The sequence below is a fragment of the Megalopta genalis genome, unplaced genomic scaffold (assembly GCF_051020955.1).
Source record: "Megalopta genalis isolate 19385.01 unplaced genomic scaffold, iyMegGena1_principal scaffold0037, whole genome shotgun sequence".
Taxonomy (NCBI): domain Eukaryota; kingdom Metazoa; phylum Arthropoda; class Insecta; order Hymenoptera; family Halictidae; genus Megalopta; species Megalopta genalis.
In genome coordinates, this window is record NW_027476106.1 from 1,582,933 (window position 1) to 1,655,021 (window position 72,089).

Below are 72,089 nucleotides of genomic sequence, written 5' to 3' on the forward strand. Positions count from 1 at the left end.
CCTAAAAGTTCCTAAAAACCTGTCACATAACCTGGTTCAGCGCGCGGTCGATTCGCGATCAGCTGATCGCGAGCGAAAAGTTCGAGAAGCGAAGCGACCCAGCGTCGGACTCACCGTAATCCTGTTGCTGTTGCTGCGCGAACTGCGCGCTGTTCGCCGGCGTGACTCTGAACCGCTCCATGCTGCTCAGGCTTCGAACCACCACTGTGTCGTCCGCGGCCACCTTGGAACACCGCAGCACTGGCCACCGCGACAGAAACAACCGGTGCGCGCCTAGCCGACCGACTAGCTCGTGACGTGTGCGACCCGCGGTCCGTGTGCGGGTGGTTTTATAGAGGTGTCTTATACGCGGCGAGGCTCGCGAGGTAAACAAACGCGACGGGGTCCGGGGCAACGAGCAGCACACGCGTCTACGTCGATCGGCGAACGGCGTTCTCCATTCGCCGGCGCGACGTAGCCTGGCTCTGCCTTTCTGCCCGGTGGTTTTTGCTCCGCTGACAACAACCACTGGCGGAGGAAGAGGGGGGAGGGGCAAGGACTATGTAATGTGGAAGCGGGCGAAACAAAGAAGCACGTGGGACCCTGTCGGCGGTACGCTTTTCGCGCGCGTGTATGCGTGCGCGGGAACGGAGGGGGTGGGGGGAGGGAAAAGTTGACCGCGCGTCTCTCTTCCGAACGGTCTCTTCGCGCGATGCGGCGCGCCGCGCACAAAGGTGAGCCGTCCGTCGGCGCTGCCTCGGGACGTCGCGCGTCGCGGTCGTGACTCCGGGCGAAGCACCGGCGTCCTCGCCGACACGTGACTCCTCTGTGATCGCTGTGCGAACCGAGTCGTCGTCGCTCGTCACCTGGACCGAGTACTAGCGGCCAGCTAGGCCGGCGGCGCGATCGTCTACGAGAGAACAGGTCCGCGTGACACTCGAGACACGAGCGAGAACGAAACGAAAGCGCGACGCTCGCTGCTGCTCGCTACCGTGGCCGCTGCCTTTGGGAACTGCCGGCTGCGCTGTCACTAGCACTGCTCGTGGCTTCGGCCCGATCGGCCGTTTTATATGTATTTGAGCCGGCGCGTGCCTGTGTGCACGGCCGGGCCGCGCGTCTGTGTGCGCGCCCGTACGCCAGGGGGCCCCGCGATACGACGCTTCTGCCTCTGACTCTGCCTTCTGCCAGACGGCCATAGGCGCCGCGCCGATGTTCTCGACTCTCTGCTCGCCGCTTGCCGCGCACAAGGTGCTTCCTGCAACGGACGAAAGTCGAAAAATTGATGTACATAATTCGTGGATTGTAATAGCACGAGGTTATGTCAAGGTTAGGCTTTAATACCAGTCACAGTTTTTGCAGATTTTTAATCCGTTCCATCGTTCGATCGAAAAACGTTGCCGGAAATTTCTGGATATTTTTCGTAGTATTTTTTCACACGCGTGAAACATTCTCTGAATGTCCGATGGATTATTGTATATTGTATTTAGTATTGTAAGACCTCAGCGGAATATCTTTTTTTGCGATGTTAAGCATTTCTTCTGAAATTTTTGTGTTAAATGTTTATCGACTTCGACTCGTGTTTCGATGAAAAGTAAGTCCGTGATATTTTTACTACTTAACGGAACGTTAAACCTTGAATTAGTTTCGATTCTAGCTGCTCAAGTTTGCTCGATTCGGAGGATACAATCGAAATCGATAATTAGACGTCGGCTCTCCACGCTTTTAGCATGCAATGGTTGGCCGCGGCTGTGGCCGTAGCGAGCCTAAATATTCGTCTTTAATTTGTTTATAGAATGTACAGGCGTTCGTTCATTCTAGATGCTGTGTTTGGTAGGAAAAGATCAAAGTCGAATGCTACACTCGGTAAAAAGACCTTGAAATATACACAATATTATATATTTAATATAATAATATTTATTATAATATTATTATATATTATATTATCTTAAATACTGTTTAAGTAAAAATGAGTCTTCTATCAAATACATAGCGGTATGTATCGAAGGACTGTACTGCAAATGGATTTTTGAAGCAAAATACAATAAATAAAAATGAATATTCATGAATATATGTCGATATTTCGCTTTCGCCTAATTAAAAATATTAAGGAAAAGATGCAACTTCAAGTCACTATTTTTTATTACAGATGCGAACAATTTGCATTTTTCCTAAAGATCCACACTCTAGTAATAAATAAAGAAGAAAATCGCAAGAGCGAGAATTAGCAAAAGCATTTCTGTTCGATAAAAAAAATCCTTTTAACTTCTTTTCACGAAACTGTGTACGTAATCTCGTTTGCATCGATCGACGCGTTTGCGTATTCTCCTTAAGAAGGTGTCAAGAGCGTGAGCCCGAGAAGCGGATCACGTTCGGCAGTCACGATTTTCCTGCCGAATTTCCGCACACCGTGCGCCGCGCCGATGCGACGCACCCACGTGCGCCGCTGCCCGAGTATAAGTGAGCGCGCGAGCGCGTGCATGCGTCAGTGCGTGGACGAGCGCGTGCTGCGTGCTGCGACGCCGCGCCGGCTCTCCCCAGGAGCGTACCGATCGGCCGGCCGGCCCCCCTGATCGCGGACGCCATTGGCTGCCACCGGCGCTCGGCAGCGCGTAGCTGCCGCCATGAATCACCGTGGCGGGGATCGCGAAATTCGAACGACCGCCGACTCTTTCGGAAAGCACGAACGGCGGGCAGCGTGTCGTTGCGCTGTGTTTTTTCGGCGGCGCTCGCGGGAGGACGCCCCACTCGATGACCAACGCCGGTGGCGACGCCGATGCAGAGAGCATGCTCGTAACCAGGAAAGACGATTTTTGTTGCGGCAACGCGGCGGAGATTGAGCAGGTCAGAGACTTTTGACTGTAATTAGTTAACGACGTTCGCATTTCGCGATTTTTCTTGCTCCGAGCAATTTTTGTTGCTCGGAGAGAACTGTACATTTGTTACTTGATCCCAGTAATTTTGCAGTGTCGATTCACGTACATTTAGATTAGCTGCGGAAAAATAGATTTTTTAAATAGTGAATTGAGTGTAAACAGTTTTGTCTTCTCTTGTAGTTGAGAATTTGGCAAACAATTTCTTTTTAATAGTAGTTAGGTTATTACATTTACATTTAGGATATTACAGGATATATTGATATAATATATTAATATAATATATATATTATAATATAATATTATATATTAATATAATATATTATAATAATATTATATATTATATTAATATATTATTTTATTATTATATATATATATATATAATATAATATATAATATATTTGAAATGCTATTTGCATTATTTGCTATTATTTGCTATTACATTTGCTATTACTCAAAAAAAGTTTATTTACTAAATTCTGTATTACATGAGAAGACAAAGATAATTATAGTCTATTTACTATTTCAAAGATCTGTTTTTCTCCAGTTCCGGTCACGATATTGGTTATGTTCGAACATTTTATCCACGCTGCACGAACCGCGGCGCGTCGTATTGCGTGCGTTTCGCACGGAACCCGTCGAATCGGCAGATCTTTATTTCCCGTTAGAAAACGATTGCCTCGCTGGAAACAGCCTCTCCCGATTTTATCGCGCGCGCGCTATATCCTTAAGAACTCGAATCTCCGTAAATATCTGTCGCCCGTGCTAATCTGCATAGCGTGGATGTTGCGAGCAGGTTACCTCGCAGTGCAAACAGTTTGCCTTTACAATGTAGCGGCGCGTCTAACGTTGCGCCCGTGCGGCGGCTCGCGCGACGTAATTAACTGCCGAGCCGGAGGTCTAATTTCATTCGCGTAATCAGGTAGCAGCAAGGAGGAAACCATCCGACCAATTACGGAACAGTGAAAAGTTATCGATTGTCGCTTTACCCGGGGAACGCCGTTTGCCGAAGTCGTTTGTTTCGCTTCGACGGAACGTAAACATTGCGGATCGTTGCGTAGTCGTTGCAATACAATATACATGTATACACGGTGGCCCAGAAAAGTACACCTTTTAAAATAATAAGTGTTTTAAATATTGAATAACTGGAATTGATGTAGCAATAAATTAAATTTTAGCAATAATATAGCAATTAATTAAATATTGAAATATTATTAAATATTTAATTAATTATATATTAAATATTAATATTATATATTATATTATAGCAACTAATTAGTAATAATATAGCAATTAATTAAATTTTAAGACTAAGATAAATGAATTGAATTTTTTTTTAGGTGATAGAGGGACTAATCTACGAGACTGAAATGCTTTCTTTCTTTTAATTTTGCCGTTACTTGGAATAACAACAATATAAAAATCTCTCATTTTTTAACTTTCTTTTATCCGAACCTGCGACGAAAATTTAAAAAATGTCTTTTATAGATCTCGATAAATTTATACATTAAAAAATCTATCGTTACAGGCTCAGATAAAAAAGTTAAAAAATGAGAGTTTTTAATTTTTTAATGGCAAAATTAAAAAAAACAAGGCAGTAGACTAATTCCTCTGTCATCTAAAAAAACTTCGAGTCATTTAATTCAATCTTGAAAAAATTATCGCGTATTAAGAGCTGCACGAATACTTTTGCGGGCCACTGTATTTTATTTTCTGCCGCGCGAAATAACAGAGAACGAAACACGTTCGTTCACGGCAAGGCGTGTTTCGATGCCATGGCGAAACCGTGTTGACGTCGTTCGGTATGTTTGCACGAACGTGTCTCTTAATGTGGTTCGCCGAGGATTCGAGTTCCGCACAGATAAATACAGACTGCTGCCGAACGAGATACGCCGCGATGCGATAAGGGACTGTACACCGTAGTAGCACAGCCGGAACCGGCCGTGTGCGAGTTCAGTTCGCTGGTTTATGCCGGCACCCTTGGGCCGCCGCGCGCGACTTACGACCCTCCTGAAATGTACAGGGTGCTCCGTGATCGTACCGGTCTCCTTTTGTAGTGCGCTCGCTAACGTCGTTGCACGGCGCTCGTCCGTGCGAATGGGGAATCGAGGGAAAATCCTTCTCGCCGCTGCTGTGCGAACATTCTGGCGACTGAATCTCGCCGAAGCCTATTTCGCGCGGAATTCTATGCAGCTTGGAGACTCCGTTCGCGCCGAAGACTCCATCTACCGTGTTCAGCCTACCACGCCGAGCACGCTATTCGCCGAATTGCCTATATTCTGTTGAATTTTGGAGATCGGAACCCGCCGTGGTGCGAGGATAAATTCTGCAAAATTGATCCACGTGAGTGTTCGAAACGATGGAAAATCGACGGTTGAAATTATTATATATGTAATATAATATAATATTATATATTATTATATAATATATATATAATATTATATATTACATGTTACATCGTTACATGTTACATTGTTACATATTACATATTACATCGTTACATATTACATATTACATTGCTACATGTTACATTGTTACATTGTTACATATTACATTGTTACATGTTACATTATTATATATTACATATTGTATTATTACACATTACATTATTACATAATTACATATTACATGTTACATGTAACATATTACATATTATATATTATAATAATTACAATATATATATATATATATATATATATATATATATATATATATATATATAATTATTTTATGTATGTATATACAATTCGCTGAAATTATGGTCGACGCTGACGCGTATCGACTCTGCGCCGGCAAGGGCTTCCCATTAACCCCGTTCGCAGGCCGTCGTCAAGATCATTGCCAATGCTGGACGTATCAGTGTTTCCGGCCGTATCTCCGAGAGCGTAGTAGCGAAGCTGAATCGACTCGTTGTTTATCGCTCGAGATAAGCCGCTGCGCGCGTACTGCGGTAGTTCGCTACAACTTGGAACACCTTGTATATACGTTTCATAGAGCTGGGGTCTTAAACCGGTCTAGATGAGTCACTCCGCATCTTTTTGTCGCGCGCCGCTGCTCTCCGTTCAACCCCTGCCGCACGCACAAGTCGATTTCATTCAAAACGGAAACACGTAACTCTCGCCGCCTTTTCGCAAGCGTACGTTCGTCGAGCTGTTTTTTTAACACGTCGAGCGCCGCATGTAGCGACACTAATTTCTGATCAATTTTGAAAATATATTTTCGTTGCGATACATTCGAACGAACTGAATTTAATTAGGATTCATTGTGGTAAATTTTAACTTTCTAACTTCGGTTTAATTAATCGAATTGCTTTGACTTTGTGGAAATTTTAGTGCTCGATCGTCGGCGTTGAACGTGTTAACCAGCCAACTGTGACACCTTCTTTTCAGGGCGCGTAAAAATTTCGTAATGTTAATATTTTTTATAACTGAGGGGTTCCTCAGGTCATTTGAAGCAACTTTTTCCTTTACAAAAATCTTTTCCGATGCACCGTTGACGAGTTATTAACGAAAAACAGTGACCAATAAGCGGCGAGCTCGAATAGGCGCGAGGCGGCGCAGCCAACGAGCGCGCGAAGCCCCGTTCCACTGATTGGCTCGGCCGCCTCGCGCCAGCCGATCTCGGCGCCCATTGGTCAACGTTTTTCGTTAATATCTCGTCAACGACGCCTCGGAGAAAATTGTTGTAAAGGAAAAAGTTGCTTTAAATGACCTCAGGAACCGTTCAGTTGCAACAAATTTTATCATTACATCATTATATTTTAACGAAGCCGCGGATTGCATTTTTGCTAAGGAAAAAGTTATTTTAAGTGACCCGAGGAACCCTTCATTTCCCGTTCGTACAATAATTTTGGGTCACTCTGTATGTGCTAACCGGTTAAGTCAGCTGACGCGTTAAACGATTTAGGCACAGACACAGAGACGCGAAGCGTTTTGGGAGCGTCCCGGAGCCTCGAGAAAAGAAGGAACAAAAATCGGCTTCGAACGTCTGTGCTTCGCAGCGACGTCCGGTTATATTTTTAGCCTCGAAAATTCTAAGTGGAAATAGATTCTTATGAAGCTTTTATAGCTCGTTGTATATTTACGATTAGATTGTGCCGACTTGCTGTATCGATGACGCAAACTGTTTCTAAGAAGGCATGCAGAACAGGCTCGATGCGGCAAAATTAATTGAGAACGAGAGAAAGAAATTCCTGGGCACCCGTTTTTTCCTGCAGAGAGAAACGCGAAAGATTTTTATTTCGCGCAGTGATTTTCGCAGAGAGAGAGAGAGAGAGAGAGAGAGAGAGAGATCTATTTACGATACGCGAAGGCGTTGATATATTCCGAAGATTGAATGTTGCCAATTAAAACTTGAACCGTCGCCGCGTCGTCCGAGCGCGGATGACGGAATTATTCGCGAAGATTTGATTGAATTGATTTAATCTCCACGCTTCTCTATTCTGACTTTAATCGATGTAATAGAACCCGACTTTCCGGTTTTAATTTTCGTTGGATAACGTACTTGGATCGTATGAAATATTCGCGAAAAAAAAATATATATATATATTTATATATATTTTTTAATTTAACTGTACGTTGTTGTAACGTTGTACTATAGCTTCATTAAATCTGTAATAAATGATCGTAGCATAAGAAACACACAAACGAAAAATGAGAAAAGAAAAGATGAATTAGGAAGTAGAGAAAAATTATGTGGTTATGTCAAACCTCATTGTCCACCGAAGTACAGTGCCGTTCCACTACCGTGAAATTATCTTCGAATCCGTTTATAGTGTCCAGAATGATTTTATTAAGTTTAAATCTAGTTTAAATCTTACGAACATTTTTTGAGGTTATCGGGCGCTGTCGCGAAAGCGTTAAAACAGTTCCGACAGGTTAAAAATAACAGGCCTGTGATCCTTTTATTCTTCCGACATAGTCTTCCCATTTCCTATTTCCGTGTCAACATGCTTCACGATGTAAATCCATAAAATCCTCCGTCCGTTTTCCACAACGATTTCACGAAGCCGCGGCAGAAATATGTATATCGACGATCAATTTCGGCCGGACGATGTCCAAGGAAACACGGATGTGTTGTTCCGTTCCACTGTGCGGCGTTACCACGGCCGAGTATTGATTATCGCGGAATCTCTTTAAGTGCGGCCGCCTCGAAATGTGCTCAGTACACGTGTGCACATGTATAATTGTCAATTGGATCTCCGGCGATCAGCAACACGTTCGCAGATCGGTATCGCGGATGTTCGTGAATCTTCGCGGCCGATCGTAGCTTCGCCCTCTATTCGGGATCGCCGGAATTTCCCGTCGCATAATTTCAGGATATTATTTGAAACTATATATTATTAAATATATATATTAAATATATATTATTTGATATCGTATATATTATAACCCTAAGAGAGAGAGAGAGAGAGAGAGAGAGAGAGAGAGAGAGAGAGAGAGAGGAATTATGCGACTAATTAATATATAATTAGATCGATTAATATATATTTAATAATATATATATAATTACACACAAGTAATATATTTAATATATATTTAATAATATATATAATTTCAAATAACCCTGATTTCGGGGTTTCCGTTGATAAACGCGTGTCCGAGCGCGCGAACGCTAGCCGCGCCACGTTCGTTTCGCTGCGCGGCGCGGATCGCGAAACTTTCGGCTCGCGGTTGCCCGGATCCAGTTCCAGGTGGCAGCAGGAAGCGGAAGGCTCTCTCTGCTCGCGGGATCACGGGGGAAACTCGACAGTCGAGAAACGTTCGCTTTCCGTTCGCGTTCCGCGGTGTCTATAACGCGGTACGCGCCTTCTCTTTGTTCTCTTCTTCTCTCTTTATCTCTCTGATCTACCAAATTATCTACCGAATTATAAAACCGACTCTGTTTACCCCGCGCGATCCTTATCTGTCACGAGGCGTCCGCCGAGCCCGCGGCGTTGCGCGAATTAGCGAAAAACCGGACGAGTCGACGCGTTCGCTCGACGACTCTCGCATTATAGCCGCACGCACGTTTACTAGTGGAAAGTTTGTGGAGCTACGCGAGAATCTTGCACGGATCTTTCGCGCGAGAATTTTGGACTGGTCGATACCTGAGATTTCAATTTCGGATTACATGAATCCGCGAATGTTATCATGGACAATAATTCGCTAATTTCGTGCTCCATAGCTAATTCCGTCTAATCGAAGCTTTCGAAGCGGATAGGATTTTGTTAGGTCTAGTAATAATTATAACCTGTTTTTTTTTTATTTGACATAATCTTGACATAACCTGTTTTTAACCTAATTAAGCGTTGGGCACAAGTAGCTGGAAACAACGGCGACTATATCGTTGATTAAATTGTTTTGTTTCGTTTAAATGAGTTAGTTTTAAAAAATTATTACACTAGACCTGTATGATTCGATCGAGCGGAGTTCGTTTAGACGATCGTTTAGGGACGCGTGCAATTACGGCAGAAACGAACGGACGAAATTTCACAGAGTACAAGTAATTTCTTCGTAATTAGCGCTCAGATTGCGCGCAGAAAAATTGGACAATTTCGGGGAAGAGGATCATTTTTATAATCGCCGATTATTCGCGATTATGTAAAAAACGAGGCGCAAGCCTCTGATAATTGCGTCAGAGCCGGCGTCACCGTGGTGCGGCTGTTGCGATGGTACGGGTCAAAACAGACCCACGGAGATTTTATAAGAAGAGGCGACGTCGTAGGTCGCGTTTTTGAGACGCGGTCGCGATGCCACGGGCGTCGCAGCAATAAAAATTCATTCGGCTACCAACGGGAGGTAATAACCGTAGCGACGGCTCGTAAAAAGCTACTCTATCCAGCGGCCGATATCCGAGAAGCTCTTTTATCGGGCACACCGCCGCGCGATCTCTTGAACAGGCGATTACTTTTCGCCGAGGTGTCGTTAAAAGCGGTCCGCGCTGATATACATACATACATATATGTATGCATGTATATATGTGTATATGCATGCGTACCTTGATACATTTCCTTCGCATAAATCAATTTATAGGATACGGATCGGATAATGAAGCCTTCCGTTGCGCTTTGATAACATCGGCTATCTTCGCAACGGCAACGCCGGGGAGTCGTAATACTGGCGAATCATAACACAGATCCGCTAATGCCCGCGATATCGCCGCGGATCTTCCCGCGAACTCGAACGGGACGCGGCCAATGCGAATAGGCACGCAGTAAATTCTCCCCAATTTTTCTTTCAGCTTGTGAACAAAAATGGACGGTTTGAGAATTTTTGTTTATGTTATTGTTTGCTTATGTTATGTGTATGTGTTAATTTTTGTCCATTTTTGTTTACAAGCTGACAGAAAATTGGGATTTAAATTTTACTGCACATCGCGGAATTAATTTTGACGGAAGGAAAATTTGAAATTTTTGTTTATCAATTTTGAGAAGGGGAGATGCGATTATTCGAGCCTTGCACTTCATTTTTATAATTGTTGATGATCGGCAACTATAAAAATATATATATATATATTTATATATATAACAATTATTGTATATATTATATTATATTATATACTATATTATACTATATTATATATATATTATATTATATTATACTATATTATATATATAAATTGTTTAAGTTTATATGTATATCTATATAAACTTAATATATTATTAATATTATATATATTATATTATATTATATTATATTATATATATATCATTAATATTATATAAACTGAAACAATCAGACTTAAATTATATATATAATTATGCCGCGTTCAATTTCGCCCACTACTTTCCATGGAAACTCGTAGCCGACGAACCCGACGAACCCGTCGATCCCGGATCACCTCGACAAAAGCAACAAGACTACCTGCGCCGACGGGCAATTTAATGCACAAAGGGTCAAAGGCAACGAGCCGCCGCACAGGTAGCGGATCTCCGTCCGTGAGAGAAGTTCGCTGGAAGATTGCGACGTGTATCGTTCGAATCCCGGTCCTTGCAGTCGAGAGCATTGTCGCGCGGCGTCCCTTTTGTTCGGTCGAACAATGCGCGGCCGTGTTCACGTCATTAACATATCTGTCGGGCGTTCAGTGGCCGAGTACGCGACAGGTTCGAGTGTACCTCGGCTCGGCGTTTCGCAGCTGGTAACACGTAACGACCGTTGTTCTCGTCGCTCCGGGACTGGAGCGTGGTCGGCCGCCGTCGCGGCGGCCCGAGGGAGCCCGGAGCGACAGCGGGAAACCCGGTGGCGAAAATGGTGGACGCTTGCTACGTGACGCGGTTCCTTGGCCGTCGGCCGTCGGCAGAAAAGGAATCCTTGGGTCCACGGTTTCCCGTGGCGGCCGCGTCGGCGTCGCCGAGCGGGCAGGTAGGAAGACACGGTTGTCGGCGGGCCTCGTGCGGAGGCAGGGCCGTTTCGAGTTTAAAGGGACGACCGAGAGCGCGAGGCAGTAGAGGAGAGACCAGGACAGTAGGACTAGCAACAGTGCCGGGCTCTCGGGGCTTCGCGACGGCCGGCAAAGATCAGACCAGACGCCTCTCGCGCCCGTGGCTCGCGTCCCGTTTCCGCGCGACGCGCTCGCTTTCCTCGGAGAGCCGCGGAGCCATCGTCGGTCTCTCGAGGCTTTCTCTCTCGGCAGCCGCCCTCTCCCTCTTCGTTCCTCTCGCGGCGTTTTATCGAAACAGCTGATCGTCGCCCCTTTAATCGCGGAAGAGCGTCGAGCCCGTCGTCGCTGATCGCCGCCGCCGTCGCCGCCGCCGTTGTCGTGATCGACGCCGCCGCAGCCGCAGAGCCCTCACCGTCCTCCTCCGGATTACCCGATTCCGGATTACCCGAGCCACCCGGCGTGTCCTGCTCAGCCCCCGAACGCTCGGTTAAAGCGTGCCTGCGAACACGGTCGAGCGTCTGGTCGGTAAGTGCTGCCTACTCGAAGCGTCTTTTCTAGGTTAGGAAGCGCCTCTCGCCTTTTAAAGGCCCGTGCACAACGCGGCGCTGCATCGCTGCTCGTCGATGCATTACGCCCTGCAACGGTGCAGGCTGCACCGGTCGGCGGTCGCTCGACCAGCCATCATCAATTCGAAACGTTTCCGTGGACGCGCGGACGCGGACGCTGCCCAGTCGGAATCCGATTTTCCTCGTCTCATCCCGAAGCAGACGTCGAGCTCGAAGCATTAGCCGCACTCTCTTCCTTCCTTCCGCCGCCAGAGGATTATAAACCGACGAGAATGCGGCTCGCAAGGCGTCCTTCCGGGCTCTCCGGTCTTCTTCTCGTTTGTATGCAAACCGAACATTTTCCGTCGTCTCTTCTAATCGGATCACCGATGCGCGCGGACGCTGTGCTCTGGCATATAGGCTGTTGTTAATCATCTTCGGGCTCGATCGTGTGCGTGTGCGTGTGCGTATCTGTGTGCCTCATGGTCGATAAAATCTGCCGGTTAACAGGTTAATTGGATGCGCTCGGGTTGCCCCGTGGGCGGAATTCATTGAACCGACAGAAATATGACCGTCGTCCAACGGCTGCATTGCGGTGTTAAATGGAATTGTGGTCGGCTCGCTTTCCAGGCCCACACGGGGGCCTGTTCCGTATAATTGTGAACCTGTGTTGATTTAATAACGGTCCTCCAGTTCGAGAAAATATTCCCTGAGTAAGGCGGAGGATTAACGGGCCGAGTGCAAGCGCATTCGCGTTTCACGCTTTCGATCGAGAAAGGCAACTCTCGCGAGAGAATCGTGACAAAGAGGTGCGACTGCAAGGGGACGCTACAGAGCGTTCGAATCGCGCGCCAATTTCAACGACCAGCCGCCATTACGCTTTACCCTCGGCTCGATTCCGCTCAATTCCTTATCGATTCTCGCGATCGGTTCGAACTTGCGTTCGCATTTCATCAAATCTCGTTTTACGAATTACGAAAACAACAACGATTGACAATCGCATTCGAATATCGCAGGCAAGTCGCACTTTCTGCCGTTTAGAAAACATGAAATAGGTAATAGTCAACTCTAATAGCATTCGTACGCTGTAGAATTTCATTTTGTGTAAACGAAACGAACGTGAGGAATAATAGAGAACGCGTTGTCGTTCGAATCGATTCGAATCGCGAGCCAATCGAGAGCAGCGCGCTATCGCGATGTCGACTCGAGGCCGCTGTGCCCGTTATTATTCGAATATATCGCGAACGAATTACCAAATTGACGTGAAACAATTGCTGATCGTAACCGGCAGCATTTCTACGCTGTGAAATTTGATTTCGTCCGGGTAAACTGAACGTATGTTTTCGTAACGGCGCGCGGACGGTCGGTGATCGTTTGAATTCCGCGCCGGTGTCGAGAGCGACGCGCCGCCATGATAGCGCAGCTGGTGAATAATGGTGCCGTGGCGGGGGAAAACGAGAGACCGTGCATCGTGCATCCACCATAACGGCTTGGAGATTCGTGACATGTTCAATGGCCGCCGCCGTACTGTCTACACACGTAGCGGAACGCGGTAGACACGCAAACCGCGTTCCGTGGTGGTTCACGACGTAGTGTTTACTCTCAGCCGGTTCGATATATATCCGCCAATCTGTGGCCGGGCCTGCAGACCATGGGTTCGAAGAAGCACAAAAAGCACAAGCGCGAGAGGCACGAAGGTGAGGGGACCGGGCCCGATTCCGGCGTATCTCGGTCGGTCTTGCCGCGATCTCGCCGATGTTCAATGTTCCATTGACGTCGTCTCGGCACCGTAGGTCGTCGCGTTATCATACGGTCACCATAGAAATGTAATCGTTGCCGCGCACCGTCAGCCGTTCTCCCGCACCGTTGGGGCCCCACCGACGAATTCGGAACGCGCCAACGGAATTCAAACGGCGCCCGTCGACGATCGCCTCGAGATACGATATTGTTTTTCATTCTGGAAAATCCGCCGATCGAACTTTTAATCTCGCGATGACAATCCGTTATCACGTATCCCGGTGTTATCGGAATGGTTTTGCATATTGTTTACGTCGCTTCGCTCCCCTGGCCGTCGCGTGACGCATCGTGCTAACGGGTCTTTTTCCCCGATTACTCTGTCCTCACTAAACTTGATATTCGGCTGGTAGTTATATATATATATGCTGCTGTTGGTGTTTTTAAACGAGTTATTGTTAACATGTCGCACCGATTATAATATCACGAGACGTTTAACGTCTTTTGTCAATGCTTGCGTTGACTGCACGAGGATTCGAATGAAAAGAGTACCTTCCGGCAGTGGTCTCTCGTAGAGACTTAACAGCGCTGAACCCGAAGGGCTGTTGTACACGGTTCATATATGTAATATATGCTTTAACATTTTCATTGGAATCCTTCTTGTACTCATCGTTTAATGATGCACAGGAATATTGACTGCGTTTTCACCAAGGACAAACTGAGAGAGTGAGGTTGGAGTAGAAGTGAGGTGGATTCAAAAGTATAAACGAAGGTTCCACAGCGACAGGTGCGACGTGGAAGTAAGTGACGTGTAACAACGGACATGGACTGGTTGCACGACAGAAACTAGCTGTGCTTCCGAAATTACTCGAATGCCCCGAAACCCTTTCAGTATTTTTTTTTTGTCTGTTAAGATCAGTTGAAGTGCAACAAGATCTACGTTGGTTTGGAATGCATTGAAGTTCCTTTTATATCGTGAAGACACTTTTCGTTCTACGTTACATGGGTATGTCTGTTGCGCTTCAATCACTTAATTCCCTGGCTGTTATATATTATGGCAACGACAGCCATTCGTGCTTTTGCTTTACCTCGTTGTGAGGTATTTTAAGATTTAAACAATCGCTCCTTCCTGATCATTCCTTTGCGATACAATAGAACATAATTCTAGACAAGAATTATTTTATTGCATACTTCTATCAAGGTTTATTTAGTTTGAATCAAGCTACTTCCATCTCGCTTCCGGTTTGTTGAATGTGAAAACAAGGTCACTGTCCTGTTTATAAAGTCATCTTTATTATTATTATTGTTGTCAGCATCTCCTTCTACCTTTCTGTCGACTTCCTGTAGATTTTATTGATTTAAGTCTACACTTCTAATGATCCTGCAAGATTACACGACGCAACATTCGCCACTATATTTTACATTACAACAATATTCTGCACCTTTGTATGATTTTCTGCAAGACACTTATATTGCATGCAATAGATTTGCAATCATCATTATTTATAGCTTTTGATGCTTTATATATTTTTCTTTTTACACGTTTGATATTATCGGTCTCAGTTCTGTCGAGCCGTAACTAACGCCTGGTCTTTTCTCTTTAACAGAAGCGCAGTATTCAACCACGGACAAACCCCCTACTTTAAAGCTCATTCTAAAAGTAGGAGGTACCAGCGGTATAACTGAATACATCAACGAACCAAGCCAGGCAACGATGTTATCCCAACATTTGGGTGTTTACCAGCAACAGATGGGCCTCAACTGTTCCGTAACGCAGGATTCAGAGTATGACAGGTACATCGGTCACAAAAAGCTAAAGAAGAAAAAGAAAAAGAAGGACAAGCGGCACAAGCACCACCACAAGGACAAAAAGAGACGAAGGGAGGAGTCCAGTCAGGAGTCGGTCGGCGACGCGGACGAGAGTATGGTCGAAGTCCCTAAAAAGATTCCTAATCACCAACTGTTAGTCCCAAGACACCCGACTGCCGGTGAACATAGAGTGGGTGTCACCAATCAAATCAGCTCCCTGTCCCCCCACAGGGAGCCGAGAACATGCGTACTTAGGAAAATTGCGGAGCGTACTCCGCTCCAACGGTTACTAGAACACCTGCTTAGGTCAATGGAGAAACGTGACCCACAGCAATTCTTTGCTTGGCCGGTCACGGACAGCATTGCCCCCGGGTATTCTCAAATTATCACAAGTCCTATGGATTTCAGCACCATCAAGCAGAAGATAGACGACAATAGCTATCAGAACTTAAACGAATTTATAGACGACTTTAAGCTAATGTGTGATAACGCTACTACATACAACCAGCCCGATACGATTTACTTCAAGGCAGCGAAGAAGTTGTTGCACGTTGGCCTGAAGATGGTCACACCTGAGAAGCTTAGGCAATTGAGACCTGTCCTGACCTATATGCAGGATATCTCGAAGGAGGAGCTCGGCTTCGAATTGGGAACCGAGGATCCAAATAATCCCGACGCTCCGATCACGGAGGAGCAGATAGAACGCGAACGGGAGCAGGAGGAGCGCAACGAAGAGGCGGAGGAACTCCGGAAGGAGAATCAGAGAAAGATGAGACTAGCGAATTTAGGTAAATTTGAAGCGATTCCCGACGACCTGACGCCGGAAGAAATTTTGAAGCAGGCCCGCGGAGCCGCGAAAGCAGCGGCGGAGAAATTATCTCTGAAGAGGCTGAACTCGAAGATGGGTTTCCTCAGGCAGAAAAAAGATGGGACCACTAGCTTGCAGATAATAGTACCGGGAGACGGTGTGATTCCAGGAACGAATCAGAGGCCCGTGTCCTTGGGTCAGCTCATTGGCAAACTGAATCACGGTACGGGCGCGTTGGCAGGATTCCGTGAAGACAGGCGGAACATGTCCAAGCCGGTGAAACCCTTATACTATGGTGCCTTCGGTTCTTATGCTCCAAGTTACGATTCCACGTTCGCTAACTTAACTAAAGAGGAAACTGACTTGGTGTACCAGACCTACGGCGACGAGACGGCTGTACAGTACGCAGAATCGATTCTAGACTTCGCTAAAGACTGTGATTATACATTAACTATGGTAGACGATCTGTTGGATATCTTGACGGCCGGGGATCACAGAAAGACCAAGAAGTTCCTCGAGGAGAAGCGGCGGCTCAAGGAAGAGGAGGAGAAGATCAAACATCTGCTGGAGAAGCCTATGCAGGATGTCCACCGAAATGTCCCAGCCATGGACAACGTCAAGGTGGACATCGACCAACTGAAGACTCTCTCGGAACTGGGAATCGACGTGAACTTCTTGGAGAACCTAGGTAATTATATATATATATATTTATAATATTATTTATTATAATTATATTATATATATCCTATTTGTGACGATGATGTTACATTGTACTTCCTTTTGCAGAAGACGACGTGAAAATAAGCGAGGAACGCGCAGCCCTGCAGACTCGCTTGGACGACACGTCTCAGATGATAGGCCGTCTGAAACAGGCTCAACACGACCGTCTGTCGGGCCCGCCCCCCGCTCATCTATCAAATGTTCCTAAACCGTCTGAGAACGAAGTGGCCCTGGCTGACAAGATCACGGACAATCTCACAGAGATAGCGAAGAAACTACCACCATCCGCCATCGCTCCCGTCGACGGTCTCCGGAGGGCAATGGGAATAGCACCCCTGGGCGGTCCCGAGCCCATGGAGGTCGAGCCAATTACGCACAATCCAACAATCGTCGCTGAGAATAATCTGTTGTCGCAAGCGAACAATAATCAAGTCCCGGCGAGCCTTTTGTCGGCGCCGTCGCCTATTCAGAACGCGAATTTGCTCAGCCCGACCAGCCAACAAGCCCCGACGATCAGTATCGTGAATACTAATCAAGCACCGATCCAGATACAGATCGGCATGACGCACAGTCAAACACCGTCGACTTTGCTGAGCACCGCGGAGACGTCCGCTGTTCCTGACCTAGAAACCGAGCTGCGGGAATTTTTGGAGAGCGACCCGACGTTAGGACACTCGCCCCTGCACGACGATAAAACCCTCGAGGACATCTTGTCCGAGTCCTAGTGCGTACTCTTCGAGATCCAGTGACTATCGATGCGACCTTCCCCGCATCAACGTTATGTCTAAACGATATCACACGACAGACTTGTATCCACACCTTTCGGATCCATAGATATTTGCAAGGAGTGTACTTGCACATTTCAATGATCCGTAGGTTTTGAATTGCTGTGTTGATATTCGTTCTAGGTTTAATTGCCAATCGTTCGGTGAACGAACGAGGTAGTGTTGTATACTGTTGTCCCAGTCGGCGCTTGTTTTTGTACGAACATTATTTATAAAGTACAGGCAACGAATGGTACCGCTGTACGAAGCTTGTATAGTTTGCGAGAAATACATTTTGTAATCGAGCAAACAATTTTCAGTGAAATGTGCTATGAAGAAGAAGAAGAAGATAAAACAACACTGTGGGGGTATAAATCTGAATCGAATCTGTTTCGTACGAAATTCCGATATTGTTTTATGTTATCGGCTTCTCGCAATTATTCGTGAGGAAGGGGGGGGGGGGATGTTCTGTAAACGAAAGTAGAACAAGCCATTGGAACGATGTACTAATTGTTCCGTAATTTCGGAAAAATATCGGTGTACTCATGCTACTTCAAGCATGTAATGAAGTTGTAAATATACATAAAGTGTATTTTTTAAATTAAATCTTCTCGAATGTCTGAGTCGAATCCTGTCGTTCTCAACGAATATATTTTAGCCCACGGAATTGCTCAAACCTCTCGTGAACAGTGAAATATGGTTTCAGGCGAAAATGTTGATTAAGGTTAAATTACGTATCCGATGAAACGTCGAACAGCAGTCTTCAGCCATGATTGATTAACGATGATTCGGGAATACTTTGCGGCCACTCTTGGGCACTCTGAAACAATGAATTAATTATTGTAATATATACACACAGGCGTGGCTCTATTTAACAGGAATTATTCTGGATGTTTTGTAACATGTCTTTAAAAGTGAACCATTACAATGTGTAATAAGGAAAAGATCGGTTCGATAGAACCCGTTCAAATTTACAATCGTTAACGTTACTAAGTAATAATGTCAAGATGGCGCGTTGAGAAGTTCTCGTTTGAAATAATATTGTTCATATTGCTTGCATTATGCAGGGTGTCCCAAAAATGTCTTGCAATCCGGAAATGGTGGATTTCTTAGGTTATTTGAGTTCGCATTTGTCAACATTAGGCTAAGTCGCGGCCGCGGACATTAATCGAAATTTTTCAGCAAATCAATGTTCACGGTAGTTGCAAACATTATCAACTTACCGCGTAGATCTAAATCTTCGATGGAGACATCGTTCACGCTAAATCATTTCGTCTCTCTCGCATAATCGTCAATTTTTTATCGGAATGGTACGAGGCTTGCTACGAATACAAGCGCGAAATTAGTCCCGAAGTTGGCCGCATGATGGCGCAACCGGCTCTATTCTTTAGCAAATTCAAATATGCACGTCTATCGCCCTAATTTTTTTTCAATTGTCCTTCGGTAATGTTTTAACGAATTAATAATTAGGGACAACAAACGGTTCCTGGAAAGGGACTAAATAAAGTAACGAATGTTCTAGGCGTTTTAAACAAGGATTAGCTAGATTAACAAAGAGAAATTTTACGGCAAAACGATCCGTACTAAATGCTGTTGGGCGGTTAGACTATTGTTAATTAAAAGAAACGACAAATCTGCGCAGTCATCGTCAGACGAATTTTTGGAAAAATTACTGTAAGCAATTAATTTTGTACATATATAATTTTCTTAATAAAAAGAAATTGATCTCTTTAGGTCGACCATGCCGTTGTTTCACCGTTAACAAAATTCTTTCACGATGCTTCATTATTTAATAATAAAACTTTTATACAGATTTCAGTTCATACTTCTTAGAAAGTCAATAAATAAATTCAACGCAGCGGCTGTTCAGTGCAAAAATTCATTATAAAACTTTCACAATCTAGTTCCCGAGTTTTTATTTGTATCCAGCATAGAACCGCAAAGAGGGAGAGCACCCTTTACAAGGGTGCAATTAAAGTTCCTCGACGCGGCTACGGTCGCGCGGATTTCGCTTGAAAATCCGTCGACAGTTCCGCCGATGTGAAACTATTATTTAACATTGACGCGGATCGAAAACGGACAATTCGACCTGTCGGGTTATTACACGAGAACAAATGTATTATTCGGATAAAACATGCCATATTCGTCCATTGTTTGTAAACCGAAGCCGAAAAGCTCTCCTCAAATAAAATGCACGACGGATTGCGATTCGTACGCTCGGTTTCCATTTGTCACGTATTGTTCGAATAAAATCGGCGGATCAAAGTTGACTCGCAACGCAGATAATGGACGACGATGTTCGCACGGTGAACGTCCCGGCAACAGGACGCCGCGCCGCGGCGGTTCACGAAATCGCGAACGCGTCGCTCGCGCGGTACATTACGTAACGGGATGCAAATGGACGCGTTGTTTTGTTTATGCGGGCGCCCGTGCGCGCGGCTCGATATCGCGTCCTCGTAACGCGATATTCGCAGGGGTGGGGGGAGGTGTGTACGTAGGAATTCGGAGGAATCGCAGGAACTTGCCGATAATAGGATTAGGGGCAGCAAAGCGCCGGCTAATTTCGAAATTCCGCGAGCCCCGAACACGCCGGGATAAGTGTGATTCACTGTAATTACGTCATTATAATTAAATAAACAAGTTCGAGCGAGGGAAACGGAAAACTCGATTACCGGAACTGGCCGTTTATGGCGGCTCGGATTTCTCCGTCATTAGCGTGCCCCGCTAAAACCGTTCCATTAGCGTTTCGCGGCGCGGCGTCCGCGTGCAAAGCCGAGGAAATGAAAAAATTCCCAGGATCGTCTGGAATCCGCAACGAGGCTATCGAACGGCCATTATGATCCGTTGATTCTGTGTTCTTTCCCCCCCAACGGTTATTCTTCTTCTCCCGGTTATTCTATCGCGTCGCTTTCGGAGTCCGCAATGCTCGCGCGGACGACAATGCGGTTATGTCTGATCATTGAACCGCGAACTGTGACAACAAAAGTTTCCACCCGCTCGTCAATTTTCGGCAAAGATTATCTCGCCGTTGAAAGCGGCATTGTTGCCAGTGTTGACGAGCATGGTCGGTTCGTAATACAGGGGCACAGGTTTCGGACGCTTTGCGGCGATTACAACGGGAACGTACAATAGTCGATCCATAGATATAATCAATAATTGTCCATTGATATACCGGGTGTCCCAAAAATGTCTCGCAATTCGAAAGTGACGGGTTAAAAAAAGAAAAAAACAGTGACCGATAAGAATCGAGTACGGCTAACGCGAGGCGGCCCAGCCAACCAGCGCGCGGCTCGGTCGCCTCGCGCCAGCCGAGCTCGCTTCTGATTGGTCGAACGTTTTTCGTTAATAACTCGTAAACGATGGCTCGGAGAACATTTTTGCAAAGGAGAAAGTTATTTCAAATGACGTCAGGAATTACCTTCTCCGGGTGTTAATATAATTATGAGACACCCTGTACAACTACCCTGTAATAATAAAGGAAGAGCCGAAAAACGTATTTCCGCAATCTCGTTCGAAACCGTTGCAGGAATTACGGAGGATGGCTCTGCGTCTACGTCGATGGTAAAAAATAAAAAAAGCGTCCGCAACACGGACTGCAGCGCACGTACGTTAATTTTTTTGCAGCCGGCCTCGAGGGCAGCCTCTTCTCTCCCATCGATGAAAGACTAACGATCGCTAAATTCCCCGCCGATTAAATTTCGCCGTGGCATCGCGACGCAGCCGTACCGTAAATAAAACATCCCGATAACGAAGCGCGCCGCGTCGCGCCGCCTTCCCGTGGATTTAATTTAATCCGGTCGGTGGGCGGGCAATCTTGCGGAGTGCTTTCTCATTCGCACGGGGATCCACGAAAATCGTGGATCACGGTGCCCCGATACCCGTCGCCGGATCGATCCTATTTCGATGGTTGCCGGGTTCGACCGGGAGGGGGGGGGGGTGGAACCGACTGGCAATAATTATCAGGGAGTCGTCGTCGGATGCTCGATGCAGTTGCAGCCGAAAAGCTGCAGCCGGTCGTTGCGGCTGCGACCAGAGGCCGTCTGCGTTCTGACAGGTTAATTAAGCGACGATTCAGTTCTTTCGGAACCACGGACAGCCTGGAAATGGCGTGCTCGCTCCCGAGGCGGAACCTCGTTATGGCTCGGCGCGGGCCGGAGCAATTATCGTGCTTCGATATCTAAGCAAGATACCGCGCGACGATCGTTCGCGCCGTTTTTTATTTCGATAGCCATTGTTGTCTTCGTATCCGTGGTATGCAACATTTAACGCTTTAACCCTTCGCTCTACGATTTAAGTTTCAAGAATGTGTGCTACGAATAACAAGTTCAGTTTTATGGCCTTTTCACGGTTGCGCGAAACGTCCGAAGTTGTAACAGTCGCGAATTTCTTACGGAATGTGAAGCACGTCTCACGTCTCGCAGACGTGATAATCGTTTTTGATATGATTTTTGACTACGTTTCTCAGACGTGATAATCATTTCATTTCTGGACTGATATTTTGACCACGTCCCTCAGACGTGATAATCATTTCTAACCCGATTTTTGACCACGTCTCGCAGACGTGATAATCATTTCTGGTTTGATATTTTGACCACGATTTTTTAACCACGAATTTTTGGACCACGACTCGCAGACGTGACGATCATTTCCTGGGCCAATTTTTTGACCACGTCTCTTAGACGTGATAATCATTTCTGGCTCGATTCTTTGATCACGTCTCTCGGACGTAATAATCATTTCTGGACCGATTTGTCTGACCACGTCTCTCAGATGTGATAATCATTACGTCTCTGAGACGTGGTTGTAGGGCAAGGAGTCAATATTGACCCGCCGCGAAATCCTTTGCATTTAACAAACCGCGGTTGTAGAAATTCTGACGTCATCGCGCTGCCGAAATGGCGGACGATCCTCTTTCAGAAGAGCTCTTATACATTCTATGATTTTTATATTTTCGTAAATTAATGTACAGCGGAGCTCCATTCATGCGTCGCTATTTCCGTTGCTGATTCATAAACGTAAATAATCGGCGTGCAAAAACCGCGATTTAATCGGACCATTAATTCTTTCAAAACTCGCGTCGAAAAATTACCTTTGCCGGTGCATCGTCGCGGTCGAACTGTTCTGACACCGTGTTTCACAGGCTCGCGAAGATCGTGCACGCAGAACCGCGAAAATCGGACCACCGTAGACAATATTCAAACGGGCACGGTTCGACGGCCGTTAGATATAACCATCGAGCCGCGAATAACGCCGCGTTATTCCCAGATTAATCGAGGATTTCGCGGTATTACTCGATATGATTTCGTTCCGCGTCTATCGCGACAGAGACGTGGCCGTCCCCGTCGCCCCGCGATCGATCGATGGCAGCGCCGGTTTCGCCGATTGGAACAGTGGCGTGCCTCGTGCTGTCCCGTTCCATTACCGGCACCGTTACTCCGTCGAATCCGATCGAATCGCGCGGGCGGTTCCGCGAAAACGGTCGCCGTACGGAATTCGGTTTAGCGGCGGCGCGTGAAATCGTGCGGCCTCGGCCGCGGCCGGTCGGTTCGTTACGAGCGAGCCTGCCCTATCATAAATAGACACTGCGGACCGCAGATCACGGCACCGTTCCTGATTAAACAAATCAAGCGCTCGCAGCCCGGCGACCGTCCTCCGAGCAATTGTCGTGCCACAGACCGCGTGGTGCGACGCCGCGACGCGATTGGCTACTCGCTCGTTCGTTTGGCAATGTTTGATCCGCCAGATGCCGCGACGCGGCGCGGCGATCAGTGATGCGATCTTATATGGGCGCTCGGGACAATAATCGTAACCTAATTTCGACCTGAGTGCGTTAATCATTTTTTAAAGGGAATACAACGGCGAATTATAAATTATAAATATATTAAATTATAAATATTGTAATTATATTATAATATAATTAAATTTAATTTATATTATATATAATTATATTATAATATTATAATTATAAATATATTAAATTATTATGTTAATTAATGTGTAATAAATATGTAATTAATTATTATGTTGAAAAAAGGTGCAACGACTTTGTTTTTCGATTGAATAAAGAAATCTCTTATCAACATTTAGTATTGTTATTTTTTAGAGACTGTGTAACGACTAATCTTTATTCGACGCATTTTTTATTAAGAATTATGTACTGGATGTCGGGTAATACATGAACAAACAACGAATATTTCAATGTAACAGGTTAATAAATAATGAGAAATTATGTGCGAAAATATTTGAAAAAATCAGACAACGATAGCATATTGTTCATAAGATGTTTACGAGTATTTGATTTTGAAGATCTAATGATTTGAAGTTCAATATTTTCTTTGGATACTGGAGAAACTTCTGGCATCGTTTAGAGGTTATGTCATGATATAAAGTTCCGGTAATACCGCGGTCGGAGGGGGGGGGGAAGGGTTTTTGGAGACTTCAAGGTGACCTCGTTCGTTTTAACAACGTGCTACGCTTTTTATACAAGGCGATTCCGCGTAACTAAGGAAGTGTAACACGGATCCCGCATCAACGTTGTAAACGAGCCGCACGAGTTCTCGCAAAAATTGCTGCTTTGCATTTCGGACGCCGCCGTTCCCTTCGTTTTTCGTCCTAAACGACCGCGACGTCGGTTTTACGGCGGCCATCGCTATAATTCTGCCCACGATGATTACTTAGGCGTACGAATTTTCTCCGAAAATCTCCGAAGACCAACAAATACAGGGTGTCCCAAAAATGATAGCTGAGGTCATTCTAAGTAACTTTTCCCTTTGCGAAAATGCAATCCGCGGCTTCGTTTACGAGTTATTAACGAAAATACGCTGACCAATGAGAGGCGAGCTCGCTCAGCGCTTGGCGGCCGAGCCAATGAGCGCGCGAAGCCCAGTTCCGCAATATTTTTGTAAAGGAAATAGTTGCTTCCCGCCACTTTCGGACTGCGAGACATTTTTGGGACACCCTGTAGAATGGTCCACGTATATTTATTAAAATATACGATATTAATAATAATTTATAACGTATAATTTTAGTTGTTATATGTTTTCTTCCGCTTTCCGTATGGAAACCGACCGCCGCTGTGCGCCGTATGTTCCGCCGGGCCAAAAAGCGCTTATTCTACTGTGTCTACGCGCGGCCACGCGGTCTATTTCTCCTGGCCGCGCGGCGTAATACATATTCCGCTCGCCGAACTGTGTCTCTCTCTCGGCGTCCGAACGGGGCACAGCCGTTCCATTTTTCCTGATCGAGGACAATACCGCCCTGCCGGCGCGACGGCCGACGCGTTCTTTGATCAGCCTGTCCGGCGACGGCCGACATGTTCTACTTCTTTTGCGGTCTTACCGGTTATTTTGGTCGGACGTTTTCGAAACGTCGATTTTCCTTTGCGGTCTCCCGGAGGATAGAATTCTGATGGCCATTTTGATACTTTAAATCGCTCGGAGCTCGCTTCGTTTTCATTTCTCCGGCGCTCTGACTGTCGCGTCGACAACTTCACAAAACTCACAAAATTCAAGTATCTTATTTGATCGATATTAATATCGAAAAATTCCGCTGCACGACACTGATCACTTCCTCGATATATGTCAGGCGAGCTCGCTTCTCATTGGTCAGTGTTTCTCGTTTAATAACTCGTGTACGAAGCCACGGAGCGCATTCTCGCTAAGGAGAAAGTTGCTTCAAACGGCCTCAGGAACCCCTCATTTATAATATAACGCAATTTTGGGACACCCTGTATAGATTTTGTGGCCGCTCTCGCGCGAGTTGATTCGTTTACTTTTTTCGCCTTCGTCGCTCAAATTCAATTGCCACCGAGGATATATCGATTGCCCGCGCAAGCTTACGTTTGTTAATTCGAGCGAACGAGAACGGCAATTAATCCGCAAGCGGTCCCGCGTCCGCGGAAATACGTCGTAACTAATTCGGCCCGCCGTTTGCTAATATCCCGCATAAATTCGTGGACCGCCAACTCGATTAAAGTGCTCGAAGCCGGATGTTGAATCAATTGCGGATTCGCCGGCCCTCGGAGCGCCGAAGAATTAGGTTCGGCTCGCATCCGTCGCAAAATTGTTCCCAGGCGTCTGCGCGGTTCGCGGATTCGGTGACTAATTTGCGTGCTAAATTTTTTCAGTGATAAGTGATAAGAAAAATCTCTTCGAGTGCGATTTGTTTCTGTTAAATAATCTGTCAAATAGTTCCGGAAAATTAATAATTTTTAATAATTATAATTTATTCATTATATATTATATATTATATTTATTATATATAATTTATTATATATTGTAATTATTAAAATTAATAATTATTATAATTAATTAATTAACTGAAAATTAATAAAGTGTTCCATCATGATCTGTAGAAAATCTAACCTGTCCGAAAAATATAACCTTAACCTTCTACCGTACTCTCATGAGTTTGGTTATGTCAACAGTTACTTCAGATGACCTCAGGAACATTTTGGACACCCTGTATGGATCCAGCTGAAACGCCGAATGCGGTCTCAGCTCCTCCAGGATCCTTTCGTTATCCGTCGCAAGATCAAAGACGCTCGGCTCGACTTAACCTTAACGCTAACCTTAAAACTTAATCCTAACATAACCTCGACAGCTGTTCTTTCTCGCGGAATTTTCTTGAACGACGCCGGCCAGCGGTGGTTCGAGAGAAGTTGGAAAAACAGTTCGCAGAAGTTAAGAGTCCGATAGGGAGTGACGTAACTATTAATCATAAAATAGACCCGTTATCATCGTATTCGACGGTCCGCCGTGCTTTCGCCTTTTATTATCTTCATTACGGCGCTGTCACGTGCTTTATTGCGCCTGTCTCATTCTTACATTTCGTTAGCACGCCCCGTTAACCTGTTTTTATTCCCGTTTACCCGCGACACTATATTTTCTCGCCTCGCCCGTGAAAATCCCGTTTCATTGCCCGCGATCTTTTCTTCCGATTGTCGCATCTCTGCGCGTTCGGTATAGTAAATTCTTCCGATTGTCGCATCTCTGCGCGTTCGGTATAGTAAATTCTTCCTAATTGACGCGCAGCTTGGAAACAAAAATATACAATTTGGGAGAAGGAGATACGATCGTTCGTGCCGCGCCACTCGTTTTTATAGTTGCGTTTTTATTGGAGAAACAAAAATCAAAGTTTGTAATCGACGAGTTTGATTTTTTTTATGTCAGAATAATAATGTTCAACGTTTCACCAAAAATTTTAATTTAATTCGAACGATGCGACAATTTTATTAGAAAATAAAAAATGAAAGTTGGTAATCGACGACTTTGAATTTTTATCTCAGAAAATAATGTGTGTGTGTTCAACGTTTCACCAGAAATTTTAATTTAATTAGAGGTATACGATAATTTTATTAGAAAATAAAAAATGAAAATTTGTAACCGACGACTTCGATTTTTTATCATGGAAAAATGTTCAATATTTCACCACCTTCAGTTTAACTGGCACAATACAACGATTTTATTTACAAAATTATTTGTAACCGACGATTTTGACCTTTTTGAAAAATGTTACACGCATGACTATAAATTACAGTTCAACCGGAACAATACGACAGTTTTGTTCAAATAGAATTTTCAATTCTTTTCAATTCAAATGTTCAATTTACCAAATTGAAAAATTCCATAAAATTCGAAATTGACCGTTTTGTTCCCGAACGTATTTCGCATGAAAATATGCACTTTCAATAATAAAGGTTAGGATACTGGACAATTCGCAACCCATGGAAGTTCGTATAAAGTTTGATGGCGGATCCGTCCAATCAGGCTAATGAAAGCGTGGGAGGGGGGGGGGGGCGTTCGCGGATGAATCGAACGGGGATTCGCCACGGTTAGGATCGTTGTAAGGAATGCGTGACGCTGCCGGGCAGAGCGGCATTTCTTTCTCGTAAATGGCTTCCAGTCGAGAAGCAGCCATAAAGCGAGCAATCATATTCTCGTTACGGCAGAACAGGAAATTGTGGTCGCCTTGTTTACGCGCGCGCGCGCGCGCGGGCCCGAAACGAAGCATAATGTCCTCCAACGCGCGCTTTCGCGTTCCTGTGAACAATATTAAGGAACTAGCGAACGATTAACACTGAAACTTTACCAAGCGTTAAAGGTAACTGAAATGACGGCATGATAGAATTTACGTTTTAATTATGTGCGATCTTCATTACGAAATATATTTGATGAAAATAGAATATTTTAGTATTTTAAATATTTGATCAAAATGAAAGTATTTTTAGAAGTATGATGAAAAATAATCGAAGAGTTCAATTGGGAATTGTGAAATGTGTTTAAGTATGTAATAAACTAATATATGAATACTCTTAAATTTTATTGGTGTGTCCACTGTTTTAGATTATAGCTCTATATTTTTACCATAAATGCATAAAATACGCGGTACGTACTCTTATGGTGAATGCAATACTTCCACGCTAATAAATAAAATAGGTTAGAATAAAATACAATAAATGAAATTCGGTTAAAATAGAAGAGAATAAAATACAGTAAATTAAACTCAATTAAAAGAGAATAGAATAAACTAAAATAAATGAAACTCAAATAAAATAGAATATAATAAAATAAAATAAATTCGATTCAAATAAAATAGAATAAAATAGAATTAAACGCAATAAATTAAATTCAAATAAAATAGAATAGAATAAAATAGAATAAAATAGAATAAAATGCAATAAATTAAATTCAAATAAAATAGACTAGAATAAAATATAATAAAATACAATAAATTAAATGCAACAGCGCAGCGGCTTGACAACTTTCGAGCGCCATCGTTCACGGATTCTCCGCTAAACGCATGATCGTCTCGTAAAATCTCCGTCCTAATTTCCTGCACGCGGGAACACTAGTCGGCGGGCCGAGCCTAGTCAGGAGAAGTACGTGTTTCGCGTCCGAAGACCGTTGCCGAAGCAATCAGCGGCCGAGAGAAGGGCGAGGGGGGAGGGACGGACAGCACTCCGCGTCGTAAAGCCGAGCTTCAGTGGTCCGTAACTCGGGATTATGATTGATAGCGCAGCGCGTCGGCCCGTTTACGGGCGAGAAGAGGCGCCGGCGATCAATCCTTTATGGTGTCCGCGCCTAATCCCGCCGCTGTAACACGCCCCGATAATTACTTCCGGCCAGGTTCCCGCGATCCCGTTAACGGAACTCGGCGGCTTGTTCTGGTCCGAGCGCGACTCGCAACGGACACCTTCATTTCCGATGCAGAGCGCCGCGGATTCGCTGCATAATGGACGGGCCGCGCCGGCCAGGAAGCGGCCAATCAAATATGCAGACGCGGCGCCGTCCGCGGGCCGGAAACCGTCGCGGCGGCCCGCGGTACTACGAAGAGAAACGGCGACGGCGCCGCGCGGGGCAACGAGAAACGCCGCCGCGACCCGGCGAAAAAAGGAGCGCCGCTTCTAAGCTCCCCACTTCTTCTTTGTCGCGCCGTAAACGCCGGCCGCAATTACTCACGGGAATTTTCTTGCCCCCGTCCGGGCCACCGAAGAAGAATTTCGTCTACCGGCGAACTTTCCACCGAGAACCTTCTCCGTTTTGTCTGCGGAAAATTATCGCGCCGTTTCTCAATTTCCTGGTGCCCCGAGCGGAGACGTTCTTCTGCGCGAGTAAACGTTCGCGTAAAAATTGCGCAGCGAGTTTCGGGTCGGCGCGGAATCGGACGAAAGAGGGCGGTGTTTTCTGTCTTCGCATTGAATCGATTGTTACTCTCGGTTTTGCTCTGCAATCCGGAAGTGGCGGGTTCCTCGGATCATTTGGAACAACTTTTTCCTTTACGAAAATTTTCTCCGAGGCGTCGTTTACGAGTTATTAACGAAAAACCGTGGCCAATGAGTGGCGATCTCGAGTAGGCGCGCGGCGGCCGAGCCAATGAGCGGAACCAAGCTTCGCGCGCTCCTTGGCTCGGCCGCCGCGCGCCTACTCGAGATCGCCACTCATTGGCCACGGTTTTTCGTTAATAACTCGTAAACGATGCCTCGGAGAAAATTTTCGTAAAGGAAAAAGTTGTTCCAAATGATCCGAGGAACCATTTGCGCATTGCGAGATATTTCTGGGACACCCTGTATAGTAACTTAAGAAGCCTAGATTAAGAAAATCATGTAAAAATGTAACGCAAAACTATTGCAAGCGGTCGCTAATTGCTATCAAGCAAATGCGACATTAAATGAATAAATAAATAAATAAATAAAAAATACGCTTTATATCTAACGTATTAAATTGTATGCGCTGGAAACGGTGTTCACAAAAGCAATTTTGCTGTCGTTCGCGTCATAAAACCGGCCAAGGCTGCCAGCACCAATTTCCCGTCTAACAATAAACGAATCGAATTTTTTTGTTTCGTTTTGTGTAACTTAAACGATAGCGTGTTCCGTCCATTAGCGGCGAAGCATCGCGCGAATAAAAGACACGCAACGGACGTTTAACGATGAAATTCGCAGCCCGTTAATTCCGGGCCGTGCTTCCGCCGCGGGAATTCCAATAACGGGTTCGCCGGGAGGAAAGAGACTCATATCGCAGGAAAGTTGAAAGAATAAATTCAAGAACCGTTTGCTCGCCCGAGCAGCCACTACGATGTAATACTCTAATAAAGAGAGTAACGGGAGACGCGGCCCGTCGGTTCTCCCGGCTGTAATTCGATTTTCGACGCGCCCCGGGAACGTTTCCACTTTTCGGAAGTTTAATTGGAGATCGCTTTCTTCGATCCGCGATGTGTAGCGGAGAATTAATGGCGACGGGTGGGGGGGGGGGGTGGAAGCCAAAGTCGAGTTTCATTCGGTGGCTCGGACTCTAAGCCGGTGGGAATATGAAACCGGATACAGTCGGCCGCGAGTAGAACAGGTTCGCCGTTTACGAAACAGTCGAGCGAGATCGGCGCGGCGCAGCTGCGCAGTGAAATGAAACGTCTGTCTTCTTGGACATCGCCGGCAAAAATTGATCGTCGAAATTTTGTACCACAGCTTTGTGAAATCGTTGACAAGCAGACCGCGGATTTTACGGATTTACGAGACAAATGTTAACGCGAAATGTGAAGAACGTCGGAAAAACAAAAGGACGCAGGCCTGTTATTTCTAACCTATTAGAACTATTAACGCTTTCGCGACAGCGCCGATAACCTCGAAATGTTCGTAAGATTAAAGTATTCCATTCGATTGAATGAAAATTGCGTGGCAAACTTATATGACATCGGTTGCTTCTTAAAAATAACCTTAACGTAACCTTGACATAACCTCTTGCGAATCTTAATGAAACGAAGAAACCGTTTGTTAATTTTTAGAAATTAGAAGTGGCAGATTTCCCCGATTCGGTCGTCGATCGACTGAATTTAAAACAGGGAGATCTCCTCATTCGGTTGGCCAAGTGTCGAGAGAAGAGATGCATTTTTAGTCGCGGTCTATTAATAAGCGATCGTGGCATGAGATAACACGAAGAAACGAACTTTACATTCGCGTCAGGTTCGATCCGAACGCGTGCGAATCCGACCGTTACGAAAATTCCGGTCTTTTCGTTTTCCGGTCGCTCCGCTTTAAATAACGATCGCCCGAATCCTGTTAGTTTACAAGTTCTCGATGTTCTCCATATTATTGGGTATCTCGTTGACAACGATTTTCTACAGAAAAACATTCTGACTTTGTTTAAATTTCATCGCTCGACAACCGTACGAAATGAAAATCCATCGCATTCGACGCTATCGTAATTCGACCAACGATTTCAAGTTCCGCTGAAAACCGGCCGAGGTCTGAAACACCGAAATTCGCTGCCTCGGTGGCAAGGTTTTGAGAAGTGGAAGAATTAGCTGCCAATAGCTGCGACCAATAAAGTAAATCTAACGTACGCGTACCAACGTGTATACGTACATAATATATGTACATTAGATTTATTTTATCGATCGCAGCTAGCAGCGGCTAACTTTTCTACTTTTTACTCGCTTTTTTACGATCGCTTATTAAAGATTCAACGAAGCTATAGTACAACGTTACAACAGCATACAATTAGTACAAAAATGTTCCCAACATAAAAAACATAACCAACGTGACATAAACGACATAACCAACAAAAGGAACGACATTTTTGTCACGAATAATTGAAATCGTTTCGACGTTTTCGTCATTAGTATATATTTTCGACTCGATAATATCATAGCCGGTGCTGAGAAGAATTCTACGACCTGCTATACTACGACCTTGAATCGTTCAACAACGTCGAAATAATTCTCTGGACACCATAAACGGATTCGAAGCCAACTACGCGGTAGCGGAACGGCACTAGCTTTTGGTAGACAATGAATTTTACATTCGCGTGACACTGATGTGTTTTATGCGGACGGAATATAGAGAGCTTGTTGGACGCAGCGCGAATACGGCATTCCGGGGTTACGAAGACTTCTCTAATTAGACAAGAGGATGATTGAAGAGGACGTTGCCGGCAGGGAGATGCTGCCGTTGTCCCTGCTAGTAGGATCCAGTGTAATTGATCGATCGCCTCTACATTCGATTGCACGGTAGACTGGTACATGATTACATTTGGACTTCGGATGCTCGATCCTTCCGCAAATGACGAATCATGGAAGTAGCAGTTTGCGGCTGAAAAGGTGACGAAATCACGAGGAAGTTAGCAGCAACATCGTACGGAAAATGCGAGACTGAAACATAGCATGTTATACAGCGGTGTGCATAATTATACAGAGTGTCCCATAATGATATTAACACCCGGAAAAGTGTGATTCCTGAGGTCGTTTGAAGTAGCTTTTTCCTTAGCGAAAATGCAATCCTCGGCTTTGTTAAAATATAAAGAAATTTCGTAATGTTAAAATTGTTTTGAAATTGAGGGGTTCCTTTGGTGATTTGAAGTAACTTTTTCCTTTATAAAAATGTTCTCCGAGGCGTCGTCAACGAGTTATTAACGAAAAACTGTGACCAATGAGAGGCTAGCTTGGCTGGCGCGCGGCGGCCGAGCCAATGAGCGAACGAAGCCCAGTTCCCGCTGATTGGTCGCCTCGCGCCAGGCGAACTCGCTTCTCATTGGTTGCTGTTTTTCGTTAATAACTCGTAAACAAAGCCGCGGATTGCATTTCCGCTAAGGAAAAAGTTACTTTAAATGGCCACAGGAATCTCGCAGTTCCCGATTTTGAATAACATTTGGGACACCCTATAGGAAAGGAAATAGAGACCGAGTACATATTAGGGAAACGACTATAGAGGTTAAGTGGATGCGGGAAAGCAGGTTGCTCGAGGGTCATCCAAGATCCTCCAAAATTCTCCAAGGTCCTCCGGCGTCCTTCAAGATTCTTCAAGATTCTCCAGGCTCCTGTAAGGTCCTCCTAGGTCCTTCAAGATACTGTAAGGTCCTCCAAGGTTCCCCAAGGTTCGTCGTGATCTTCCAGATCCTCCAGCGGACCTGCAAAGGTCCCTTTTCAGCTCAAAGGGTCAAGACTCGCGGGACTATTCCGAGCTCTGTGCAAGTTCTTCGAGTCCGATGGCTCGAAAAAAGACTGAAAATCTCTGGCATGCGCATCTGCGTTTACATATTTGAATCGCAGATCGATGCCGCCGCGCTATCCATAAAATGATCTGATAGCTGATAACGAAACAATACTGATACAAAAAAATCTTTGGCCATTCCACCGAGTAATCCTGAATAAAACGTAAATAAACAATACACAATTACATAAGTAAATAATAAATAAAACATCATCGATGTTGATACTGTGAGAAGATATTTTAATTGTTCCATCTAATTTTATCTTCATTTTGACATTGGTTTTAATATTCTTTCGCTGTTTCTTATTTTTGTCTTTTTCTCTGTTCTTTTTTTTTTATTAAACATTCTTCAAGGTGGCCATCACAAATCGCATAAGAATTATATTTATATTGAAAGTGAATATAAAACACAGAAAGGTATTTAGGCATTTCCAATAACCTGTAAATATATATAATATATATAATAATAATAATAATAAAAAAAAAATAATAAATATATATAATATATTAATATATTATATATATTTATTATATTTTTTTTTAATTATATATATATATAAATAACATATATTTTTGACATCACATCAGCTTGAGTTCAGAAATGAGAATTTACTCAATAAAAAGCGATAATATGGAAAACTATTCGATAATTTCTTAATCGAATTACATATTTTTTCATAATAAACTAATAAAACTGGTAGACAAATTTAATAATATAACAATAATACTGTCTACGTTGATCTTACCTAAGTTCCTGAATTTGAACACATCTGCAAGTAACGGTATATTATATAAATTGAAAGATTCCTCTCAGTTACAACAGTGTGAAGTCAATTTTAGAAAGTCAAGATCCCTGAAGAATTTCAATACAAAACAGTTCTTTGGCCTATTTCTAAAAATATATCTTAGAATTGATGGTAATTCTGAAAGGATACGCTATATGTATCATGTATTACTTGAAACACAACATATTTAATCATTGATTTTCTTATTTAACGCAGACATCTCGCAGGCATTTTTTCTTAACGCAGGCATCTTAACTCCCACATCTACAACATGTTATTCGCCTGATGCAGTTCGCCTTCTCACAACATCATGCAGCTCACTCCTCAACCAGAGCGTGTAATAGAACTGTTGCCATCGCCCAGCTTACAAATACTTGCTGAACTGGTTAAAAACGCCTACGCGTCGACCTCACGGCACCACTTTTGCTACCCTTCAGGAATTCAAACACACGTAGAATAGCCACGTGCAACACCGTTCTGCCAATATTGTCTGTACAACTCAGATCGGCCTTTTTCTCATTCACCAGAAACTTAACGATATTCAAGTGGCCACAACTAGCAGCCACGTGCAAAATTGTCTTGCCGTCGATGTCTTTAACATTAAAATCCGCCCCTTTCTCGTTCACCAGATATTTGATGATCTCCAAATGACCAGACCAAGCGGCCAAGTGCAAAATCGTCCTGCCATTGCTGTTGACAACATTGAAATCGGCATTCTTCTCGTTTATCAAAAATTTAACGATCTCCATGTAACCAAAGCAAGCGGCCGTGTGCAAAACCGACGTGCCATTCTTGTCGGAAACATCAATATCGGCGTTCTTTTCATTTACTAAAAATTTAACCATGCTCAAGTTACCACAGCTAGCAGCCAAGTGCAGAACTGTGGTTCCATCGTCGTCTTTAGCATTAAAATCGGCCCTTTTCTCGTTCACCAGAAATTTAACTATCTCCAAGTAACCAAACGAAACGGCCGTATGCAAAACGGTAGAGCCATCACGGTCTTTAACATTAAAATCAACCTTTTTGTCATTCACCAGAAACTTAACGACGTCCAATTGACCACAGGTGACAGCCAGATGCAAAATTGTATCTCCCTCCACGTCTTTAGTATTGATATCGGCATTCCTCTCATTTACCAGAAATTTCACCAGGTCCAACTGACCAGACCTAGCAGCCAAATACAAAAGTGTTCTACCATTGTTGTCTTTAGCGTTAACATCAATCTTCTTTTCATCGACTAGAAACTTAATTATCTCCAAGCTGCCATAGTGAGCAGCCAACTGCAAAACTGTTTCCCCGTTACGGTTGACAACATTGAAATCAGCTCCCTTTTCATTCACCAGATATTCAATTACTTCCCAGCAATTGAAGCACGCAGCCGTATGCAAAACTGTTAGACCATCCTCGTTCTTAGCATTGTAATCGGCTCCTTTCTCATTGATCAGAAATTTAACTATGTTCAATTTACGATGCCGGGCAGCCAAATGCAAAGCTGTTTTGCCGGTGTCGCTGTTCACCTCAAATGGGATCCTTTCCTCGTTCAACAGAAGTTTAACTATCTCCAGGTGATCATAGGTAGCGGCGAAGAACAAAACTGCCTTGAAAATCTCGTCTTTACATTTTTGATCGACCTTCTCATTGTTCAACAGAAATTTAACAATGTCCAAGTGACCACAGCTGACAGCCCAGTACGCGACTGTGTAACCTTTGTAGTCCGCAGTATTAACATCAGCATGCATCTCATTCACCAGAAATTCGACCACGTCCAACTGGCCAGTCCGAGCAGCATAGTGCAAAATTGTTGTGCCATGATTGTCTTGAGCATCATAGCGGGCCCCCTTCTCCTTCACCAGCCATTTAACTATCTCCAAGTAACCGAAGCAAGCAGCAACGTGCAAAACTGTTGTGCCTCTGTTGTTCTTGACGTTAACGTTGATCTGTTTTTCATTCACCAGATATTTCACTATGTCCAAGTGACCGTAGTAAGCAGCCAAATGCAAAACTGTATTGTCACGCATAGAGGTAGCATTATAATCGGCCTGTTTCTCGTTTATCAGATATTTAACAATCTCCAAGTGTCCAAAGGCGGTAGCTGTGTGCAGAACCGTTCTGTCATCATTGTTCCTAGCATTAAAATCAGCATTCTTTTCATCGATCAGAAATTTAACCACATCCAAGTGATCACAGCTGGTAGCCAAGTGCAACGCTGTGTTACCCTTATCGTCTTTAACATTGATATCGACCTGTTTCACATTTATCAGGTATTTAACTATCGCCAAGTGTCCATAGCTGGCAGCGAAAAGGAAAACTGTTTTGCCAGCATTGTTGGTGGCGTTTATATCGACGCTTTTCTCGTTTATCAGAAACTTAATCATGTCCAAGTAACCGAAGCAAGCTGCCGAGTGTAAAATCGTTGTGCCATCAGCGTTCGGAGCATTAAAATCGGCATTTTTCTCATTTATCAGATATTTAATAACGTCGAAGTGACCGCAGCTGACAGTCAAGTGCAACACTGTATCACCATCCTCGTCTATAGCATTCACATCAGCGTTCTTTTCATTTATCAGGAATTCAACTACGTTCATGTGACCGAAACAGGCGGCCATGTGCAAAATTGTCGTGCCCTCCTCTTCCACAGCATTCACATCAATCTTCTTTTCATTCACCAGATACTTAACCAGGTCGAGATGACCACAACTGGCAGCCATGTGCAAAACTGTATCGCCGTCATAATCTTTGGCAGTAAAATCGGCCTGGTGTTCGTCTATCAAAAATTTCATCATGTCCATGTCGCCGTAAATAGCAACCATTTGCAACATTGCTCTGCCATCGCAGTCTTTAATATTATAATCGGCCTGTTTCTCGTTTATCAGAAATCTCACTATCTCCGAGTGACCAAACCAAGCAGCCAAGTGCAACACTGTTGTGCCATTCTTGTCCTGAGCATTAATATCGACCAGATTTTCATTCGCCAGATATTTAACTATGTCCACGTAACCATATCTAACAGCCATATGCAAAGCTGTGCTACCGTTGTTGTCTTTAGCATTAAAATCGGTCAGTCCTCTATTCACCAGAAATTTCACCATGTCAAACTGATTAGAATCAGCTGCCACGTGCAGAAGTGTCCTGCCTTGATCGCATGTAGCAGCATAAATGTTATTCAAATGATATGAATTGTCCAACACAAAATTTGTGATTCCTATATTACCTTCCTTAGCTGCTAGAAGTAAAATTTCTTTATCATAATATTTTTCTTGCAGCTGTATATTTGTCACGTTCTCCTTCAGGAGTTTACTGTTTAAAAATGTCCGAATCACTTGATAATCTGCCTTCGATAAAATCTCATTTAACATATATTCCTGAGTGTTTAAGTTTATTGGTTTATTGAGATCCTCTGCTTTCCATTTTAATATCCAAGTGAAGAACACTTCAGCAGCGAAGAAGTCACCAACCGTTGAATGTATAAACTGAATATTGCTGCCGTCAGATTTAATAATCCCAGCCGATAGCAGTATGTGTTTGAATTCTTCGATATCTTTATTTGCTCCTAATGAAGCAATTAGAGATTGTGATAGTATTTTATGATAGTAACCGAAAATTTCTTTATCCAACACCTGTGTCATTCGCTCGTGAACTTGAACTTTTTCAAAATGAAAACTATATTTCCTATCAACAAAATTCTCAAATACTTCCCGCATGTCATTGCCCAGATAACTAAAGTCCGGGCTTTCATCGTTAACATAATATGGCAACTTTTTCAAATATCTTGTGGAACCTTCCAACACTAAATAGAGCTGTAACGGTCTTCCAATTTGCTTAGTTACAAATAATTCGTCCATTTTACTCAACAATGCTTTGGTGTAATCTTGCAACCTCGTATTTTCTATTATTTCAACGCTGTTGCCGAAGATGCTTTGAAACTCCTCGTGACTTAAAATGAGGCTTAGATGATTCTTTAAGTACTTTTCAATGAGTTTGAATGTTGTTACATCGTCGAACGGTTCAAGCTTTATAGCAAATGTTGATACCGCATTCTCTAAAGTCTGCTGATAAAGGAAACGAGTAGTAATCCATAATTTAGCATTAGTTTGATCTTTTATATATTCCACTAATAAGGTAAGTACATCTTTATCCTCTTTCTCTAAAACTTCGTCATATCCATCGAGTACTATTAATAAAGGCTTCCTAAAATTCGACTTTACTAGCGCAGTATATAACAATTTTAATGTAAAATCATCGCTTATACCTTTATCAACTTGTGACAAAAAAATTGTTATTTCTTTTACTATTTCCGTTGGAACAGTAAAATCAATGTCTCTTAGTGCATCTAGGTGATCTTTTAGATTCACTGTAATCAACCAATGCGAGTTAATTATCGACTCTTTTATACCATACTCGGATGCATACTGTGACTCGTATAACTTAACCAAAGCAGAAGTTTTGCCTATTCCTGGATCACCAGCGATGATCACCACTTTATCATCTTTAATTTCTTTAATTAAGTCATCTTCTCCTATTAAAGGTTTAGCATTCCTATAATCTGTAGCTCTATAATTACTTAAATTCACCAATGAACCATGAGTTTTATACCAAATAAGCTGATCTCGTTCAAACTTGAGCAAGTGAAACGTTCGATCGTCATATCGCGTAACTAGTTTTGGGAAAGTAGCTGACATATCATCTTGGTAATTTAGGAACTTAATCTTATGATTATTGCAATTAGCTTGAAAATCCATTTGTTCTCCAATATCACTAAATTTAAGCCATTTTCTGAACTCCTGCTTGCTTTTGCAACTGATAAAAACTATCTCGGAAAATGTAGAATTGACCAACATTTCTTTTATATTCCTCTCAATAACAACTTCATTATTAAATCTGTCACTTTTTAAGTAAAAATCAGGATTATAGATTTGTTGTAGCATGAATTTAGATACGTTGCCCTCATGTTTTAGTTTAATCCAATAAATTTTTCTTTCCCGATTGTATTGACATATTTGCCTAAAGTCTCCTTTCTTAAATTGATCATCGGCTAATTGTATTCTATTGTTAACAGCTCTGGTAGGATCTTTGTTCAATACCGCTACTCGACTTTTGAGATCATTAAGTTTTGATTTTTTGCTAATACCTATATCTGCATTCACTAGGTATTCGATTAACTTATTCTCCGTGACTAAGCCAGGTATCCCACTAACAATGTAAATATCACTTGATTCTTCTGATAATAATTTGTCAACGAAAGTGTCCGTATTTACTTCCTCAACTGATTCGGAATATGCTCCTTCTAAGTCAATCATGCTTAATGGTATACTACCTATCTTGATTACTTCATTAGTAATGAGTCTTTGTAACGTTTCTGCATCAATTATTCGTTTCGTATTTCTATCCGATTTATCTATTAATTTGCTCAAACTAATCTTTTCTCCTTGCAATATCACTTCTCGTTGCAAGAGCTTTTGCTGTGATTCTTCAGTTAGGTCATTCAATGTGAACTTGTGGGCTATCGTTTTTTTGTAACATCTTTTGTACAACACTCTTCTGATTTTATTGAATTCCATCACTTTACAATCTGCTATTATGAAAACGATCTTTTTATCTGATTTTTGTGTTAAAAGCGTATTTAAAATTTCTAAAACCTTTGATAAACTTTCCGTATCTGAATCGAAGGAATATCTTATGCATAGAATTTTAGCTGCTGCAGAACAGAGTAGGTTGTAGATTTTGTATCGCACCTCTCTATAAAAATTGGAGTTTGAGAAAAGACTATCTCGTATAGAATAATTTCTATTTTCAATTTCTAAGCTTTCATAAACACTTAAAATGCTTAACAACGTGCTGTCCGTTCTTAGAAGAAGAACTTGTTTGTTTGACTTTAGGAAGTTATTAAGATTAATAGGATGTTCCAAATGTATCCCATATTTTATTACATTGTTTATTTCTCCTAAATATTCATTAAGAACTTGGATACTACTCCTTGACTTAATGAAAAAGCTGTTTTCAATGAATTTCTTACATCGATATGTTGTTCCTCCTTCTGCTTGATCGCTGTAGTAATCAAAAAGCAACTTGATTTCTTCATCTGAATTAAGCAACCATCTTCTTCCTTCATCATGATATTGTGCAAGGATATGTGGAATCCTTGCAATTAGTTCAGATTGCTGCACATCCTCTGGATATGTAAATGCTCTTGCTAAAATTATGAGCGGACTGTCTTCAGTATTGCTGTTTATTATCTGAACTGTATTTTTTGTATATTCTTTAATCTTTGCTGTTATTTCTGCAAAAAATTGCCTTTCAGCTATTTCTGAATTCTCAAATGGATTGCAATCATTTTTATATAGGTTGTACATTGCAAGATGCGTTAACTCATGAGCTAAAGTGCCTAATACCTCATTTTCTTCTATCTTAGCTGTTATGTAAATTTTACCGTTACTATAATCAGTAGTTCCTTTCGAAGCAGTAGGATTAATATCGTTGTTGTTTTCATTATCAAAGTCAAAAACTATGTCAAGATAATCTATATATTGTACCACTTTAAGAATTGTTGAAACTTCAGGAATAGCATCCAAAGACCTATAAAGTTTTTCGATTCGTTCCTTGTCGTCAGGTTTCTCTGACCTTGATCTTGATTTTGATGTTAAATAAAGAATATGTTCATCATCAATTTGAGGAAATTTCGAAATCATTACTATTCTTAGCATATCTTTTTCTACTTGTGTGAGCTTATTTATGCATTCTTCTTCATCTTCATTTTTAAACATGAATCCAGCGGATTTGAGAAACGCAAAAATCTTGAATCTTTTGTTTAAAAGAGCTGTAAACATTGCCGATTGACCTTCACTATTTAAATAAAGATTTCGTCCTTGAACAGCATTCGTAATATCTTTAATATCTTCTAAGCAGTTTTCTTTAATTTGTTTATGGAAAGAATTCCATCTTTCAACAACAAACTCTTTAAGTTCCTTCTGAGCATTTCCTTCATTTAGCACAGTTAGATCAAAGCGATTAGGCAAATTCGAGTCAGCTTCTAATAATGCAAATACAATATCATAATGCTTATTATCCCAAGCTAAGTCTACAGCGCTCTCTTTTAATTTATTCAGATGATTTATGTCAATTCCACATTGAACAAAAAAATCTACGTTATCTTTTCTTCCATTTTTAGCAGCTACTGCTAATAGCGTATCACCATTATCATTAACTTGTTTCAACAATTTGAGTTGAGCTTCCGTAAGAGTAATTTCTTCCAATGGTAATCGGAGTTTAATTACAGATGCTATTTCTTTTACATTTCCACATGTCGCAGCGAAGTGTAATTGTAACCCTACTTCCTGATCATCAGCAGAATCCGTATCAGTCGACTGCTGTATTTGCTGCTGCGAATTAATTAAATCAAATGCTGTCTTACCACCTAGTCCAGAAAGAAATATAACTAAATTCTCATAATTTTTACTACGTGCGACATCTAAAACTGTTTTGCCCTCTTCATTTAGAACATTCATTTCTGCACCATTCTGTAGACAGTTTCGAATTTGTTCAATAATTTGTTCCTCCGACATATTTTTGTGTACAATAAAAAATAATTCATAATTCCTCAGTTTCTGTATATCTTCTTTGCTCATTCTTATACTACCAAGATCCATTTCGAGAACCTTGAGGTTTTGATATACCAATATATGTTGCGTCAAATCTACCTGCTGCTGTTCTTGATTTTCTAACAAAGAGTTACTCGATTTATTCCAAAAGGAATGCGTATTTCTGAGGTTTTAGGTATCACTCCTACAACTTTATCGACATCCACTATCTTATATTGTCCACTTTCTATGTGCAGTATCTTGCTTGTCGGCACCTGTTGACATCAATAAATGTTATTATCATCCTGACCTACGTGTTATTTTGTCACAAACGAAGAAACAGGAATAAGCATGAAAGGAATGCAGTAACCCGAGCAATGAACAAGAGTACTTTAAAATTGATATTTCATAAACTAAAGCGGACGCGGTGAAGAGTGCACAAATAATTCTTTTATATTCGAAATCGGAAGTGAGATTTGGATCATCTTAAAATAAGTGCACCGAAATAATTCTCTAAAACAAGTAGCGTGTTTTTTAACAGTGAAAAACCGTTGGATCCAAATGCTTCATTTTCGAAACTGTTTGGGTAGTTGGAGCAAAATAAGGGATCTTCTGCTTCTAACGTTACATCGACACCGTCACGAAATAGCTATTTTGAAAACTGTCTGAAGACTGTGTCAAAACTAAATCGATCAAAAAGACACCAGAAACTTCTCTCTAAATATTTGGTGCATACATACGTATAGATCGATGGATGAACATGAATTCTGTGGAGAAACAAAAGCTTCTTCATATCTTCATACCCTAACCAACAATTTCACTCCGCAACTGATAGACACTAGCCGCGTGAAGTATGTTGACAGTTTTTCAAACGGAATAACTTTTCAAATTGGCACAAACGACTTCAATTCTGTTCAGATGACAGAGGGACTACTTTCCTAGTCAATGATTGATACTACCTTTTCTTTACTTTGCTATTTCTTGGAATGACAAAAAAAGAGATTCAACTTTATCACCAACTTGATCTTACGTGAAGAAAATTTTCAAGAAATAAAGTTAACTTACTCGTTAGCTGTTAGATTTCGGGCTAATAACGGTCAATACATTTTTACTCGGCAATCGATATTCTTCCATATTTTATGTAAAAGATATAGGATTCTATTTAAAAGAATAAAGTGGATCTTCAAATCTCCGAAACACATCCACCTATAAAAAAAAAAAACATAAATGCACTACATAATGTACTCCTTTAAACCATGTAACTGCTTATATTTTACGTAGTTACAAACTTGCGATCTTAACGCTGTCTCCAACCAAGGTCGTCTGCGGTATTCTTCACGTTTCAATTGTTCTACGTGAATACGATATGACAGCTGTTTACACCCAAATAAATAATTCTTCTAGCAAGGAGATGTCACACGGACTTTGAGTCTCCGATTTCAATGGAATTTATTTTCTTATGAATTGAGATTGAAAATCGTTTGAGTCGCGTTCGAACGTTTGTGTGAATTGGCAATATTTTCAAAGATATTTAATGTTTAAATTTCATCGGACCGAACGTTGTGTATAGATACCGAAAAGAAGAAACAACTTATGCGTTATTGGAATAGCTATGTGAGTAACGCATTGGACCACAAATTCGGAGGTTTTCGATTCGATTCTTTTCCGCGGTGTGAAAGTTCTCTTTTTGTTTTTCATTGGGAATTAAATTTCTATCATTTTTCGCACGGTCACGTCGCAGCGCTTTTTTATTTTGATGTTTGCGTGTGTGTACCACCGGTGATATACGACGATGCGAACGCGATAGTGTAAGTAAAGTAAAATAAAATGAATTTCTCGCTTTTTTCGAACATTCTCCGCGTTTCACGACTCGCGCGTGACAATTGTTTCGGATCGGTATTAATTTCGTATGCGAAACATGGACAAAAAAATGTAACCGTGGCAAAGTATCGAATCAACGATCTCCGCATTTGCGGTCGAATTACACGTTACTCATATACAGTCATTCCAGTATCGTAGAAGTTGTTAATTGTTTTCGGTATTTATACGCAACTTTAGAGAGGTCCGACAAATCTTAAACATTAAAAATATCTTTGCAGTTCTCCTGTTACAATCATGCATTATTATACATTTAATGGATAGGTATGACAATAAAATTAATGCGAAATGGAGGAAAATTATTTTTTATTCGTCATCTTCACAATTTATACACATAATAGTTTGTGCCCTATTCATTTTTGGTTTATATTTTATATTTATTTTATATTTTATATTTATTTTATATTTATTTTATATTTAGTTTATTACTTTAAAAACCGATCGAACCGTTAACAGGATGCATTGGTATAATCTTTTATGCTAAAATTGTGTAAATTTTGTCATAAATCCTCGTAAAACCGGGCATTTAATAAAACAAACAATAAAAATAATTTCGGCCGTCTAAATCGACGGTGCCCGCGAAATTCCGGCGGCGGATCCTGTTCCGCACGCAACGCAACACACAACGCAACGCAACAGCGAGATATTCGGCGCGTCGACCGCGCGCCGCTGGCGGTTTCCCGCAACAAAGGGAGCCCGGGGCGGCGGAAACGAGCGGCCGAATATTGTATTTCGTTGTCTTGAATAGCCCGGGCCCGGGTGCAACAGTCTCTTTCGCCGCGGCGCGGCACGGAGCCCCGATGGATACGTTGGCTTTTTCGGTTTTTCGGTTTTCATCGGTCCGCCCCTTTGTTTGCGTTGCATTCCGCTCCGACGTTCCGCGAACCAGCCAGCCCCGGCTACTACTCATTTACGGCTCCCCGACGGGAACTTTTAATATTCCCGATCGGCGGATCCCTCTTTCACCGGCTTCGTCGTCGCCTGATTGCGCTTCGAATTTTCGGAACGATACACGGACCCGCGGAACAACCCGATCGTTTTCTTTGCACACGCTACAGCTATGAGCTGTAATTAATTAGCTAACTTGGTAAATTAATATTTCAGTTATGTCGAATGATAAGGGTATGATTGGCGAGAAATAATTCTGTAGTAATGATATTGTTGCGATTCCTACTTTTTTTTAGTAACAACTATATTTAATAATAGAGTTACAAATATTCATTTATTCGCACTCTTTTGTTCTGTATCTCTCTTAATACTTCGTTATCCTCGAAAATCAAATTATTATGTGGAGAATAAAAGTTTAAATGCCTTTTTCTTTATGCTTCATTATTTAGGCATACAGTAACTTCCATTAATATTGGGACAATTTTTAAGATGCAATAACTTTGTTAAAACTAGAAGAAAACTAGAAACTAGATTTGAATGTTATTTAGATGGTTGAATAAATAACTAGTATACTAGATAATGACTGAGCTATTTTGTCACAATTTTGCTATTAATAAACGAAATAAAAGACTCTCGGTTTCTAATTATTTTTTGTCTGAGCCTGTAACGAAAATTAAAAAAATGCGTTTTGTAGATTTCGGTAATTTATACATATATTTATGCTGAAAATTTCATCGAAATCGGTTAACGCAAAGTCAAGGTACAAGCGTTGGAAGATCGTAAAAACTGCTAATTTCTCACGCTTATTTGGTCGAAAGTGTTTTTCGCGATCTTTAATTGTTTACAGCTCGCAACAAAGGTCAACCGATTTCGGTGAAATTTTTAACACGCGTATAACTCACCGAGATTTACAAAATACATTTTTGAAATTTTCGTTATAGGCTCGAATAAGAAAGTTTAAAACACGAGAGATTTTTTATATCCTTTTGCCATTCTAAGCAACAGCAAAATTTTAAACAAGTATAATCTAATTATATTCTGGCAGACTCTATCATCTAAAAAAAAAATTCAAGTCGTTTAGTCCAGTTCTAAAAAAGTTATTGTATTTTTAAAAGTGTCCGAATAATCGCGAAAGTCACTGCATTTTAATATCGAATTAAAGGAGCGATTTATTCGAAAGGGTTCTCTAGTGTGGTACGGTAAATTCTCCCTAATTGACCCTCAGATTGTACACAAAAATGGACAATTATGGTAAGAGGAGATACGATTGTCAATAATTTTAAAAACAATCCGCAAAACTCAATTAATCATACCTCTTTCATAACCTCTTCCCAAATTGTCCACTTTTGATTCCAAGCTGCGAGTCAATTAGGGAGAATTTACTAACTTATTTATCGAATGGTCTAAACAAAAATCAATTCGATTAGAAGCCACGTATCATATCCGGCCACTTCCTTCGATCGTCTATAAACGTAAAAACGTCAACGTACAGTTACCTGCGGGCTTCCATCTAAACGCATATTCACGTCAAACTCGTATCGGCCTCTGAAACGAAACGTTCTATTATCGAGGATCTCGATTAAACATTCTGCCGAGTTCGTTCGCTTTGATCGAGTCGCATCAATATATCTTCGCAAAGCATCGAATGACGCGAGAAGAATAACATAGAGCTCTATCGCAGCGTTCCGCGCGGCTGAAACGAAAAGTGTTCTCGAAGATTACCATTTCTACTGGGGGAGTGGGGAGGGGGAAAGAGAAAGGGAGCTTGTCTAGCGACTGGATTTTCCATAATCCCTGGAAACGACGCCGAAGACAATCTCCTCGAGCTTACACCTCGCGCGAGTCACCTACAGCCTATTCAGATCCCGTCTTTATTGTCCTGCTGTGCTTTGATACGGATCGAAGCGACCCTCGAGAGTCGAGGATCTCTCGTTTAGGTATCCCGGTGTTGTACAGGCTGTCCCAAAAATGTCTCGCAATCCGAAACTAGGGGATTCCTGAGATCGTTCGAAGCAACTTTTTCCTTAACGAAAATGCAATGCGCGGCTTCGTTTACCGAGTTATTAACGAGAAACAGTGACCAATGAGAGGCGAGCTCGGCCGAGCGCGAGGCGGCCAATGAGCGGAACTGGGCTTCGTTCGCTCATTGGCTCGGCCGTCTCGCGCGTTCGAAGTCCGGTTCCGCTGATTGGCTCGGCCGCTTAGCGCCAGACGAGCGCGCCTCTCATTGGTCACCGTTTATCGTTAATAACTCGTTAACGGTGCCTCGGAGAACATTTTTGTAAAGGAAAAAGTTGCTTCGGACTACCCGAGGAACCCGTCACTTTCGGATTGCGAGACATTTTTGGGACATCTTGTATATTGTATAAGGCATGTTATGTTACGTATATATATATATATTTTTTAACAGTTGGTTATCGGAGATTTGGCCGGCCAATAGCGTGCGAGACGTCGATCGCATTTTCGCTGGTGGTTTTTGCGCGCGGCCCCCGTTGTCCGTTTCGCGAGCGATACAGAAGCTCGACGTAAACCGGGGAACAAAACAAAGAGGCGCACTCGGCGGCAGAGATAGGCGGTATCAGGTGTGTGTTTAACCGGACCTTTCAAAAAATGTTCCCTCTCCGAGCAGAGAGAGAAAGAGAGAGAGAGAGAGAGAGAGAGAGAGAGAGAGAGAGAGAGAGAGAGAGAGAGAGGGAGAGAGAGAGAGAGAGAGGGAGAGAGAGAGAAAAAAGGATAGTTTTTGCTGGTGCGCTGCGGAAATTGGCTCCCTTATCCATCGGTTACATCGGCTTAAACGGTGCGACGCACGGCGGGCTATTTCGTCGATCCAGCTGGTCGAACGACAATGTTTTTTAGAATTCCTCGTAAAACGCGATCGCTTCTCTCGAACTGGACTCTAATAAATTATTACAATAAAAAAAAAAAAAGAAAAAAGGAAAGGAAATTATAAGGATCGCGTAACCGTGAAGAAAATTAATAAGACAAGGGGGACACAAAAGAGTGTCTAGTAATTCAGCTGCGAACATTTTGGATATTTTCATAACAGTGCATTAGGTTGCTTCGAATATTTCGAAATTATTAATTATTTGGAATTTTCAAATGCTGCTTCGATCTCGCGATTAAGGAGGGAAAACATTGTCGTGGCACGGCTCGCTGCCGGAAAGTGCAATATTTGCACATCCCCGAGCAATGTTTATAGGTAATACCCGGTAAACGAGATTCCCAGGGAAGAAAATTGTCTACGGTACTCGTTATTCCGGCGACGTCGCGCGGCAGCGGATTAAATCCGGACCGGTGACTAAATCAATCGCCAAGGAAAACGAATCGCCGGGATTTTCAAGGGAACCCTGGTTTTTCTCCCGCGCGCGCGCGCGCCGCGGAAAAGCACCGACACGAAACTCGGAAACAACCGACCGTCGCGTCCCCCGTTTTTGTTCCCCGTCAAGCGAACGTTCTATCCGTTTCCTTTATGGTCCTGTGCGATCCGTGCGTTCGAAACTGATAGCCACGATATCCGGAAAATTCCTCTCTTTAAGCGAACGAATCGCACGGCTCGCCGCTGATAACCCGATTCGACAATAAAAAAATACTTAAAAGTCCATTCGGTCATCTTTCGGTCGTTTCATCCAGTTTTATCTTCATTTCAAACGCTGGTTTCAATTGTCTTTCCTTGTCGCTTTTCTGCCTCTTCCGCCTTTTTCTCTGTTCCTTTTTTATTACATTATTAATTATTAATATTACATTATTACATTATTAACATTCTTCAAGGTGACCGTCACGAACCGCGTATGCATTATTTATTAAAAGTGGATGTAAAGAAACAAAACAATCAAATATAATATATATAAAAATAAAATATAAAAAAACAAATATCAAATATATTTATATAATAAATTATGATGCAATGCTTTGGCTATACGACAGAACTATACTTAAATGCAGCCACCAGTGTAGCAAAAGCCTAACAATTGATGAATCTTATGCATGTGCGAACAAAGTAACAACAAAAAAACAAACAAACAAAATTGCTGTGTATCTCACAGTAGTGTATCAGGCAGTCGAGTGATGGGAACTTCAGGAGGTGGGTGGCGATGTTAGGATACGTTATTAAAACAGAGGCGATCCCGCAGCATTTTCACATTTATTTACAAATTCAAATTTTCAAGGCCAAATGTAGGATTTATTTATTTAGATGGACCATCATTATTTAGACATTTCCAATAATCTGTGAAGGATAATCTGTGTAGAATGCACATAAAATTATGTTCTCCCTATGAAAATTAAGGCGAGCCTGACATTAATTAAATGACACCATAATATTTTTGACTTCGCAACACCTTGAGTTCAGAAATGAGGGTTTGATTAACAAAAAGGATAATATGGAAAATTAATTGATAATTTCTTAATCAAATTACATGTTCATTATAAACTAATAAAACTGGTAGACAAATCTAACAATATAACAATAATACCTTCTGTGCTGATCTTACCTAATTTTTGTGACTGCGAAGTCATCTAAAAGTAATGGTATAGTAAATGGAAGGATTCCACTCAGCTACAACATTGTGAAGTGAATTTTAGAAAAAGAATATTTAAGAATACTTAGAATTGAAGAATACTTAATTTTTATACAAAACAGTTCTTCGACAGATTTTTGAAAATATCTTAAAAATGATGGCTATTCTGAATGCGCTGAATACGCTGTGTGTATCATGTATCGCTTAAAACAACATATTTAATCATTAACTTATTATAATTACAGCCTTATGAAAAAGATTCACAATTCCTTACTTAATGCCACTTACCCAAGTCCACGACATTTTGCTCGCTAGATTCTTTTTCCTCCTTTATGCAACATTGTATGACTCGCTCCTAACTAGTTCGTGAAATAGCTCTTCCACTATTACTCAGCTTACAAATACTTGCCGAACCAGGTGAAACTTCTATTTCTTCCTCCTGGCTGCGACAGACCCACTGTTTCTCAGGAATTCAGCCACGCATTTAACAGCCACGTGGAAAATTGTTCTGCCAATATTGTCCGCAGAAAACAAATCGGCCTCTGTTTCGTCTACCAGGAATTTAATCATATCCAAGTGACCGCAGATAGCAGCCACGTGCAAAACTGTCTTGCCATCTTCGTCTTTGGCATTCACATCGGCATTTCTTTCGTTCACCAGAAACTTAACTATCTCCAAGTGACCGGACCAAGCGGCCAAGTGCAAAACTGTCTTGCCATTATTGTTGCTAATATTGACGTCGGCGTCTTTCTCATTCGTCAGAAACCTCACTATATCCAAGTGACCGAAACAAGCAGCCATGTGCAAAACTGACGTGCCATTATTGTCGTTAATATTAAAATCGACTTTCTTTTTATTTACCAGAAATTTCACTATATTCAAGTGACCGCAGCTAACGGCCGCGTGCAGAATCGATATGCCATCGTCGTCTGTAGCATTAAAATCGGCCTCTTTCTCGTTTATCAGAAATTTAACGATCTTCAAGCTACCAAAGCAAACAGCCATGTGCAAAATTGTAGTGCCGTCTTCGTCTTTGGCATTGAAATCGGCGTTTTTCTCGTTTATCAGAAATTTAACCATGTCCAAGCGATCGGCGTTAATAGCCAACTGCAAAATTGTGTCGCCCTCGGCGTCTTTCATATTAAAATCGACCATCTTCTCGTTCACCAAAAATTTCACCACGTCCAAGTGACCAGAGCTGGCAGCCAAGTGTAAATACGTGCTAACATTGAACTCTGTAGAATCAGTTTCGGCCTGGTATTTACTTATCAAAAATTTAGCCATCTCCAATTGACCACTGCTGACAGCCAATTGCAAAATCGTTCTGCCAGCATGGTCTGTAACCTTAAAATCGGCATTTTTCTCGTCTACCAGAAATTGGACTATATTCAGGTGACCGTAATAAGCAGCTAAGTACACGTTCGTTGTGCCATCATAGTTTTGAGCATTAAAATCGACCTGTTTCTCGTTTACCAGAAATTTAACCACGTCCAAGTGGCCAAACCGTGTGGCGAGTTGCAAAATTTTGGCACCCTCCACGTCTTGGACATTGAAATCGGCATTTTTCTCGTTTATCAGAAATTTCACCACCGCCAAGTGGCCATTGCTGGCGGCGAAATGTAAAACCGTTTGGCTTTTAACGTTTCTAACCTCGAAATCGGCATTCTTTTCGATCACCAGAAATTTAACAATCTCGATGGAACCAAAGGCGGCAGCCTTGTGCAAAACCGACGTGCCATCGTTGTCTCGAGCATTCACATCCGCCTTTTTCTCGTTTACCAGAAATTTAACCATGTCCAAGTGACCACGGCCGGCAGCCAAGTGCAGAACAGTGTTGCCCGCATTGTCTCTGACGCAGATATCGGCCTGTTTCTCGATTACCAAATATTTAAGCATCTCCGCCTCGTCGGAATAAGCAGCTGTGTGCAAAATCGTTGTGCCGTTGTTGTTTACGGTGTTCACGTCGGCCATTCCTTCGCTTAACAGAAATTTAACCACGTCGTAGCGACGAGACTGTGTAGCGAAGTGCAGAACCGTGTTACCGTTGTTGTCTCTATCATTAAAATCGACGCCTTTTTCGAGTATCAGGAATTGAACGATGTGCAAGTAACCGTGGCTGCCAGCCAAATGCAAAATCGATTTGCCCTCCTTGCTTCTAGATCGATAATCTGCCCCTTTCTCGTTTATCAGAAATTTAACCACTTCCAAGAAACCGAAGCAGACAGACGTGTGCAAGATCGTCGCGCCCTCGCCGTTCTGAACATTGTAATCGGCCATCTTCTCGTTGATCAGATATTTAACGATGTGCAAGTGACCACAGCTGGTGGACAAGTGCAGCACCGCGCTACCATCGATGTCCTTGGCATTGAAATCGGCGTTCTTTTCGTCTATCAGATATTTAACCATTTCCAAGCTGCCGGAAACGGCGGCCGAGTGCAACACCGTTGTGCCGTTATCGTTTTGAATATAGAAATCGATCTTCTTCTCGTTTATCAGAAATTTAACCACGTCCAAGTGGCCGCAGCTGGCAGCCAAGTGTAAAGCCGTGTTACCGTTATTGTCTTTAACAAATATATCTGCCTCTTTCTCATTTATCAGAAATTTAATGATGTCCAAGTTACCAGCAATAACGGCCATTTGCAAAACTGTTCTGCCACCATTGTCCCTGACATCAAAATCGGCCTGATTCTCGTCTATCAGGAATCTCAGTATCTCCAAATAATCGAAGCATGCTGCCAAGTGCAAAATTGTTACGCCGTTATTGTTTTCAGCACTAAAATCCGCCTGTTTCTCGTTCACCAGATATTTAACGATCTCAAAGTAACCACGTTTAACAGCCACATGCAAAACCGAGTTACCATTGTCGTCTCTAACATCAAAATCGGCCTGTTTCTCATCTATCAGAAATTTCAACATATCCAATCCGTTAGAAGCAGCTGCCACGTGCAAGATCGTTTTTCCATTATCGTCTTTAACGTCGTTTATGTTGCTCGAAGCATGTTCTGAATTATCCAACACAAATCGGGCGATTCCCACGTTGCCTTCCTTGGCTGCTACAAACAAAACTTCTTTATCATAATACTTTGCTTGCAGATGTATATTTGTCATTTTATCTTTTAGGAGTTTACTGTTGAGAAATGCCCGAATCATTTGATAATCTGACTTTATCAAAACCACCTTCAATAAGTATTCTTGGTTTTGTGAGTGCGTAGGTTTACTGTGGTCCCCCGCTTTCCATTTTACTGTCCAATTGTAGACCACTTTAGCAGCAAAGAAGTCTCTAAACGTTGAGTGCACAAACTCCAGATTGCTACCGTGAGATTTGATAATACCAGCCGGTAGCACTATACCTTTAAAATCTTCTAATGGTTGTCTCGGCGCTGATGCAAAAATGAAAGATTTAGTTACAGCTTTGTGATAAGAATCGAAAATTATTTTATCCAGCTCCTGCGTTAGATGCTCATTAATTTTAGTTTTCTTAAAATGAATATTATATTTCCTGTCGACAAACTTTTCATACACCTCCCATATGCTGTTGCCTAGATCACTGATGTCTAGGCTTCCACCATCAACGTGTCGCATCCACTCTTTAAAATATCTTGCGGAACCTTCTACCATTAAATAGAGCTGTAACGGTGTCCCGATGAGCTTACTTACAAATAATTCGTGCATTTTACTTAAGAATGCCTTGGTGTAATCTTGCAACCTCGTATTCTCTACTATTTTAACGCTAATGCCGAAGATGCTTCGAAACTCCTTATGACTTAAACTGAGAATTAGATGATTCTTTAAGTACTTTACAATGAATGCGGTTGTTCTTTCATCATCCATCGGAGCAAGCTTTATAGCAAACGTTGATACTGCTCTTTCTAAATCCTGCTGATAATGGGGACGAGTAGTAATCCAATATTTAGCTTCAGTTTTATCTTTTAAATGTTCCAATAACGAGATAAGTTTACATCTATCTGTTTCATCTAAAACTTGATCAAATCCATCGAATACTATTAATAAAGGCTGCGCAAAATTCGGCGTCGTTAGCGCCATATCTAGTAATTGTCTGGTAAAATCATCGCTTATACTGTTATCAACTTGCGATAAAAAATCTCCTATTTTTTTCACTATTTCCGTTGGAACACTAAAATCAATGGCTCTTATTGCGTCTAGATGATCTTTTAGATTGACCATAATCAACCAATGCGAGTTAATTATCGACTCGTTTGTACCAGACTCGGACGCATACTGTGACTCATATAACTTAACCAAAGCGGTAGTTTTGCCTATTCCTGGATCACCAACGATGATTACCACTTTATCATCTTTAATTTTCTTAATTAAGTCATCTTCTCCCATTAAAGGTTTAGTATTCCTATAATCTTTAGCTCTATATGTGCATAAATTCTCTAACGTGCCATGAGTTTCGCACCAAATAAGCTGATCTCGTTCAAACTTAAGCAAGTGATACGTTTGATCGGGATTTTGTACAACTAGTCTTTGAAAAGTGGCTGACATATTATCTTGATTATTTAGGATCACAATCCTATGATTGTTGCAATTTATTTGAAAGTCTAGTTGTTCTCCAGCATCACTAAATTGAAGCCATTTTGTTAACTCCCCTCTGCTTTTGTTACCAATAATAAATATTTCAGAAAGCGCAGAACTGCCTAACTGTACTTTTATATTCTTCTCGATAGCTACTTCGTTATTAAATCTGTCACCTTTTAGGTAAAAATCAGGATTATAAATTTCTTCTAATATAAATTTAAATGCGCTGTCCTCATGTTTTATATTAATCCAATAAATTTTTCTTCCCCGATTGTATCGACATATTTGCCTAAAGTCTCCTTTTATAAATTGATCATCGGCTAATTGTATTCTATTGTCAATAGCTCTGGTAAGATCTTTGTCCAATACTGCTATTCGACTTACAAGATCATTAAGTTTTGATTTTTTACTAATATCTATATCTGCATTTACTAGGTATTCAATTAACTTATTCTCCGTGACTACACCAGGTATACCACTAATAATGGAAATATCACTTGATTCTCCTGATAATAAATTATTAATGAAAGATTCCATATTCACTTCCTCAATTAATTCGGAATATGCTCCTTCTAAATCAGTTGTGCCTAATGGTATACTACCTATCTTGATTTCCTCATTAGTAATAAGTCTTTCTAATATTTTCTCATTGAGTATTTGTTCCGCATTTCTATCCGATTTATCTATTAATTTGTTCAAACTAATCGTTTGTCCTTGAAATATCACTTCTCGATCCCAGAGCTTCTGCTGTGATTTTTTAGTCAGGTCAATCAATCTGAACTTGTGGTTTGCTACATTTTTATAACATCTCATGTTAAACACTCTTTTGATATCCCAGAATTCCTTTGTTTTACAATCTGCTAGTATGAAAACGATCTTTTTATTTGATTTTTGTTCTAAAAGCGTATTTAAAATATCTAAAGTCTCCGATAAACTTTCCATATTTGAATCGTAGGGACATCTTATGCATAACATTCTACCTCCTATAGAGTAGAATATGTTGTTGATTTTGTCTTGCTTCTCTCTATAAGAATTGAATTCTGAAAAAAGACTATCTTTTATAATATATTTTTCATTTTCAAATATTAAGCTTTCATAAATACTTAAAATGCTTAACAACGTGTTCTCCGTTTTTAGAACAAGAACTTGTTGGTATGACTCTAGAAAGTCATTAAACTGTATGAAACATTCCAAATTTAGCCCACATTTCATTACATTGTTTATTTCTCCTAAATATTCATTAAGAATTTGGATAGTACACCTTGGCTTAATTAAAAAGCTGTTTTCAATGAATTTCTTACATCGATATGTTGTTCCTCCTTCTGCTTGATCGCTGTAGTAATCGAAAAGCAATTTGATTTCTTTATCTGTATTAAGCAACCATCTTTTTCCTTCATCATGATATTGTGCAAGGATATGTGGAATCCTTGCAATTAGTTCAGACTGCTGCTCATCCTCTGGATATGTAAATGCTCTTGCTAAAATTATGAGCGGACTGTCTTCAGTATTGCTGTTTATTATCTGAACTGTATTTTTTGTATATTCTTTAATCTTTGCTGTTATTTCTGCAAATAATTGCCTTTTAGCTATTTCTGATTTCTCAAATGGATTGCAATCATTTTTATATAGGTTGTACATTGCAAGATGCGTTAACTCATGAGCTAAAGTGCCTAATAGTTTATTTTCTTCTATCTTAGCTGCTATGTAAATTTTACCGTTACTATAATTAGTAGTTCCTTTTGTAGCTTTCGAAGCAGTAGGATTAATATCGTTGTTGTTTTCATTATCAAAATCAAAAACTATGTCAAGATAATCTATATATTGTACCACTTTAAGAATTGTTGAAACTTCAGGAATAGCATCCAAAGACCTATACAGTTTTTCGATTCGTTCTTTGTCATCAGGTTTCTCTAGCCTTGATCTTGATTTTGATGTTAAATAAAGAATATGTCCATCATCAATTTGAGGAAATTTCAAAATCATTTCTGTTCTTAGCATATCTTTTTCTCCTTGAGGAATCTTATTTAGGCATTCTTCTTCATCTTCATTTTTAAACATGAATCCAGCGTATTTAAGAAACGCAAAAATCTTGAATCTTTTCTTTACAAGAGCTGTAAACATTGCCGATCGACCTTCACTATTTAAATAAAGATTTGGTCCATGGACAACATGTGTATACCTTCCAATATTTGGTATGTCATTTTCTTTAATTTGTTGATGCAAAGAATTCCATCTTTGAACAACAAATTCTTTAAGTGCCTTCTGCGCCTTTCCTCTCTTTAGCACAGTTAGATCAAAGCGATCAGGAAGATCCGAATCAGCTTTTAATAATGAAAGTACAACATCATAATGCTTATTGTTCCAAGCTAAGTTTACAGCACTCTCTTTTCTTTTATTAAGATGATTGATATCAATTCCACATCGAATAAAAAATTCTACGTTATCTTTCCTTCCATTTTTAGCAGCTATTGTTAATAGTGAATTACCCTCTCCATCAACTTTATTCACCAATTTTTCTTGAACTTCTGTAAGAACGAATTGTTTCATTGGTAATTCGAGTTTCAATAGAGATGCTATCTTCTTTACATTTCCACTTTCCGCGGCGACATGTAACGGTAACTTCTGATTGCTAACATAATCAGACTGCTGTATTTGCTGCTGCGAGTTCATTAAATCAGCTGCTGTCTTACCACCTAGTCCAGAAAGAAATGTAGCTAAATCCATATAATCCTTTTTATGTGCAAGATCTAAAATTGTATTGCCATCTGGATTTACAATATTTATTTGTGCACCCTTCTTTAGCAAGTTATCAACATCTTCAATAATTCGTCTCTCTGACCATGTCCTGCTTAAAGCAAAAAATAACTCAAAATTCCTCATCCTCTGTATATCTAAATCGCTAAGTACTATATCATCGAGTTCCATTTTGAGAACCTTGAGGTTTTGATGTAGCAATATATGTTGCGTCAAATCTGTTCTTGATTTTCTAACAAAGAGTTACTTGATTTAATCCAAAAGGAATGCGTATTTCCGAGATTTTATATATCACTTCTGCAACTTTATTGTTGTCTTCTATTTTATATTGTCCACTTTCTATGTGCAGTATCTTGTTTGTCGGCACCTGTGGGCATCAATAAATGTTATTATCATCCTGACCTACGTGTTATTTTGTCACAAACGAAGAAACAGGAATAAGCATGGAAGGAATGCGGTAACCCGAGCGATGGACAAGAGTGCTTTAAAATTGATATTTCGTAAAGTAATGCGGACGCGGTGAAGAGTGCACAAATAATTCTTTTATATTCGAAATCGGAAGTGAGATTTGGATCATCTTAAAATAAGTGCACCGAAATAATTCTCTAAAACAAGTAGCGTGTTTTTTAACAGTGAAAAACCGTTGAATCCAAATGCTTCATTTTCGAAACTGTTTGGGTAGTTGGAGCAAAATAAGGGATCTTCTGCTTCTAACGTTACATCGATACCGTCACGAAACAGCTATTTTGAAAACTGTCCGGAGACGGTGTCAAATCTAATCGACCAAAAAGACACCAGAAACTTCTCTCTAAATATGTGGTGCATACATACGTATAGATCGATGGATGAACATGAATTCTGTTGCGAAACAAAAGCTTCTTCATATCTTCATATCCTAACCAACAATTTGACTTCCACAATTGACATACACTAGCCGCGTGAAGTATGTTGACAGTTTTTCAAACGGAATAACTTTTCAAATTGGCCCCAAACGATTTGAATTCTCTTCAGCTGACGAAAGGACTAGTTTCCTAGACAATGACTGACACTATCTTTATTTTACTTTGCTATTTCTTGGAATAACAAAAAAAGAGATTCAACCTTATCACCAACTTGATCTTACGCGAAGAAAATTCTCAAGGAATAAAGTGAAATTATTCGTTAGCTATTTGGTTTGTGGCTACCGAAGGTCAATACTTGTTTACTTCGAATTCGATATTCTTCCATATTTTGATTTAAAAAATATGGGATTCTATTTAAGAGAACAAAGTGGATCTTCAAATCTCCGAAACACTTCCACCTATAAAAAAAAAAATCATAAATGCACTACATAATGTACTCCTTTAAACCATGTAACTGCTTATATTTTACGTAGTTACAAACTTGCGATCTTAACGCTGTCTCCAAGCAAGGTCGTCTGCGGCATTCTTTACGTTTCAATTGTTCTACGTGAATACGATATGGCAGCTGTTTACACCCAAATAAATAAACGTTGAACGTTGTACGTAGGAGAAGAAAGAACAAGTTAATTTAGAATTCTTCTAGCAAGGAGATGTCACACGAACTTTGAGTCTCCGATTTCAATGGAATTTATTTTCTTATGAATTGAGATTGAAAATCGTTTGAGTCGCGTTCGAACGTTTGTGTGAATTGGCAATATTCTCAAAGATATTTAATGTTTCAATTTCATCGGACCGAACGTTGTGTATAGATACCGAAAAGAAGAAACAACTTCTGCGTTATTGGAATAGCTATGTGGGTAACGCATTGGACCACAAATTCGGAAGTTTTCGATTCGATTCTTTTCCGCGGTGTGAAAGTTGTCCTCTTTTTGTTTTTCATTGGGAATTAAATTTCTATATCATTTTTCGCACGGTCACGTCGCAGCGCTTTTTTATTTTGATGTTTGCGTGTGTGTACCACCGGTGATATACGACGATGCGAACGCGATAGTGTAAGTAAAGTAAAATAAAATTAATTTCTCGCTTTTTTCGAACATTCTCCGCGTTTCACGACTCGCGCGTGACAATTGTTTCGGACCGGTATTAATTTCGTATGCAAAACATGGACAAAAAAATGTAACCGTGGCAAAGAATCGAATCAACGACCTCCGCATTTGTGGTCGTGTACACGTTATCCGCATAGCCGTTCCAGTATCGTAGAAGTTGTTAATTGTTTTCGGTATCTATACACTACGTTCTGCTCGATGAAATTTAAGCATTAAATATATTCATAAATAGTACCGCCGCTATGGGCACGTAGGTATACACAGGATTCATTGTAGTAGCAATTGATAATAAAGAATATTGTGAGCACAGTAAATGAATAATCACGTTCCTACGCGATCTGTCTGTTGCTTGTACAATTTAGTACGAGCTGATTAACTCCAATAATTAAATTGCTAGCAAAACAATTTAGTGCGATGAAGAAACAATGTTATCTTAGATAATATCAGTATATAATATATAATATGAGTATATAATAAAATATATATAATATACACATAAATATAGTAATTAATTTAATATAATATAATAATTAATATAAGATTACATAATAACTAATTTAATATAATATAATAATTAATATAATATTACATAATAATTAATTCACATGACACTCATGGTCTACAATGGTGCAAAAGGGTTAAATTTATATATATAAAACATGTACTAAACGATATCAAAAATTAAACAAGACGTTGCCGCGTCTCGTGCAAATTTTTATTTCAAGAATTTCCGTCCTTCTGACATTCAATTTTAACAAATAAATCATTAAACGAAGTGAAACCACAAAATTCCGTATGTCCGATACGATAAATAGAAAGTTGATCGTGCTTGAAAATAAACAAACGACACAGTAATTGGCTACCCCACTAATACTAGCTCTGCTACGTTACTGTCCTCTAAATTGCAAACGCAGACTTTACAGACACTGATCGAAAAATGATTGATCATTTGACGCCGTCACTGACCGAGAGTTCGCGAGGGCTGGCGAAAAAAATCGTGTGCTCGACGAAGCATTGGCGTCGACTGGACACACACTCGTTGCTTGAATCGCGCAATTACCGATTCGGTGTTTGCGGTGCAAACGGTGCCGGGCGAGATCGACGTATAAATTCGCGGAACTCTGCGAGACGGGCTAATTGCGATAAACGGTTTTCCGAGGATGTCGGAAAAGCTGTGCGAAAGCTTCCCTTCCCCCCCCCCTCCGCCCGCCCGCCGGTTATATTTTACCGGGCGCCAAAGCAGCGGGTGTATCGAGCCGCGTCCCGGATTCGACGGAACGCGATAATCCCCGGTGGATTTCGTGGAAAAAAGGGCCGCCGAATTCGCCGGCCGTTGTACCAGATTCCCGTGATTTCGCGAGTTCGAAGCTACTACGGTCACTTCTCCCGGAAATGCGGAATTTCGGGTTGCCGTGAATTTCCCTGAGCGAGCCGCGAATCGCGATTATTTTAATACTTTTTATATTATATTAGATATATTATATTTTATTATATATTAATATATATATAATATTTAATATATATATTTTATTATATTTTATATACATTATATTATATTATACTAATACATAATAAATTCTCACGGTATTTTACGTTCGCCTTGCTCTCACGCAAGTAGCGTACACTTTTCCCAATATTTTTAGTTCGAATGAGAAGACAATTACGTCAACGACAGTGTCGCGGTGTTCAGAAAGCAGGTCAGAAAAATTAAAATATATTAATTAATATCTATATAAAATGTCTCGCAATTCGGAAATGGTGGATTCCTTAGGTGATTTGAAATAACTCCGCTCATTGGCTCGGTCGCCTCGCGCCAGCCGATCTCTCGCCCCTCATTGTCACTGATTCTCGTTGATAAACGTCGTAAACGAAGCCGCGGTTTGCACTTTCGCTAAGGAGAAAGTTGCTTCAAATGATCTCAGGAACCCTCCATTTCCCGATTACGAGACATTTTCGGGATACCCTGTATATACATAAAACCATTAATTTTCATTTGTTGCACTAATTCAGAGATGCTAATTAATACGAACGTAAATGATCGAACTCGATCGTGGTAATAATTTGTACATACCTCGTTTGTCCGGCGATAGTGCTCCTGAATTTTTGAACGGGCCTGATCGATGTGATCGGTCGATTCTCCCCAGGCACCATATTTGTAGATCCCGGAGATCAGCGGCTATCGCTGATCCGTTTGCCCGATAAAGCAACCGAAACGTTTCGGCGAGCACGCGCGACGCAATTACGATCGTAATTCGGAGGCGATAATTAAACGCGCGTCCCGGCCGCCGACGCGTTGCATCGTGGTCAATTTGTTAAACGAAACTGCTCGCTCTTCTGTTCGCGCGAGCTTTCGATTAAGCCAAGATGGCCGCGATGTAATTGGATTCGGGGGACCGAGGGAGGAGAGGGGGGCGAAGAAATTCTTGCGGGAAACCGGGAAGAGCGACTCGAATGAGCAAAAATTTTCTTTTCCCCGTAGGTTAAGTAGGAATAAATGTAGGAATAACTGTGATTTTTCAATGAAGACGAACTTTGACGGAGAAAAATTAAGGCAATTTACGACAATAAATTGACAATAACTTGAGCTATACTTATTATTCTTTAACCTTGAATATTTACTTTTCTCAAAATATTGCATCTTTGAAAGCAGGAATTTCATTAAAGAGCGTAATGTAAAGTGAACTGTAACATAACCTGCATTCATGTATGCAGTTATGCATCTATTAGTGCGAGTTGAATACTGCATGGTTTATTGCGCGTCAAGGTTGAAATAATTCTTTTTCTTTTAAATACGCACACACAAACACACTGCTACAATTTCTAGGATCAAGGTATTTTCACTGAAGCACTTCACAAATTAAGTATAGATACTCTACGATCAAACGTGTTCGCACCGGCTCATCGAGAATTGCACTGTATAGGTTAAGGGACGCAGTTCAGTAAAGCAGCGCGGTAATGTACACGCATAGTGAAAAACTATGCGACAAATATTGCATCAGAAAAACAGTCAAATAGACGAAATAGTAAAAGAATGGAAGATGAGTCAAATAGTGGAAAACAATCAAATAAACGAAATAGTAAAAAAGTGAAAGACGAATCGAATAGTGAAAAACAGTGAAGTAAACGAAATAGTAAAAAAGTGGAAGACGAATCGAATAGTGAAAAACAGTGAAATGAACGAAATAGTAAAAAAGTGGAAGACGAATCAAATAGTGAAAAACAGTGAAATGAACGAAATAGTATAAAAGTGGAAGACGAATCAAATAGTGAACAACAGTGAAATAAACGAAATAATAAAAAACTGGAAGACGAATCAAATAGTGAAAAACAGTGAAATAAACGAAATAGTAAAAAAGTGGAAGATGAATCAAATAGCGTAAAACAGTGAAATAAACGAAATAGTAAAAAGGTGGAAGACGAATCGAATAGTGAAAAACAGTGAAATAAACGAGAAATAGTAAAACAGTGGAAGACGAATCGAATAGCGTAAAACGGTCAAATAAACGAAATAATAAAAAAGTGGGGAAAAATGGGAAACGTGTCAAATATAAGAAATCGTAAAAGGTGAAAAACGAGTGGCGCAAGAAGCGGAGACAGTGGAAAGAATGAAAAAGGTGGAGGAAAAATGTCGGCGGAATTAAGTCTTTTCTCTTGGCAAACCAGATCACGTGACTGACTAATATCCAGTTTTTCATGGCTTCACACTTGCCCCACACCGTACGTCGGCGCCGCGCGACGACGGCCGAGGCCGTGGCCGGCAGAAGCTCACGCGAGATTATCCGCAGAGATTGTTCCGGAGTTTCAAAGCAGCGAAATCGTCCGTCTCGCACGTGGGAAGGTTCTTCGAAGATTACCGTCCGATTCGGCTAGTCAATGTTCCGGGGAAACATCTGGCGGACTTATACGTACATCGTTCGCGAAAAATTGCCGTTCCGATTCTCAGCTTATTAATACGCTATCATGGCGAACGAAGATTGGACGGGAGAACGAATATTTGGCTCGTCTTCCCCCGGCCTTGAATCCATCGGGCATGAAAGAAACCGCAAAAATAATGAAGCTCTTTCTTCGAGAATGATTCTCCTCGCACGGAATTAGGTGAAAACCGTTTCGATCTGATTTCGAAGGAATCGTGGAATCAGTATGAATCATTCGGTCGAATAGTAGACTTTTATCTGCAGTAAATTCTTCCAAATTGTATACAAAAACGGACAGCAAGAGGAAGTTGATAATTGGCGATTGTAAAAACGAGCCGTGAAGTACCTTCTTCATACCCTCTTACATAACCTCTTTCCAAATTTGTGGATTGTCCATTTTTGTTTACAAGCTGAGGGACAATTTGGAAGAATTTATTGTACAGCTTATTTATTCTTAATATTCTTAGCGATTGCTGCTGAACAATAATTTATACGATCTTTATACAGTTTCGGTAATTAAGCAATTAATCATTGCGTTGGTGAGTGGTTGCATTGAAATAAGGTTATTTTAATTGTAATAGTGTTTCTGTGATTAAATTAGTGGAATGAGGATGCACATGGTCAGACAAATGGAATATGAGAAATTATTCTCATACTACTGTAGTTTCAATTTCAATGGAACAATATTAATTTCCAAACTAATTAGAAAATGAGGGTTCTTGAGGTTAGTTGAAGTAACATTATCTTCAGCGTAAATGCAATTCGCGACTTCGTTTACGAGTTATTAACGAGAAACAGTGACCAATGAAAGGCGAGCTCGGCCGAGCGCGAGGCGGCCAATGAGCGGAACTGGGCTTCGCTCGCTCATTGGCTCGGCCGTCTCGCGCGTTCGAAGCCCAGTTCCGCTGATTGGCTCGGCCGCTTAGCGCCAATCGAGCGTGCCACTCATTGGTCACTGTTTATCGCTAATAACTCGTTAACGGTGCCTCGGAGAAAATTTTTGTAAAGGAGAAAGTTGCTTCGAACGACCCGAGGAACCCGCCACTTTCGGATTGCGAGACATTTTCGGGACATCCTGTATACATATACATATAATGGAATCGAATAACAAATGACGATCTACCAAGCGAATGAGACGCCGCGGCGCGGCGTTCCTTCGAATCTGCCTGGCACGCGACAACACCGTTCATTTTTCACCCGCCGTTTCCGCGATTTTCCTGCGCGATCTATGAATCGCCCAGTCGGATATCGCTATCGATCCCGGACGCGAACATCGCTTTCTCCGCCGATCTTTCGCCTGATTTCACCTCTCTTCGCCTTCTCCGGTCGGAAAGCCTCGATCCGACGGATAGGTTATGTCAAGGTTGTCGACGCGAGCTCTAAGCCGGTTATCATACTTCCAATCAATTTTTGCTCAACCTTCGGCGCCGCTTTACATGGAAACGCGGAGTTTACGACGCGTGCACAGGCCCGGCCGATAAAGGTATCGGTGTCCCCCTGGAATCCGGGTCCCGGTTAGACGGCCGAAGATACACGTGGAACGACGCTGTTCCGCGCTAAGAGGCTTATTAGACCGGGCACGATCAAGAGCGAAATTCTGGAGGACGGAGTTTCAGCTGTTCGAACGTGTATTCTGGCAGCGGTGGACGCCGATAACTCCTCGTCCCTCGGCTTATCGTGCTGGTTTCGACGTTGGAAACGTTGCGCTGTTCGGAGCAACGTTTATCGGGGAATTTCGGCGGTCCGGCCGTGCGCAATATAAAAGATATCTGCTCTATCGGACACCACGGTTACGCGTGTGCTCATTTCGAGTAACGCGAGACGAGATTACATCCGGTATACAGGGTGTCAAAAAATGTTCTCCGAGGCACCGTTAACGAGTTATCAACGAAAAACAGTGCGCCAATAAGAATCGAGTACGGCTGACGCGAGGCGGCCCAGCCAACCGGCGCGCGAAGCCCAGTTCCGCTCATTGGCTCGGCCGCCTCGCGCCAGCCGAGCTCGCCTCTCATTGGCGCACTGTTTTTCGTTGATAACTCGTGAACGGTGCCTCGGAGAAAATTTTTGTAAAGGAAAAAGTTGCTTCGGATGACCCGAGGAACCCGCCACTTTCGGTTTGCGAGACATTTTTGGGACACCCTGTACAATTAAGCCTGTTACGCAGCGTGGCACACGGGAACGTTGGGAGACGAAACTGTAAGAAGACGAAAGTTTCTGAAGGAATCATATGCACCATTGTTCGAGGCATGACCGCGCATTTCTTCGGTGCCCGAAAAATGCGGCGGTGCTCTCGCGTTGGCCCGGCGGCCCGGCGGCACGATGGGTGCGTCACGTAGATAACTATGACGGCTGTATGGATGTGTGCGGCTCGAGGATCGAGCAACGGCAGTTCCATTCAGCGAAGCTTATTGCCGCCGTTACACCGTATGAATATTGCATGGAGCCCGGCGGACGCCGTCGTACACAGCGCGCCTATCTCCTCGAACAGCGACGCGTACCTTCGCTCGTCTATTTATGACGACTGAAAGCCGTGCTCGGACGGATCCTCCTCGGTACCACGCCGGGCCCGGGCCCGCCCTCGATTATGGTCGCCGACACCTCTCTCTGTCCACTACTCTGTGTGCGCGCCGACGTTAACTCTTTGTTACGCGCTGTTACACCTGCCGGACAAACAGCCCGACGATATTTTTCTTCGGTTCCATTTGTCAACTCTTTGCGAGACGAGCGCCGGTTCAACGGGGTAGAAGAAAGTGGTTCAAGTCGCGTACGTATGATAAATATAATTTCTTTATTATTCTTTTATTTTTTTTATTATTATATTTATATTTATTATTATTCTTTTATTATTTAGTGAACTTTTTTTGAATAAAAAATACGTCGTAGATATACGTCTTAACTCGATAAATTTAATTTTTGTGTTCCTCTATATTGTTTATTTCTCAATAAGAAAAATAGTAATATTACAAATGTAATGGTATAATAGTGACAGTAATGTTATAAATGTAATACCTTTTTGTTAATATTTTTTAATAAAAATAATTCAATACATCTTATTCGATAAATACTATTTTTATATTCTCTTCTATTTTATTTACATCTCTATAAAAAGAAATTGATGAATTTCTATTCGATGAATACATGTATAAAGTTAATAAACCGAAAGAAACGAAAGGAAAGCAAAGTCACAAGGACCGCGCCAGCCTAAGTGTTAAAAAGAAGCGCCGGATAAATCCTCGCTCGCTCGAACGATCGGATTGATCCCAGGAAAACAGTGGACACAAGACGGAGCAGCGAAGGAGACGGTTAAGCTGAGAATATCGCGATCGAGTGAGAGAGAGAGAGAGAGAGGCTCCCAGCGCGGCGGTTTCCGCCGAGGATCATTGATCGAGGGTGGGGATACGAAGGTTTGCTCTTCCGCCGTAAGAGAGGACGGCCTGTTATTGTGCCGGTTTAGACGACGGTAAAGGCAGAGCTGAAACAAGGGAACGGGGAGAGGGGTGGGGGACAAGGGAACGCACGAGCGGATTCAATTCGCTATTGCCGCCGCTCCGCTCTCCTTTGCACAGCCGAGTCCCGGAGAGATCCTCCTCCGGTATGTTTGCCGATCGCCGAGGATCGTATAACGTCGCCGGGAACAGCCGTGGTTGTTCTTTTGAGAGTCCAGTGGACGAAGCTCCAGGCCGGTATCGATTCGATACGGGTCCTCGAGATTGATCAGCCGCTCGAGATGCTCGGAAACGAAAGTGAATTAAACAGTCCGAGGGAAAGTTTCGACGAGGAAAGTCAAGAAAGCCGGACCGCCAGTTTTTCTCTTTCTCTCTCTCTCTCTCGATAATTCTCTCCCTCACTCTCTCTCACTCTCTCTCTCTCTCTCTCTCTCTCTCTCTCTCTATTTCGATAATTCTCTCTCTCTCTCTATTTCGATAATTCTCTCTCTCTCTCTCTCGATAATTGTCTCTCTCTCTTCCTCTCTCGATAATTCTCTCTCTCTCTCCCTCTCTCGATAATACTCTCTCTCTCTCTCTCTCTCTCTCTCTTTCGATAATTCTCACTTTCTCTCTCTCTCTCACTCTCTTCCTCTCTCACTATCTCTTCCTCTCTCTCTCTCACCCTCACTCTCTCCATACAAAATATTAAAACGAACTAAAAAAAGTATTCGAATAAAATAAAATATTCAGTCAAATCAAATGAAATAAGAATGTATTCGAATAAGATTTTATTCGAATAACAATTCATTCGAACGAGATTTTATTCGAACAAGAATTTATTATCGATATAAATAAAGTATAAGGTATCTTTTTTTTATACGTAATCTATCCATAGTTCGTCCATCCGAGACAGAACATGAATTCGCCCGTAAAAACAAGGTGCGGAAAGACGAGTACACCGCCGGTGCGTTTTCTTCTCTGAATTTCTACCTGCGGCAGTCGTACTCCTTATTTAATCTTACCGCAATGTTTCGTTTCCAAAGACAGTATATTTCCACGTGAAAATTGTTCGCGCTTTGTTATCTTTCCATCGCGCCGATGCTCCGCTGTTAAGTCAATACGGTGTGGCAAGTGAAAAATCAAATTGGACCTGTAACCGTCTTCTGGAATAGAAAACCGCGGAAACTCTTGTAACGCAGAAGCGAACTTGCAAATTTATACTGTTCAATTTTATTATTTAAATATTATTATTTAAAAAAAAAGCTCGTATAACCTCGTTTTTATAATTGTTGACAATAGGCAATTATAAAAATGAGCCGTCCATTTTCGTGCGCAATCTGAGCGCGAATTAGGAAGAAAATACCGTATAATATCTTATTGTTACATGTGTAATACTTAGTTATAAATAAATTCTTTTTTACGCTGTAATCCACTCAGACTTTTAACCCTTCTAGTACGGAACAAGGGTACATCGTCGTTGGCTACGCTTGAGAAAATATTATTTTCACAAGTAAAAAATAATAAAAAAATCAATTCTTCGTTTCGTTATTAACGAACCTTTTAACAGACGCGTCGCGGTGGGCGTCTACCACGAGATAACCTCGTGGTTGCCAGCGAACGCGTTAATTTACACAATAGGTGGTGTTCGCTGGGCCGTGGGACACGTGACGGTTGTCATCGGCCGTTAATTAAGCCGGCGAACGATGGAGAGCAGGTGCGCGTCGAATCGGATCCCGAGTATCAGAAATAAACAGGTGTCGAGGGAAATTACGTCGCGCGCGCGGGCTGCTGTTCGCCGATTCTTTTCGCCTCGATATAACAGAGCAGCCGCGGTCGTGTGAAAAATATCGGGAGAACTGCGCCGAGTGAACTCGCGACGCTCTCGAGGGCGCGGAGGACGCGGTGCGACGCGATGCGATGAAGTGCGACGCGGTACGACGCGAGCCGACGCGATGCGACGTAGTGGGGAAGCGGTACGACACGACTCGACGCGATGCGATGAAGTGCGCCGCGGTACGACGCGACTCGACGCGATGCAATGAGGTACGACGCGATACGACGCGACGCGGTACGACGATTTTTCTCGGCGCGGCGTTACCTCTCTATCGTCCTCTGCGACCTGCTCCTCGCCGCCTCGGAGAATCGGAAATCCCAAAAGACTCGCGCCGCGACGCGTCCGATTATTGAAATTCCGCGCGGGGAGACGCGCTCGGCCACGAAATGCTCGGCCCGGCCGACTGCGAATATTGTCGCGTGCCTCGATAATTGCACGCTGCTCGTTCCCCGGTTAATTACGCCAGTGCGCCGCGCGCGGACACCGCCTCGCGGAAATCGACGGAAATTTACGAATTACGGTCGACGCACACGGCTTCCCGCAGAGAGAGGTCCTCGGGGGCGAACGGAACTGTACGGCGAAATTGTTGCTGACGAGGGACCTTCGATGTCGCGGAGAAAAGTGTAGAATACGGTCGACGGAGACTGCGGATCCCATCCGTTTGACACGGTAGAATTTATTCTCTAACTTTTCCCGAAGTATTTTCAGTCCGTTTTTCCTTCCTTTCTGTCTCGACCGCGTCAGAACGTTCTGCGAAACCTGCGAATGCTGTGTTTTAATCATTGAATTTTAATGGAGCATAAATTTTAATAGTAAATAAATTTTGATAAATCGTTACATTTTTCTTTTTCGGGGGGTCGAGCGATATTTAGGCACATTCTTTTGTAATCTTACAATTATTTGAAGCAAAGGTTTTACACACGATTTAAATATAATATAAATATATATATATATATATATATATAATAATATTATATTTATTTTATTATAAATATTTATAAATATATTATATATATATTAATAATATTATATTTATATTATTATAAATATTATAATATAATAATAATATAATAATATCGAAGCAACTTTTTCCTTCACAAAAATGTTCTTCGAGGCACCGTTAACGAGTTATCAACGAAAAACAGTGGACCAATGAGAGGCGAGCTCGGCTGGCGCGAGGCGACCGAGCCAATGAGCGGAACTGGGCTTCGCGCGCTGGTTGGCTGGGCCGCCGCGCGTCAGCCGTATTCGATTCTTATTGGCGCACTGTTTTTCGATAATAACTCGTAAACGAAGCCTCGGAGAAAGTTTTCGCAAAGGAAAAAGTTGCTTCAAATGACCTCAGGAACCTCCCATTTCCGGATTGCGAGACATTTTCGGGACACTCTGTATATCTTCGGGAGACGAACGGAGACGCTTAATTTCGATGAAGCGGTGGGTACACGGACGCTTCGCGTGGCGCGCGGAGGGGAGGGGGGGGGGGCTTGCGGTCTCGGTCGAGCGGTGTCGGTCGGAGAAAAAAGCTTTTGCAGATACCGGCAGGCTGCCGGAGGAGGGAGCGTAAAGGGATGTAAAGGAATCCGAGAGGATGAAGGTTAACACCGTCCAAGTGCCGTGTTATTCCCGCGCCCGGATTTGCTCCCGCGACGCGGATAATATTCCCCAACTGTTCCCGGCCATTGGCGTCGCCGCCGCAAAAAGCCTCGACACTTCGATCCACTCTCCTCTTTGCATCGTTCTTTTTTCCGCAGATGAAACTAATCTATCGCGGGACCACATCATTTTTTATGGACTCTGAAACTTGTTCTTTTTGCGAGTTTTACCATTTTTTGGAAGCCTCGAATTTATTCTCCGACCAGCAATTTATTTCCCTGGGTCGTCGCAGCCTTTTCGTAGATCTTAAAATTATTTTCGCGGCCTCCGAACTTTGTCCAGGCCTCAAAACCCATTTGCAGATCCTATAAATTTTATTCGTGGACCCAAAAATTTATCCAACCGTGCTACGACGTTTTTGCGAGCCTCCAGAATTTTTTCGTAGACTTCAAACTATTTTGCAGGTTCTTTTTCAGAACCGAAAAAGTTTGTTCCACGGTTTTACAATATTTTTGTAAGTTTAGAGATTTATTTAACGGCTGCGCAAATTTTGTCCTGGGACCTGCACGTCTTTCCAGGTCCGAAAAGCTTTGTTCACCGGTTTTACAATATTATCGCGGGTCCGAATATTTTTCGAATAATCTTCCACAATATTTTTTTCGCGTGTCCCTAATTATAATCTGATTTTGCAGCGCTTCTTACAATTTTCCTGACATTTTTCTCCGACCGCAAACAAATTTGTTTACACGCGCTCAGCGTTTTTAATAGGCCGTGAACGACCGAGTAGTCTGTTAAGAAATTGTTACAAGCACAAAATACATATTTTTATTAAAATATTATTTATTATTATTATATATATTATTTATTATTATTATATATATTATTATATATATATTATATATATTATGTTATTATATTATTATATATATTATATTATTATTATTTTATTTTATTAAAATACATATTTGTACGTTGTTCCCTGTATCGAGTGTCCTTGGATTCCGAGCACGAGGCAACAGGACACCGTTGGAGCGGATGGCCCGCGGAGGCATTTATTAAAACACGTGTCAAAAGTTGGACGAAATCTGGCCGAGCACTCCCCCGCAATCTCGGAGAACATTCTGTCGTTAATCACGATCGCCCGCAGCGTGGGAAGTTTAAAGGCCGATCCTCAGGTGGGCGATAACTTGGCCATACAATTCAATCACCAAGGGTCGCAATAAACCCAACACAAAGCTGACATAATGACGGGCTTCCTGGAAAGGTTCTGGAAAGCGAGAGAGAGAGAGAGAGAGAGAGAGAGAGACTACGGTTCGCGATCATGTTCCTCGTGTACCACGTGCCGATAACAATGATATTACAAAAGCGTCCGACGAACCGTTTAATTACACAGTTTTTTCCGCTTCAGAATCTACACCGCCTCCACGTGACGAATGATTGACATCGCGTGGACTCGACTGCTCTGTACAGGGTGTCCTAAAATTATTGTACAACCTAGAAATGTGAGGTTATGTCAAGGTTATGTCAAAATCTACACCGCTTCCACGTGACGAACGATTGACATCGCGTGAACTCTCAACTACTCTGTACAGGGTGTCCTAAAATTATTGTACAACCTAGAAATGAGAGGTTATGTTACTACATCTGACTCAGTTATTTTAGGTTACTAATCGATTTTATTCAAAATAATAATACATTTGTGTGTGTGTGAAACTGAAATAGCAACAATTGAACTTCAAACCTTGAAATAAAATTTGCGTGCTCTCGTTAATATTTATGTCAATTGTTAAAAATTATAATATAATTATTTTAATATAATAATAACATTTGTCGTTTAATACAATTATTTTAATATAATAACAATATATGTCGTTTAATACAATTATTTTAATATAATAATAATAATTTAATATAATTATTTTATACACTGATAACATCTATTACAAACCATTTAATAAACAATTTCATCCAATAAATCAAAATCCGACCTTCAAGAAATAATAATTACCGCGTCACTTCTCCAGCATCATTTTACCATAAAAATTCTCGAAATCCCTGGCATTAATTTCGCCTGGATTTTTCGCGACCGATTCGTCGTCGAAACGACGCTTTCCGTCGCGAAACTGAATTTCCCGGAGTGTACCGTCATTCCTTTGGCTGTTGCTTAACGAAAAGAAACGTTGCTCGGTATTATTCGCGGCATCCCGCGGTGCTGGTACCGAAAGCGGGGCGGGAAGGAAGAGGGAGGGAGGGGGAGGGGCAGAGAGAAGGAAGGATGGAAAAAGGAGAGGAAGCGGAACCCGAAGTTGGTTTTCCTGCGAACAAGTCGGGGCTTCGGGGAAGGATTTAATGAAGCGACTTCGAGACGCTCGTCGCGGGACCGGAAAGAATACGCCGCGCCGAGCCGAGCCGAGCCGTGCCGAGCGGCGCCGAGCTGCGTCGAGCCGCGCCGGCTTCGCTCGCCGTTTATCGGTAGCCGAAAGAACCGCGGGAACGCAGGCAGTTCCATTCCAGATGAAAGAAAATCGAAATAAAGCCGTTGCTATATCCTTGTATCGGCTCTCTCTCTCTCTCTCTCTCTCTCTCTCTCTCTCTCTCTCTTAGGCTTCCTGCTGCGGATTACAATGGGTGTAGATTGGTGTTCTTTCCTGTTTTCGGGATTATTACGCCCCGACTTCGAGGGAATCATCGGCGAATTGAAACAACATGCTGCTGCCCTCGGTTTTGTAAAAATATTCTACCTACGTGCCAGGGTAGCGGAGCTGGTTACTTGTAGGATAGTCGATTACTGTGCCTTTTGTCTATTTTTGAGCATAGTTAACTTTATATATTATTTATATATAATGTATATTATAATATACACTAATATACACATATTATATATAAATAAAATATATTATAAAATATGCTAATAATAATATATATTATAATATATATATATTTGTATATATTAATTATATAGTATAATATTTGTATATGATTAGTATATTAGTATATTAATTAATATAATAATATATATATATATATATATATATATATATATAACAATAATGTATAATATATATTACACATCAAAATTTGTTATTTAACACTAAACCTATCATGCCGGTCAAAACGACCGGTTTTCCATCTTTCATTTTAAAATTTGTTGAAATTATAGAGCCACTTCTGCAGAAAATATTTGTCGACATGATTATAATAAAAATTGCAAAAGATCGAAATGTAATCAGTCTAATTATTCTTGTGAAGTATCACGCGTTTAATGTAAAATTCAATTAATTATTTGTTCGTGAAAGTTAAACA

The 72,089-nt window shown here is 41.8% G+C and overlaps 3 protein-coding genes and 3 long non-coding RNA genes across 12 annotated transcripts in view; 2 read left to right on the top strand and 4 right to left on the bottom strand.

Annotated features, from left to right (window-relative positions):
* Positions 1 to 1,003, bottom strand: part of kcc (solute carrier family 12 member kcc) — a 275,901-nt gene extending 274,898 nt beyond the window's left edge. For 3 of the 5 annotated variants that reach the window (XM_033472197.2, XM_033472195.2, XM_033472194.2), the window contains exon 1: positions 115 to 1,003. In XM_033472197.2, the coding sequence (XP_033328088.1) occupies positions 115 to 181 (67 nt within the window). In that variant the 5' untranslated portion in view covers positions 182 to 1,003. The remainder of the gene's footprint in view (positions 1 to 114) is intronic. The other 2 variants (XM_033472199.2, XM_033472196.2) reach the window with 1 other exon arrangement.
* Positions 1,004 to 10,666: 9,663 nt separating this feature from the next.
* Positions 10,667 to 18,219, top strand: Brd7-9 (Bromodomain containing 7/9). 3 transcript variants are annotated; one of them, XM_033472204.2, is made up of 5 exons: positions 10,667 to 11,735; positions 14,177 to 14,289; positions 14,404 to 14,495; positions 15,097 to 16,794; positions 16,893 to 18,219. In XM_033472204.2, exons 3-5 carry the CDS (start codon positions 14,492 to 14,494, stop codon positions 17,549 to 17,551), a joined length of 2,361 nt encoding a protein of 786 aa, XP_033328095.2. In that variant the 5' UTR covers positions 10,667 to 11,735; positions 14,177 to 14,289; positions 14,404 to 14,491; the 3' UTR covers positions 17,552 to 18,219. The 3 variants fall into 3 exon arrangements, with proteins under 3 accessions (XP_033328095.2, XP_033328093.2, XP_033328094.2); XM_033472203.2 differs by lacking the exon at positions 10,667 to 11,735 and adding an exon at positions 12,156 to 13,452; XM_033472202.2 differs by lacking the exons at positions 10,667 to 11,735; positions 14,177 to 14,289; positions 14,404 to 14,495 and adding an exon at positions 12,154 to 13,452.
* On the bottom strand, positions 18,084 to 18,943 carry LOC117221330 (uncharacterized). The gene is made up of 2 exons (XR_004490478.2): positions 18,814 to 18,943; positions 18,084 to 18,410 (listed from the first exon to the last, which is right to left on the bottom strand). It is a non-coding gene; the product is annotated as an uncharacterized LOC117221330 (long non-coding RNA).
* A 14,351-nt stretch (positions 18,944 to 33,294) lies between these two features.
* On the bottom strand, positions 33,295 to 58,412 carry LOC117221325 (uncharacterized). Its single transcript, XM_076527750.1, has 4 exons — positions 56,841 to 58,412; positions 49,144 to 56,376; positions 33,818 to 41,614; positions 33,295 to 33,510 (listed from the first exon to the last, which is right to left on the bottom strand). The coding sequence occupies exons 2-3, from the start codon at positions 56,178 to 56,180 to the stop codon at positions 34,243 to 34,245; spliced, it is 14,409 nt and encodes a 4,802-aa protein (XP_076383865.1). The 5' UTR covers positions 56,181 to 56,376; positions 56,841 to 58,412; the 3' UTR covers positions 33,295 to 33,510; positions 33,818 to 34,242.
* A 7,645-nt stretch (positions 58,413 to 66,057) lies between these two features.
* On the bottom strand, positions 66,058 to 67,014 carry LOC143261120 (uncharacterized). The gene is made up of 2 exons (XR_013035336.1): positions 66,917 to 67,014; positions 66,058 to 66,522 (listed from the first exon to the last, which is right to left on the bottom strand). It is a non-coding gene; the product is annotated as an uncharacterized LOC143261120 (long non-coding RNA).
* Positions 67,015 to 67,488: 474 nt separating this feature from the next.
* Positions 67,489 to 70,610, top strand: LOC143261119 (uncharacterized). The gene is made up of 2 exons (XR_013035335.1): positions 67,489 to 70,097; positions 70,195 to 70,610. It is a non-coding gene; the product is annotated as an uncharacterized LOC143261119 (long non-coding RNA).
* The last annotated feature ends 1,479 nt before the right edge of the window (positions 70,611 to 72,089 follow it).

Excerpts from the sequence above, each read along its gene's own strand:
- Brd7-9 (XM_033472202.2), top strand. The coding sequence starts at position 13,407 with ATGGGTTCGAAGAAGCACAAAAAGCACAAGCGCGAGAGGCACGAAG. Across the intron at positions 13,453-15,096 it reads CAAGCGCGAGAGGCACGAAG|AAGCGCAGTATTCAACCACG; the intron begins GTGAGGGGACCG and ends TCTCTTTAACAG. Across the intron at positions 16,795-16,892 it reads GAACTTCTTGGAGAACCTAG|AAGACGACGTGAAAATAAGC; the intron begins GTAATTATATAT and ends TTCCTTTTGCAG.
- LOC117221325 (XM_076527750.1), bottom strand. The coding sequence starts at position 56,180 with ATGGAACTCGATGATATAGTACTTAGCGATTTAGATATACAGAGGATG. Across the intron at positions 41,615-49,143 it reads GTCGCAGCCAGGAGGAAGAA|AAATACGCATTCCTTTTGGA; the intron begins ATAGAAGTTTCA and ends CTAAAACCTCAG.